At 35.7% G+C, this 72089-nt stretch overlaps 6 protein-coding genes across 15 annotated transcripts; 2 read left to right on the forward strand and 4 right to left on the reverse strand.

Moving 5' to 3' along the window:
• Nucleotides 1-847: 847 nt before the first annotated feature.
• LOC111402153 (protein MICROTUBULE BINDING PROTEIN 2C-like) lies at nt 848-5864 on the forward strand. The gene is made up of 5 exons (XM_023030267.1): nt 848-1169; nt 1303-1386; nt 2627-2941; nt 4828-5040; nt 5484-5864. Exons 1-5 carry the CDS (start codon nt 951-953, stop codon nt 5643-5645), a joined length of 993 nt encoding a protein of 330 aa, XP_022886035.1. The 5' UTR covers nt 848-950; the 3' UTR covers nt 5646-5864.
• Nucleotides 5865-7813: 1949 nt separating this feature from the next.
• LOC111402154 (probable galacturonosyltransferase 11) lies at nt 7814-13172 on the reverse strand. Its single transcript, XM_023030268.1, has 2 exons — nt 12738-13172; nt 7814-9525 (listed from the first exon to the last, which is right to left on the reverse strand). Exons 1-2 carry the CDS (start codon nt 12891-12893, stop codon nt 8071-8073), a joined length of 1611 nt encoding a protein of 536 aa, XP_022886036.1. The 5' UTR covers nt 12894-13172; the 3' UTR covers nt 7814-8070.
• Nucleotides 13173-21918: 8746 nt separating this feature from the next.
• LOC111402156 (UDP-arabinopyranose mutase 3-like) lies at nt 21919-24677 on the reverse strand. Its single transcript, XM_023030269.1, has 4 exons — nt 24150-24677; nt 22797-23047; nt 22547-22715; nt 21919-22460 (listed from the first exon to the last, which is right to left on the reverse strand). Exons 1-4 carry the CDS (start codon nt 24474-24476, stop codon nt 22119-22121), a joined length of 1089 nt encoding a protein of 362 aa, XP_022886037.1. The 5' UTR covers nt 24477-24677; the 3' UTR covers nt 21919-22118.
• Nucleotides 24678-27286: 2609 nt separating this feature from the next.
• Nucleotides 27287-50386, forward strand: LOC111402157 (cleavage stimulation factor subunit 50). 9 transcript variants are annotated; one of them, XM_023030275.1, is made up of 16 exons: nt 27287-27410; nt 27493-27671; nt 29920-30003; nt 30130-30254; nt 30991-31063; nt 31175-31258; nt 31336-31422; nt 31640-31710; nt 31900-31951; nt 32066-32123; nt 33481-33581; nt 33685-33839; nt 39796-39904; nt 42130-42168; nt 49633-49689; nt 49981-50386. In XM_023030275.1, the coding sequence occupies exons 2-16, from the start codon at nt 27555-27557 to the stop codon at nt 50134-50136; spliced, it is 1368 nt and encodes a 455-aa protein (XP_022886043.1). In that variant the 5' UTR covers nt 27287-27410; nt 27493-27554; the 3' UTR covers nt 50137-50386. The 9 variants fall into 9 exon arrangements, with proteins under 9 accessions (XP_022886043.1, XP_022886044.1, XP_022886038.1 ...); XM_023030276.1 differs by having other exon boundaries at nt 30133-30254; XM_023030270.1 differs by lacking the exon at nt 27287-27410 and having other exon boundaries at nt 27420-27671.
• A 1628-nt stretch (nt 50387-52014) lies between these two features.
• On the reverse strand, nt 52015-54128 carry LOC111402158 (transcription termination factor MTERF15, mitochondrial). The gene has a single exon (XM_023030280.1). It carries the CDS (start codon nt 54034-54036, stop codon nt 52684-52686), a length of 1353 nt encoding a protein of 450 aa, XP_022886048.1. The 5' UTR covers nt 54037-54128; the 3' UTR covers nt 52015-52683.
• Nucleotides 54129-65016: 10888 nt separating this feature from the next.
• On the reverse strand, nt 65017-67573 carry LOC111402159 (protein SPIRAL1-like 2). Of its 2 annotated transcripts, none has more exons than XM_023030281.1 (3): nt 67487-67573; nt 66252-66562; nt 65017-65299 (listed from the first exon to the last, which is right to left on the reverse strand). In XM_023030281.1, the coding sequence occupies exons 2-3, from the start codon at nt 66528-66530 to the stop codon at nt 65219-65221; spliced, it is 360 nt and encodes a 119-aa protein (XP_022886049.1). In that variant the 5' UTR covers nt 66531-66562; nt 67487-67573; the 3' UTR covers nt 65017-65218. The 2 variants fall into 2 exon arrangements, with proteins under 2 accessions (XP_022886049.1, XP_022886050.1); XM_023030282.1 differs by lacking the exon at nt 67487-67573 and adding an exon at nt 66926-66944.
• Nucleotides 67574-72089: the final 4516 nt, after the last annotated feature.

Genomic DNA, 72089 nt, shown 5'->3' on the forward strand with positions numbered 1-72089 from the left:
TATCGCCTCACACTGTTTGCCTTGGCTTGCCCTAACCAGAAAATACTAAAAGTAGGGTTGCTCTTTGAGTTGAGCCATGTTCCATGCACAGCTCTAAGGACTTGTGGCCTAACTGGGCTGTGTCGCACGACTTGAGCAGAACTTCATTTTTCTTCTAAAAAACAAAACAAAAAATAATAATAATAAAATAATTAGGGGCTTTTTAATTAAGACGAACTACAATAATGCAGGATCTACATATAAGCAATTATTTATTTATTTTTTCAAAAGGGAAAATTAATCGAATCATCATGAATTGGGAATGTAGAGAATTGATATTTGCATACTACGTTGATAGAGATAGCAATGGATCGAGTCGATTCGCCTAGCCAACAAAGTGGTTTACTCATTGAGCTCAGCTCGTCCCTTGAACTCGAAATGAGATGAGCCACTCATGGGCTAAGTTCTCACGAGTCAATTTGTTGAGTCGGTAAGCGACTTGATCCATTGTCAATCTCTAAATGTAGGCAACTAGGAATTTGAAATGGAGAATGGAGAAGTATATGGCGGTGGAGCAAAGGGGGGAAAAATGAAGGGTTACATCTTGAGGTTGCCGCCGGAAGAAGGTTCATTTTGTTTTTATTCATCGTCTTATATCTATTTAAAGTCGAGGACCAATAAAGTTGAAAAACAAATGCTGGAGATAGAAGTACAAAAAGTGCTAAAGATTGCGGACAAGAGCTGTAATTTAGCTCTTATTAATTGATAAATAAATAATATTTATTTATTTATTTATTTATTTATTTTTTTATGAGTTGAAATCAAACATAAATAATTTACTTATTTTGAAAGAATCAAAGAATAAAAAATGGTGACCCGTCCAATTCGAAAACAAAATAATAACTTTACCATCTTCTGCTTGGTAACTCTATCCGGGTGGATTAATTATTCAAAAACCCAGATCGAGAACAATGTATGAATCCCAGCAACATTTGGTAGATTTACAGGAAAATGGAGGTTTCGGGTCGGATCCCAACTCATGGTTATCCGGCGCCGACGACCGCTCGTCTCTCAGCCGAACCTTTTCTTCTCTTTCCACCGCAGCCGCTTCCGCTGCCGCCACTGGCGATGTCGACCGCGTTCTCTTCAACGATCTCGTTGAGATGGTCCCTCTCGTTCAGTCTCTCATTGTACTTACAAGCATTCCTCTCTATATGCATTTTAATTTAATCATTTTTATTTTTTCCCAAAAATACGTAGGTGAAAAAACTGGATTTTTTTCCCATTTTTTTGGAACTGATGAATTTGTATCAAATTGTGTAGGATCGGAAAGCGAATCCTTCATTTACGCGACGGGGTTCTATGATCTGTACCAAGATGCCCAGTAGAGAGTCGCTCTACAAGAAGGTAACTTTTTCATTTTTTCTATCAACTTTTCCTTCTGAGGTTTGATTACTTATACTGTGTAAATAAGTGTACATATTTTGATAATTCTGCAAAATTTAGATGATAAAATAATGATTGGATTATTTTTTCTGCATTACTTAACGCTGTGATTTTTTTATTTTTTGTACTGAATTTTCTGATTTATGCCTATGGCCCTAGTTATTGTCTCAAAATCTATTTGTTTATGAGATACAAATTGGGGACAAGAGAGAGCAACTGAATTATTTTCAGTTACTCTCTTTCGTCCAGTGATGAGAAGGACAACGATTACCCACTAAGGAAGTGTGCATGTTGACTGACCTTCAAATGTTGCAATGTCTTGCTTTATACACGAAATTCTGTAAGGTAGAGAGTCAAAGAATATATTATTTGAAAACACTAGAGAAATGACAAAAAAATCTTTAAAATGTGATCTTAAAATTAGAAAGATTAATATGTTTTTTAGACGGACAGTAAAAGTAAGTTTTTCTCACAATAAAATTAAAAAAAAAAAAATCAAGCCTTAGCTTCCTTATTACTTTTTGACTCCTATTTTATACGAGTTTTTAAGTGCAAGGTAGTGGTTTGTGTTAGAGAACTTAAATTACGACTATCATTTCGACTTTAGATTGGCATGCTTACCGCGGCTGCCTTAAAAAGAATGAAAACCACCAAATTGTATTTTTTAAACACAGACATGATGACTTGTCACTGAGAAGCTTAGACAACAAAAGCTAAACATTCTCCAACAAATTTGGGGTCGGCCACAAAAAGCCTTTTGTGCCCTCTGTTTGGTTCGTTGGTAGGCATACATGAAGATCTAAAGCAATCCATAACAACCATAGGCCGTGTTTTGGTTTCCCCCTCCCTAGTTTGAAATGCTCTATTGAGATTGTGTCATTCCTATAAAGAGTATGTGGAACATGTTCTAACCACCTAAGTCATCATTTCCATATAATTTCCTCAATGAGCAGTCGGCACCCCCAGTCCTTGTCATTTATAAGCTTGGAGATGACAACTTCAGAGAACCAAAATCATAAAGTATGGTTGGATAACCTAGTCCGAATACAGTGTTACCCTTGTCCTTCAAAGTGTGCTATACAACTAAAATGATTTTTATTAGGATGTTAGTTTTTTCATTGTTGATGGTCTCAAGCAACACAAGTTATATTTTCTGGTCATGAATTCAAAGTGGGTTATGAAGTTGAATTTTTTGCTGCAGGCGATCACAACAAAAAAGCAGAGGGACCAAAACAAAAATGTGGCGAATAACCCAGATGGATGTGCTGACGATTTCTCCATTTTCTCTTCAAGTTCAGTGTTTTCAGAAAAGGATAGAAAAGATTTGGCATCACTTAGGGAACAAGTGGAAGATCTACAGAGAAAGCTTTCAGAAAAAGATGAACTTCTGAAATCAGTGGAACTTTCAAAGAAGGAGATGGCATCCATCCATGCTGAACTTGATAACCTTAAAAACGAGGATGCAGAAAAGGATTTTTTGATTAAGTCCAGTCAACTACAGCTCTCTGATACGAAGGTATGCATTTGATGCAATAGTCCTCCTCCCCTCAGCCCAAAGGATAAAAGAGAAAGGAAAGTAAATGCAAACTGGAAACAAGTTCTCTCTCTCTCTCTCTCTCTAATATTTTAAATGATCTGAAAACACCTGAATTTCAAGACTATCCTTTTGATAACATTCATGTAGCTCCACCTAAATTTAATTGCCTAAATACCCTCACTTCTTGGGGATTTTGTTACTTAATTGGGGAACATTATTGTTTCTTTCATTGTTTTAATGGAGTGTAATTTGCAAATGTTTCCAATTCTCTACTTTTGTGCTTTGTTAATCATGGGTTTCGGAGTAATTAATGATTTATTTTAGGGTGATTCTATTGATTGATTTTCTTTCCACAATTATTAGGTTTATCTTAAAAAGTTTCCATTTGTTATTATTTAGGTAACCTTCTATTTTACCAGGGATTTTAAGTATTAATAGGATTCATCCTTTTTTATAAGGTTGATAATATTTTAGCCTAAATTGGAATTTTGAAATACCCGTTTTATTAAGTCGCAGTTTATCTCAGTAGTAGTTTCCTACGTTGCTAGGTTTCAGCATGGGTGTAGGATACGGGTAGATATTCAAGACTTGGATCCTTCTTTTAAAAATTAGGATACATCGATACATTATAAAATTATCCAAATTTTGGATTTGGGTACAGGAATATGTCTTACATAGTTTTTTTTTTTTTTTTAATATAAATTTATTTAAATTCAACACCAAAATAACTAAAAACGATATAACAATAAATCATTTAAATTCAATTCTAGAATAACAAAAACAAAAGGTGAGCTAAACTGTCTTCTTCCACACCCGTCTGCCTTTTCCAACTGAAACACCGAGGATCCAATCCAGATCCTGCGTTAGTATCCGTGTAATGTCATATTGCAACAGGTACTTCACCATTTTCGAAGAGTTTGGGCATCACAAATAGTTACACCTGTTAAAACTAATTTTAATATTCTCTGGACTCTACTTTGTTTTTTTGATTGAAACTGTTGGGGATGGAGATAAAAAGAATGTTGGTGACAGGTCAATATCATTTTTTCTTCTTGTTGAGAGATGAACGTGTATTTTTCCTGCAGCCTAATCTTTTGAGGAAGTTTTATTGGAATTTAAATTGCATCAAATAATAAGTTTTCAATCTACCACTCACTTTTTCTTAGAAATTAGAATGAAAAGGTTGTATCAGTTTCATGCAAGAGTAGAGATTTAAGAGATTCAATATTACACTTCGGTAGATGTGATTACAATAGTGAGCACCTGAAACAGAAAAATGGTTTTGGCTGGGTGTCTGTCTGCACACACATCTAAGTACGCATTTACTGTTCATTACCAAATATTTCACTTGTTCTGACAGGATAATTAAAGTTAACAATATAACATCGGTGAGATGGTTGTAAATATAGATTCTCAACATAATATCTTGCATTTCTTGCCTATCTGATGAACCGTCTTGACTTCTGTATTTTGAGGACACAAGTTTGGAAATCAAGTCACTGTTTATACTCTGCTCTGACTTAGACACTAATTGCTATCTTAGTCATTAGTGAAAGTCATCTTTTAGGCAGTTTATAGGGCATGTTCGCTCCAGCTTAAAAAACGCAAAAGCTAGGTTTCATACATATTTGGATAACTTACTTTTGAGTTGAGAAAGGTATTTATTTTGAAAGTAAAACTCATTATCAAAGCAAGTGACTTATTTCCAACTTTTGCCCATAAAATAATTGTTTATTTTGAAACTTATGTACTTGTATGTAAACTTTTGAAGCTTGGGCAAATACGTAATTCATATAAGATATTACTCTCCTCATCTCTCTATAAATCTATCTCACGTTTTCGTTACTGCCATATGCTATCCACAGACTAAGCTTGCTGACAAGCAAGCAGCTGTTGAAAAATTACAATGGGAAGCTGCGGCTTCTAACAAAAAGGTGGAGAAGCTCCAAGAAGATCTAGAAATGGTGCAAGGAGATCTTTCATCAATGATGTTATTAATTCAAGGCTTAACAAAGAGTGATGCCCTTTCTGCTGAAGACTATGAGGATGTCTCTTATCCTCTAGATGAGTTTGACATAGTAAGTAATTGATCACTCAAGGACTCTCTTTCTCTACCTTTCCCCATGAAATAATTCCCCAAAAATGATTCCTCTCTGTTATCTTCTGGATCAGAATTGTGATAGAGAGCATGTTTAAGCTTAAAAAGTTTACTTACGATGCCTTTTCGGTTAGAGCATGTTTGGCTTAGCTTAAAATGTTTACTTATAGATAAATAAATAAGTTTATTTTTTTCATCGATCATAATGGAAAATTCATAAGCTACTTATTTTGACAATAAGGTAACAGTTACTTTCCAAATAAGTAATTTTGTTGCTCAAAAATAAGAACTGTAAAACACCTGAACATGCTTGAAAACAAAAGGTAACTTCTATTTATTTTTAAGCTTAGCACACCATGCCCTGTCTATTGATGTTTACTGATTCTTTCTTAATTTATCTTCAATTGAAACTTCGTTATGCAGGATGATTTGAATGAAATTGAGATGCAGGAAATGGAGGCTGCAAGAGAAGCTTATGTTGCTGCTGTTACTGCTGCAAAAGTAGAGCAAGACGAAGGGTCTTTTGCTGCAGTTACCAGTGCTAGATTACGTCTGCAATCGTTAGTTATAAAACAAAAAATATAATTCCTCAGGTTTGTTACTGAAACATTTTTCAAATGGGCTTTACGGCCGCATTGTTGCATAGTGATTACAAGTAGAATCCTTTCTGGTTTCTCCTACAATTTGCGTTGGGGTAAATGGAATGGTATTTGAACTTTGTGGAGGTCTAATGCTATTCGTGTAACTAAATCTTTATCTCTCTCCATTCTACGCCTTTAATATATGGTAACTTTATTGTTTTCATTGTTTACCATCCTTTCGTCCTCTGCTGCTTGGGTGATCTAATTCAATGAGATTATCTGTTCCCGATTTCAAAAAAAAGGAAAGAAAAATTAGTGAATTTGATGAATATTAGATCTTTAATGCCAGCCTCATCTTTATACTCAGTTCCAAGAGTGTCACTACATAGTGAATAATTTTTGTTATTGAAAATTTCGTTGAAGAGATGCTTATCTTGAAAATTTTGGCCAAGTCGTGTTTCATGCTACGCATCGTAAATTATAGTTTATAGCATTAAACATGACTCGACAGTGTAATTTACAAAATTTTAGTTTATTTTCCGTTCTTGTAGCATTAAGTGCTATGCAATTCGTCCTATCGAATATGTAGACGAAACCTATAGTTGAGGTGGCACTACGCCTTTTCAATGTCTTCCTCAGTTGTTTGACTAAATATCTTTTTCATCTTTATACGCTGTATCCTTCCACTTCTATCGATAGGAGAGTCTTCAATATCCTCACCATAAATAAGCTGTTTCTTCAAGAAATTAAGTGGGAAATGTGAAAATAAGTTATTTTTGCTATCTTAAGGATGTTTATACTAGAAAAGGGTGGTGCTTAGGATAGAAAATTAAGCAGAAAATGGGAGCCAAACCTTTCTGTTAGTACCTCTTGAACTTCTACTTTAAGCATTTTGAACCTCATCAGAGTTTTCTCCATTCCATCATTTATATGGATTTCTCCATCTTCGCGAAAAATGAAGACGATTTAATCCTCTTCTGCAAACTGTGGCCAGCTCGAATCTGCATTTCCCTCTTTGACTTTTGTGTATTAACACTACTACATCGTGATGAATTTTGAACTGATTCTCCTTGATTGCATATTTCAGCGGTCAGCATCTTTGTCCTCGCCTTGTGGTTTCTATGGGGACATTTCACATTGATAACCACGCTTCCATTTGTAGTACTGAACTTTTCTGGTTCTTTATCTAAAATAGAACACAAGGATCCAGGGTTTATAATTTCAGTTATTTAAACTAGAAAAGGCAAGACTCGGAGGACGTGTTTGATGATATGTTGCATTATACTGGTCATGCTAATATATAAATTAGATTTAAACTCAATTTTCTTCCTTAGTACTGCTAAATACAGGAGTCTTAGAACATGACAACATCTTTTAAGATTCGACTAGGATGATCATGAGAAGAAGATTTCAAAAGATTCAGATTACCTAAAAGAAACTGGCACGCATAAAAACACGAGGCCAGATTGGTTAGACGCCAACCAACAATTATCGTCATTGTAATAGCGAGTTCATCCCTTAGTGTTTTTGTGGGTGGCGGCAGCGGTGGTGGTGGAGAGAGCGCAAACTCCAAGAGATAGTAGTAGAATTTGAATTTGAATTTAAAAATAGGGGAAACGAGGCTTGAACATGAGAGTTATATTCACTTTAGATTTCGCAACATAATAATGGGAGTTCAATACAAGCCCATTCAAAACAGTTTGAGTAAGCTCTGGTCGTTAGGACTGGACGATTTAAATAGAAAAGACAACCTCACTCATTTTTCTTTTCATCCAAGGGAACATGAAAGTGGATTGCAAGACATGAAAGTGGATTGAAACCATCCAACATAAACTATTAGGACACATTTGACTATATAAGCTAAAAGACTACGACTACAAGACAGGTCGAAAGCGACTGGCTTCTATGAATAAGGCAGTACAATCAACAGAACATTAATTTATGGACCATGTTACATTCACACAACCATTTATACAATGGTTTACACACTCGAAACTTGACCAGCCGCCCCTCCAATAGGGGACGGCCAAGTGTCAAGTGTGTAAAAAATTGCGTAAATGGTTGTGTACAAATAGTTTTATCCTTTTTATCCTTAATTTATATTTACTCTTCAATACTGTCTCGTGTTTTCATAACGAATTGATACTCAAACAAAAGAAAGAACCCAACACAAGAATTGAAGTGCTTAGAACCATTGATACTACAATTTGCAGAAGGGCAGAATCTCATCAGCCAAAAATGAAATCCCTTACAACCTTTACCTGATACATGTTTACTTTCTACTGTGTATAACAAATTCTCCTTCCAAGATAAATAAATAAATAGATTGTCAAAATTTTCTACTTCTGAAACTGTATTAATGCAATGATAATTCTACGAAATAAATAAGCGGTCAAATAGCTGCCCGCAACCTGAAAGTATCATATATATTAACTGGTGAAACAATCATGCAGATACTGGTGAGTCTGATCCAGATAATGTTCCCATAGAGCCTTATATCTGCCTACTCCTAACTTTAGCCATGGCTTCATGTTACCGTTAAAATGTATCACGGCTGCAGTCTCGATCAGACGGTTATCGATGTTCAGATCATAACCCAATCCTAAGACGTGCCATCTCCGATCAAGTGGCTCTGTCAATCCATAAAATGCTAAAAATCCGGGAGGAAGAGTGCCGAGCTTCCATAGTGATCCGTCAGCATTTCGTTCCTGCCAATAATGATAACGTGCAGTCACATTTTCCTTTCTCCAAGCAATCAGATCAAAAACATTCATCCCAAATGCCCATCCGCATGCCTGAGGATCAAATTTGGTGCTGATAATTGGGTTCGAAAAATTGAGATACTTGTAAAAACGGTGAAAGGATTCAAGACAAGTTTCGACAGCCCCATTCACATTACCATGCAAATCCAATGAAAAGAGTGAGGTCAAATCCTTCTGAACAACAACATCGTCATCCAGAAAAACTACCTTCTCGAGCTGAGGATAAATCTCCGGGATGTAAAATCGCAGGTGATTCAACAGAGAGACGTACTTAGGATTACGTAACTTCGGTTCAAGACTCATTTCCTTCTTCCTCTCAAAGTAGTATCTCCGTAAATCTTCATCATTTATCTGTTTTAAAACCGGAGAGTAAGATGCATTCAACCACGTGAAATCTTCAATATTTTGGACTTCTACTGTAGCCCCTTTGAAATCGTTACCAAGGAACCAAGCTTGCATTGCCCCGTATTTCACTCCATTCGTTACAATGTGGAATACAAACTGCTTGGGATGATCAGCATTAGAAATAGTAGAATTCACAACAACTGAAACAGCCAGAAGGTTATCTGAAAATAAGCAGAAATGGTAAAGATTATTATCGACTAGTCGCGGAGAGTTCCCCCTCTCATCAGCAAGTTCCCGTAGTGAATTTTTCTCAAGCCAAACGGCAGTGAGTTTAATGTCAATACACTGAAGGTTCTTCGGCACTGATTCTGCAGCAAATTGACCAAAAACCGTACTCTGAACAGTCGCTGCATTGGCACGTTCTTCAAGCGCTTGAATATGTGATTTCATTGTAATCATAGTGGTTGCAATATCATAATGAGCATCTTGAGCCTTAAAAATGAGGGATGAGAAACTTTTAATCATTGGGCCGGCTTCATCCAATGATACTGGCTCGTTCTTCATTGCTGCCTTTGAAAGAAGAGATTGACAACTTCTTATTTTTGAACTAAGCTCCCAAGCAAGATGAAAATTGTTATGCTCCTTTGCAATAATCACATAAGCTTTGGCAAGGGTCATTTGCTCTGCTAATTGTCTGGCGTATGATCGAACACCTAAAATTTCTTCAGTTAAATTTAAATGCTTGTGAACAACCCTTTCATTTTTGGTATTCGTCTCCTGGCATAGAGATGACTATGTTAAAGAATGATAAACAATCAAAGCCAGTAGAAAATCACAGGTATATAAAGATACATGAAACCATGCCAGTCTAGTGTTTAAAGCATCATGACGAGTAATCATGATAACAATGAAATAGATCCACAAAGCTACAAACATTGCCTCTTGAAGTGATGCATAAATATCTCGGATTTTACTAATGCTAATTTATGTTTTGAGAAAGATCTGTGTTATAAAGATATTATCACCAAATAGATTTATTGTATGATAAATGAAATTTAGATAAATCATATTTTTTGGTATTTTTCTCTTAGCAAAGAGATTTTATTGCACACTTAACGTCACTAATAAGGGAAATTGGTCAAGAAAATGTTTGGACCCAACATTGGAAGAGCTAAACTGTAAATTCACTGCCTTCAGAGGCATCTTCAATGCATTATCTGTGGAAATTTTTTTCCAGTTTTAACTACTTCAGCATCAAAATCTACCAGATACTCTCTTCCAGCGTAGTACTATTTCTTTTTGTTGGTTAACCAGGAATATATTCTGGTGCTCATTCATCTAAATGGGTTAATCCAGCCTTAGAAACTTAACAAATATCTTCATCAACTTTGTTCAGATGGGAATCTGACTAGAAACTTCAATTTTCTTCAATGTTGAAAGATACATCAGCTTTATCATGAATCTACAGCCTGAGTAGAAGAATGATTATACTTATCCTGTTTTAAAGCTGCAACCCTCAATTCCAACCGCACCATCTATAAAGTTAGGTATCTAAAATGGAATTTGCTCTACTGATTCCTGGTCTGCATCTTTATGATGTAGACAACCTTCTGAGTAATCCATGTCTTCTTATCAACTCCAGCCTTGGCGAAAACCTTGGTTTCATAAGAATTGTCAACAACTTGGCTTTGGAAATTCAAAGTATCTTTCCCCTTTTTCAGTTAATAACACAAAGAACACTGCAATATCCAGTGGGAAAACTCTGAAATGTGAGAAGGTGTTACAAAAAGATGACATAATTTGAAGAGATGATGACCGAAACTCTAATATTTTAATACAAGCAGATGGAGGATGAATGGGAACTTTCCTTTCCTTTCCTTCTTCTCCCTTTCGCAAGTGTTAGTTACAAGAAAAATATGTTCTCCTCTTCTTTAAAGTCTTCTTTAGTTTCTTAGAAATAATGACAAAATTACACATTATTTTTACAATATTCATGAGTTCTCAATAGGTCGGGACAAAAGCAAGTTAAAATCACACACTCTCAAGGAAAATATTGTCGAAACCTCTGCCTCCAGGGAAGAAGCTAATCAATGAAGCAAAAGAAGAATCAACTGTCTTCACCCAGGTGAATATAATGTAACTAATTAAACTAGAAGGATCTTGCTTCTGTATCTTACAGGACTTCTCTCTTTTGTATGCTCAAACATCTGCCCTTAATATCTCTTGTATTACATTACAATGGTAACCATATCCAGACTTCTGATTGACAACAAGATCCAAGGTTAAAGGGGCCAGTCTATAGTGATAGACCTGTTTTGCTTTATGATACTGAGAACTATTAAGGGACACAATGCACATTAGACGAATGTAGCGGAAATGATAATGCTAACAAGTATGTAGTAAAATGATAGAATAAGAAATTAGCATAGTGGGGTAGCGCGGACTGAGGATAAACTGAGGGAAGGACGATTTAGGTCATGGTGATATGTTGCATGAGGATCTAGAGAGGCTCTGGCTCATAAGAGTGGCATGATCTCAGTAAAACGTGTAAACAAGAGAGGATTAGACCAAAAATAACATGGCATCTGGTAGTTACTAAGAATCTAGTTACTCTAGATCATCTTATAAATCTAACATTGAGCAAAAAAGAATGGCAAAAAAGGATTTGTGTAGCCGACCGTAAATTTATTCCCATAAAGAGGTTTAGTTGTTAAATTTTGCAAACAATGACAAGGGGCACCTCATAGAAAAAACTGTGTATTTACATTTCAATAAGCTTAGATAACAAACTCAGAAAACTGACTCCAGCAAATGTCTTCTGGCCACTATTTATCTAAAATATAAGCAACACAGATAAAAGCACTTCATTGTTGTACATGATGCACCACTCATTCACTTCATGCCATGATGCTTCTGGTCAACAACCAGTATCAACGTGTCCACACAAGTTTTCTGTACATGCATATTCAATTCAATCTACATAGTTAAGGAGACAGCTAAAAAAGGCTCCTGATACTGGACGACAAAGTCTATATGCTTATGTATTGCAGTAGGAGTTCCGTGTAACATCTGAAGCATTTCCAGCCCTAAATTTATACAAAACCTAAAACATTACCAACCCGAAAGTTCTATTAAGCCTGAAGCATTGTTGACCTCAAATTTATATAACGCCTTACAGTCTCAATAAGACTTCATCTTGAACAAATGTCCATTTTTTATTTTATTTTTTTAATTTTAATTTCCATCCATTCCATGACCAGAGTTGGGAAGAGTTGTATATGGATTGATTCATGGTCCTTGGACGCCAAATACGAAGACCTGTAGCGATATTGAAATGAATGGTTTTACCAACCTTGGTGCCAAAGTGTTCAAACCTTGATGAATATGTAAATATCGAAACTAACAATTAGGCAGTGCTACCTCTGTGATCATGATTATAACACAACGTAAGTAGTAGTCCACAAGATATCTTTGAGTTCTTAACAACGCCCCAAAGACTCGTTGACATCTCCGCTTCCAGAAACCTCCAGACAGCTGATTGCATTAATGTTTACAGAATCAATCTAAGATTTCCTATTTTTGCTCCAACTACAACTAAAACATAATATAAATAACGAGGCTACATTCCATCTTACGAGAAACATCCCACGGTGAGAAACAACGGCAAATATTATGAGAAACATCCCACGTTGTCGCAGTGATAATTACAGAAGAACCAACTTTGCAGATCATGGAAATATTGCTATGAACCCCAAACAACGAAAACAAAAGATTAGTATCTATTCGAACATTGCAGAATGCAGCATCTAAAGGCTAGAAATGTTCCCTAGTATCTTATTTTAGATATTTATTAGGGAGTTTTTCTACTCCATTAAATACGTAAAACATTCAACCCAAAATGGAAATAGTCTATACACAATCTAGGCAAGATTAAAGCAAAATAATAAGGAACACAATGCAAACAGGAAATAATTTGGCTCTATACTTACTAAAGCAGTCTGCTCCACATGATCCTCCTGGTGCTGATTATGATGAAGAACAAACAAGGCAAAACCTGCAACTGAGAATATCACAAGAAGCCCCCAGATCCAACATGAAAACCTCCTTCGAACCGGGCGCCGGTAATCGGCCGCCCGTCGCCGCATCTTTCACCCGTGTCTTCCACTGTTCAGTACCAATTCAATAATCTAAGACTGCCCATCGCTCGGATTGGATCAAACCAACAAAAAGATGTCTTTTACCACAAATCAAAATTTTGAGACGACCCACCCATTAATTCACACTCGAAATCTAGAATCAGAAGGAAAATCCATACACAAGATCGGATCAAGAAAGCCAGCAAAAAAAAAAAGGAGTGCCTCCCTATATTGACCTATGCAGTACAAAATGTCAGTATGACATTGACCACTAAAACAAAATAGTAAGGAAAAATGCATACGCTATCTGCCTATTTTTATTTTTTTTGGGGGGAATTAGAAAGGCTTCGAAGGGCTAAAAAAAATAAATCGAAGGGCTATAAAAAAAAAAAAAATAAATAAAAAATGGTTGAACTCCAATCCCCATCGTTCCGCCTCTAAAACATCGTGAGGGAGTTAAATCGCTGGGTATGTCACAGTAGGCAAGGGAACAAGAAATTGTTTGCACACTGTTGTCTACAAAGAGTCCATTTTCACATATCAGGAATCGAACTCTCACACTGCGACTGTTAGTAAGGCTGAGAATATCTCACTACTGTCCTTTGCACCATTAGGTTATTCCCCGAGAGACAAGGTTTCAAAGGGCTAATTATACGAATGGTTGCTAAATTTTGTCATATATTATTACTTAACAATTAAATTTAAAAATATATTTTAATGATCATTGAGCTTTGCGCGCTATGTGTTACTATTTCATAACTGAATTCAAAAATATATTCCAATAATTAATGAACAATGTACTGTGTTACCTATCTATCACTCGAAAGGAAAAATTCGTTAAGTTCAACAAACGGCGTCGACTTAAGTGATGGATTGATAACACGGTGTATAGTTTGGTGACCATTGAGATACGTTTTTTAATTCGATTATGAAGTAATAACACTTGACAAAGTTCAATGATGATTGACATACAGCTTTTAAATTTTGTTATTAAGTAGTAACAATTTCTTTTTTCTTCGAATCAACATTTATGAAAGAAGAAGCTAAAGAAAATGAAGGGGAAAAGGTTGAAATATCAAATCGACCTCAATTACATTAGCACTAATTCACACACACATTCTCTGTGATTTTATAGTGTTCCCATTGTTTTTCTTTCAATTTTTTATGCGAAGTTCGAGATACGATGAACTGATACCAGTTATTCTAAAAATCAAACGTACTTTTCATCGTGATGGAGACTATATATCGAATAAAAATAGAACTTTTTTCCTTCTTTAATTTCTTCTTTCACAGAGATAGATTTGAAGAAAAAGAAATTGTTACTACTTAATAATCAATCTTAAAAATATATTTCAATGGTTACAAAACTTCTTCAAGTATGACTACTTCATAACTGAACTCAAACATGTATCTCAATGATCACTGAATTATGTATCGTGCTACTCATCCATCACTTAAGTCAATGCCGTTTGTTAACGAACTTTTCCCTTTGAGTGATGGATGAGTAAGGTGGTGCACAGTTCAATGATTATTGATATACACTTTTAAATTCAATTATGAAGCAGCAACACTTGACGAAGTTTAATGACCACTGAGATACATTTTTAAGTTCAAATATTAAATAATAACATATGGCAAAGTTCAATAAACATTCATGTAGTTAACTCAATTTTGAATGTGAAAAAACTATCACGAGCAAACGAAGTGTCAGCTTTTCATACGAAGAGGGAAAAATGTGAGCAGCTGCCCCTATTTACATTCACAAAAATTATATATCTATTGTTTTTTATATCTCTATCCTTATTGACATTTTAGAATTTTAAAAAAAAATACTAAGGTAATTATATTATTAGTACAAATATTGTTAAGTACATCACAAATTTTAATATTTTTTGTATTTAATTAAATAACCTTAAAAGTAAAATTACATAATTGGAGTTATAATAAAGCTTTTGATAAAATAAATTATTGTTCCTCCACAAGCATAAACATATTTTTTTCTTTCCAATTTTTTTCCAGTGCCATGGCAGCCCAAAACTCGACGTTTTAAACATAGTTATCAATTGAAGACATGAACCTAAGTTCAATAACCAAAAACTCGACATGTTAAACTTAGTTACCAATAAAAGACATGGATCTAAATTTAATGACCATTGAAACAATTAACTCACCATGGAACGTAAAATGTGATACCGTTGGAGGCAAATTCAGTATAGAAGTGACCACATGCCTGACACTCGATGACAAGTCCTAATAACAGCTTTGATATCAGTTCTACGTCTAGTTCCGGTTCAGTACTTAATTCTACATAGGGATTCGATTTGTGGGCAAACTTCTTGTATGGGATTCATAATATCATGCAAGATTGAAGGCAGCAAACCGACAGCCAAAATTTGGGTGCAGAAGATGTTCCATGTTTTGTGGCATCAACGGCTGCAATTGATTTAAGCATGAATGCTTGTAGATTTTTTTCTCATAAGCAATGGAAGGAATCGAATTGAGCCAACCAGATCGAGTATAATACCATGGGAGCTGTTTTAAATTCTTGGATTTGCATTGAACTAAAAGCATGCTAAAGCATTTTTATTTATTTATTTATTTTTTGGGTTTGATTTGTGGCTTGAAGCTTTGAATACGGGCATTTAACATGTGAATAAAAATCTAGAATGGATGGAAAGGATGAAAAAAATGAGTAGTAATATTGGGATGATGAGTACACCACAATACTATTTTTTTTTCCCATTCTTAGTTTTATTGGATTAAGTGTATAATTATAAATTTGATGTGGTGTATTTATCGAATATATATTTTATTTTTGGTGTTATTATAATGTGGCGCAGTAAGTAAAATTTGTAATGGTAATATAATTACCCAAAATACTATTTTCATCCGGTCACATTTCAATATTATCCTTGTTAAATTCATCAATTTAAACACTAGACATCCACACTATTTTTATATGTCTATCACATCACAATTTATTCAAGCGTCTAGGAAGGCAGTTTCTTCAGACCTTTCTTGATTAGCCTCATCACCACCAGCAGCATTAGCAATTGCTTGTCGGATAACACCATAAAGGTCATATATGAAAGCCACAGCAAAGTGGAGACGAGTGAATTGGCAAGCCCAGCATCTATAAGCACTAGTGAGTGTTGGAAATATGGAAGTGATGAAAAATAGACAAAAGAAACATGGCAACAAGATGAAATGGAATCAGAAAATTGTCAAGAACAATTTTGAAGGCTCGAACGCTGGATCGCTGTTCTCAAGTGTTATTTGCTCATTCTCCTATGTTTTCAAGATGATTAAAAGGTATTTCGACAAATGGTTTGAAGGATTATAACAAGCCTTGTTGTGGAAAATAACAAAGCACAAGAAATTTTCCACAAAACTTTGAAGAACACGATAAGAAAATGAATATGAAATAAGAACAAGAATTTGATCTTTTGATTGTTGAATTGGAATGAATTTCAAGTGTAATTTTATTATTTTTTTCTTGGATCATGGCTCCTCTATATATAGACCACGACTAGAGATGTGAAATGGTACCAAAATACAAGTGAAAGGTCACTAAAATAAAAAATCAAACGTTCAAAAAACGGCCCTCAACGGTAAAAAAATATGTACTATGCGACCGCATGGTACAAATCCATGTGGTCACATGGTTTATGCAAGTCAACGCCAAAGGCCTCGGTATATGGTCATGCGATCGCATGATTGATCCTACTTGCCAGGGTTTGATTTTTAAGCCATCTTTTCATTTCATGCACTATGCTTTATTGATTTTGAATAACAAATCTCAACAGTGAGGGCGTAGTTGGTCTTGTGTGTGAACTTGTCCAGATTCATTGCAAAATTTGTTCTTCGAAAATATCAGAGTCAATAATATATTCATTAGGAACACAACCCAATGAAGAAATATACCCTAGAAATCATTGAGAAAAGGGTTAAAATATTTCTTTCTCAATTTTCCCAACATTTGAAGGATTACATTTTCAAACGCAATAAATTCAAAATTGGTGCAAAAGAGTGATCTTCCTAATCCCTTACATTGTTGCAAAATCAAAATGCAACAACAAACAAATAATTATGAAAATTCAGCAATTTAACATGATATATGGTTTAATTGTAAGAAGAAATGTTTCATTTTGAATTCAAAACAATGTAATAATTTATGCTTCGATTTACAGATGAAATTGAACAGAGATTCAACAGATTTAAGGGGAAAAATGAAAATCCCAACAATTTTCTTCAAAATAATAGCAGTGGACGAATTCAGAGTGATATATTTCTACTTAATTATATATATATGTTTATTGAAGTAAATTTATACAAGATTAAAAATATAATAAAAATTTCTTTTTAAGAGTGGATATATTTATAAATTCTACGAATGTAAATAGTAACTGATGTTCTCTTTGTTTGTGGAGAAGGGAGCAATTTGGGCAAAGAATAAATGTAATCAACGAGTACTCATTCATCTTTAGTATTGTCACTACTTACTAACTTATATTTAACAACTTATCTAATGTTTACTCATTTTTTCATATAATTACCTATCCACCACTCATCTACAATATATTAAGAGAGTGGATTGAGGATAAATTTTTGAATACCAATTTTACCCTTATATATAATATAGTGCTATTTAATATAATTTAACTTCATTTAATTTCCATTGAATTGTAATACTTATTGTTTTATATTGAAGTACTTAGAATTTTACATTAATCAAATTAAATTCAATTACTTAAATTACATTAATTAAATTAAGCGTACTACTTAAAATCAAAGTTCACATATATAGAAGTAATTTTATTATAATTATATAATCTAATATAATATATTAAATGTTGCATTAATATAATGGTAGGTTAATTACAATATAAAATAATTTATGTAGACGAGTTTCGATTTTAAGTGATTAAACTTAATTTAATTAATATAAAATTATGGGTACTCAATATGAAAATGAACTCTATACTTAAAAGAAGACCACATAAAATTAAATTGTAATTAATCTATCAATTAATATCACCTTTAATATATTATAATATTATTCCATATGTGCATGTATATATATTATATTATTTATTATTTATATACGCGAGCTTCATCTAAAATCAACGTTCATTTACTTATATAATTATATTATTATAATCACAATATATATAAAAATAAAATTTGGAGATAGATGAGAAACGTTCAATTTATCAATTTTCATTATATAACATTATCCACATTTTCATCCAAAGATTGTAAATTGTAAGTTTAATTAATATAACAGATAATATAACTATTTAAATACAAAAGACAGTAAATTGAAAAGAAAAAATTTGTTTAAATGTAATAAATAATTAGGAAGGAAAGAACCGAAGATGGAAGATATTATCCATCAATCTTAAAAAACATTACTAATTACTCATAATAATATTATGAGTTACTATTTCTATTTTTGTATCTACTCCGCTAAATACAAGCATCGCATATCAATTATACATTTTTCAGTAAAATCAAAATTTTGAGTATTGATAAAAATTATTATTATGTGTTCTAAAAAATAATTAATATAGTATTGAGTATTTTATTAATTATTGCATGTTCATTTTTGTATAAACATGAAAATTGATGGTAATTCGGTTACTTATTAGATATAAATATATAAAGAAAAGAAAAATATTTTTATCTCAATACATTTAAAATAAATTTTTTTGTTTATCCATTTGTATTAATCCTATTTAGGTAAGATACTTTTTTATTTTTATTTTTTAACGTGAACAAGTTTATATTATAGACAAACAAAGATTTTTTCTTTTTCAATCATTTATGTACATTTAGGAGGCGTTTGTTTCTCATTTTTGTAAAAATAAGAATAAAAAATATAACCATTATGGGCTCCACACAAGAGATAGAAATTCAAATTTGGTGGTTTGATGTGATGGATAACAATCATATTTTTCATTTTAATGGGGAAATAATTGGAAACAAATAGGGGCTTAATTTACTTATAAGTAAACTTTTAAAATTAGTCAAATGTACATCTCTTAATTCGATTATTCTTCGTGTTTGTCTGTACTACAAAGTTTATCAATGTCGCTAAAATGGTGGCATAAACAAATAAGTAAACACACGTAATCTCATAAACTTTTATTCACACACACAAACATATATCTGACAAGTTTAATTTTTTCCTTAACATTATTAATTATCTAACTTTATAAATATTATGCATATCATTCATTCTGTATATAAGACGTGCAATGCACGTATTTACTAATAGCATTCCAAATGGATAGAAAATGCATGTGGAAAACAGATACGTAGCAAAAATATTCTATTAAATCTTGACAACTTGGAATGGATCCCACAACGTTCAAATCCAAATTCACTTTTCAACCCATTTTCATGACATTTCTCTTCAACTGGAAGTTTTTGATGTTTGTAGGAATGTTTTCTCACAGTTGAACAGGCTTGATGGAAATATACGGTTGGAATTGAATGGCTTGAAGTTTAGCAGGTTTGATGAAAGTATACCAGTTGGAATTGCTGACTTGAAGGGTCTTTATGTTCATACGATGAGCAAAATAACTCTATAGATGGGACAATTTTTTTGGAGTTTGGGAATATTGAATGGCTTGAAGTTCTGAATTTGTACAATCTCAAGCGCAGTGGTGAAATCCCAATAGAGAAGCAATTATCGATTTCTTCTCGAACTATGAGTTCAATAACCATATCCTTCTTATTGTGTTCATATCAATGTTTTTTAATTGTTAAAACCTCTCCACATTTGCATAAACAACTACCTTAATATTTGAAGGAATTTCGTTTTTTTACAATTTCTATTGCACTATATCTTGTACCAGAGCTATCAAAAGTTGAATCCCCAATCTTGGTAGCTACAATAGTGCATCTCTAACTCGAGATTACCAATTCCTAAGTTCAGGCCTAAATATAATGGCCTCAATCCACTCATAGGACTGATTAACGAATATAAGATCCCAATTTGAAACTACTTGGCCTCTAACTTTTCATTCGAGACATCATGATATTCGGCTTCTACTATTAGTGCACGAATAGCTCTGGGATCCGTCTATTTAAATGTTGAAAGTTAATTTTGTTCAAAAGAAATCGTTCTCCTGTCCACATTGGGCATGATAATACTGTTCATTTGTTGATGTGACAGGAGAACCTTAAATAATGCGACTCCAAAATGGACAAAATAAGACTTTTTACTATCAACTGGAGAACAAAAGTGCTTGTTCAAAAGCTTAAATGATAAAATAAAACAAGCAGAAACCGAGGAAAAAAAGGGAACAAAGCATTCCACAAATTTGGTTTTCTATGATATCCAAAAGATAACGTTTAAAGAAACATAAAATTCATGTCATTCACACGAGAAAATATTTATCTCACTTACACTCAGATTAACCTTTTGTACAGTCGAGTCCAATTACTAAATTGTCATGACTCTCACTACAACCAATGCATTCTAGAATGTTTTGCATCTACTCTATAAATAGAGCATGTAGAGGGAAAAAGAAAAATAGATTTGGAAAATTGTTAGCTTGCACTAGAAATTCTATCGTCCATCTTCAAAACATTCTATAGAACCATCTTTTGCGCTCCTGTTTAGCCTCATATTTTAAAATTTATTTTCAATCACACATTTTAAGGGATCCAAAATTTGCATTAACTTTTTAATCACTCGTTTTATCAACTTTATTAAAATTTACTAAAAATATAATTTTTTGCAAAATTTAGTAGGGGCATATCTTGGTGGAAAGTTGACTATATTATCCCAAGACTTGTCATCAAGAATCATTTAAAATATGATCGTCATTTTTGTCTTTTGATTAATCCCTATTTGTTCCTTCGTGTGTCCAACATATAAAGAATCATCAGGTGGCTCTATCATCACGCCATTATAAGTACTGAATTGTTTCTTGTTTTGAACTCTCTCTGGGCCGGTTTGACTTATTGTAGGGGGGAAAAAATGAATAGTGAATTTTAAAAGGATGTGTGGTTAAAAGTAATAAAAAAAATTGTTTTAAACGTATAGAATATTGATTGGGTGATTGTGCGATTAAAAATAATCTTATAATAATATAAAATAAATTAAAGCGTTTCAAACAAGCACTAAAATTAAATCAGTAAATTATAGATGATGCTTGTAATGAAACTATTTTGCAGTCGCAGGTTTGGTCACGAAACTTCCAATTGGACCCACCCACTCCCTTTTAATTTGTCGGTTGAGCCAATTCAACTTCAAGTTACTCTGTTATAAAACTCTCAATCCTACGTAAATAGTAAAATTTGACTGTAGTCCGACATGTTATAAATTTTCAAGAAAAATGTCGTTTAATTAAGTCGATGATTTGGCAACAGGCGGTTGAATTGAAAATTTTGCAGCCGAGACATCGCACATTTGCCTGGAATAGTAAGACATTCAAACGTGCTACAAAACCCGGGATTAAATTCTTGGTTTGGATCGCCACCTCGGCCCTCGATCTTGCAGCACATGGAGTCCGCAATTTCAAATCAGGGGTCGAGGTCACGCCACTTTTGCCCCTGGCTCCAAACCTGGGATTTAATCCCCAGATGAGGAGCATTATTCAATTCTCTTTGTCGTGGTTAAAATTGAAAGTAAACTGAAATATCACTAAAAGTTCATTAAGAAAAAAATGAAATTAACCCCCATCTTTGAGGATCTACTTGCCTGCCTATTGTTATTTGGAAAGAAATTCAAGAGTGAGTTTGTCTCATTTGATAAATAGTCACTCTCACAAAGTATTAATTGGTCATATAAACCCATCGAGATTTCAAAAGGAATACAACCAGTTCCAATTCAAATAGTTTGAGAATAGTCGTACAAACTCAGCATTTCATTGGATATTCAGTCTAGAAGTTCGCTGAACCCTTAATCCTATTGATGTTCATTTTTGTTAAATGTTTTTTGACTTTGATATCATAAATCCTTAGGATTAATAGATAAAGTGGTAAAATCAAGCTCCAAAATCATACTGAATATAAGAAAAATCAACTTAACATCTCTTGAAAAAAATGCTACCACTTTTGAAGTCGATTACCAATAAATGATTCCCAGTGCAACAAAACAAAACAATATATAAATAATAATTCAAGTTCTGATCCTCAGAAAACAAGCTAATAATCTCAGGAATGGATACCTAATTTATCTGTCAAAAAGAGAACAGCAACACTAGCAGTTGTATTCGTCTATTTGGCAGAGCCACTGGGTACTCCACTCGAGCTTGCAGCCGATGGGTTCATCTCATCCCAAGCTTCGATCCAGGTCACCATTGCATCGGCAAGCTTGTTGAAGTAATCGTCAACCTTGCCAAGTTTTGCCTTGACTTGTTTGGAGAGTTCAAGGTAACATTTTTGAACGGTGTTGGCATCCTTGGAAAGAGTTGCAGATTGGAAAAATGGAATCAGTTCTTCTTGCCAGTAGATACCTTTGTATTCCTTCTTAAGATTCACAAATGGATTGCTGGCTTTGCTGTGCCAAATGTATGGCAGGCCTGTCTTGATTCCTAATCCCAAGTGGTCACAGATCACCTATGGAGAAAAAAAAACAGTTAACACACGAATAGAGCAGGAGTTTCAGTGACCCTCGAGAAATTGTAAGATGAAAATAGAAATACCTTGGTGCACCAGCCAGCCCACATGTCGTCATAGCGCCCAATCGGCTGGCCATCACCCATGAGCCCAAAGTACATGGCTGGGCCAATTAGTTCCCGGTCGAAAGCAAGGTTCATGCCACACATTGGGAACAGGGTTCCCTTTGGAATAGTCATAACTGCATCAACAAACCTGAAATATAACACGACAAGTATGAATCAGTACCTAAAACCCAGATGAAACTGCCGAAAAATATGAAAACGAGGTGTGTACCTCGTGTTCCTCTCACGAGGCTTAACGAGCTGGGTTGGTGCATCGTAATCTGGGATGTTAAGCCAAAGTCCATGCGACACTGCTGTTGGTGCACCTTCACGAAGACTAAATGGGTATCCACGGACAAAATCTGCACCTTCTCTGTAGGGATCATAAAGGGTATTGAAGAAAAATGGCGTCGAAGGGGTCAGAAGGTTTTTAATGTGCTGCTCGAGAGCATTAATTTCCTTGCCGGTTGGATCTTTTGCAACCTGTGCATCGAAAGAGATTTCAAAGATCACAACTATAGAAATGGTCCCCAGCATCAAACAGCCAAAAGTTCCGGCATATCTCAGCAAAGTCTACCAGTACTATCCATTTAAGTGAGTACAGTGAATCTTAATCATATTCTTTAAACAATGTTCGAAACTTAAACCAAAATTGTTGTACTGCTTACAGTCAGGGAAATTAATCTTGATAATGCATGTCGGACGCAAATAATTTTTTTACAGGACAAAGTCCAGTTAAATTTGATGAAGGAGAAAAAAGGAAAGAAATCTTAAGGGAAATTTTGAAAGGATATGAAGAACCATTTTTGATAATCTGATTGCACTTTCCTTTTAAAGACAGTTTTGCGGAAACATACATATAAGAAGGAAGAATCTATGGCTGAGCTCTCGAGAAGAACTTTATGAAAATAGACATTAATGACCAAATCCTAAATTTGAGACAGAAAAAACAAAAACAATGCTACAAACTAGAAATCTCTTCTTTTGAAAAAAGAAAATAAAAATCCCATAAAATTGTAGAGATTTGAAAATCCGATCCCATTATCTCGACGAAAACAAAAATTTCACATTTTGAACTACATCAAACATAAATTTTCACAAAAAAGTGAAAAAAATAAAATAAAATCATAGGAGGTCCCACGTCATAATCCAATCTTTTACTCAAAAGTCGCCATAACACCACGAATCAAAATCGCATATTCGACCGGGGGGGGGATCGACAGATCAACGATTATAAAACATAACAATGCACAAGAAAAGGATGAAATTCGACAATATTCAAGGACTTGAAAACCCGGTCCCGTGATCTCAAAGTAAAAATTCACAGCAAATATTCAAAAATGTAACTTTGAACCAAAAAGCAAGAAATTTCTTTGGAAAATTAAAAACAGCTCATAATCCAATCTTTGACGCCAAAAGTTGTAGAACACCACGAGTCAAAAACAGATCTTCCAAAAAAAATTAAACATATCAACCACTATAAAACATAACAATGCACAACAAAAAGAACAACACATCCAGATCAAATCTTAAAAATAAAATAAAATAACTGGAAATTTTTTTAGAAAATGGAGTAGAATCTTACAAAGCAATCATCATCAATAGTGAAGATGTACTTCTTCTTGGAGACCATGTACCCAAAGCAACGGCAAGCAGAATCCTTGAAGGAAATGCAGGAGGCCTTGGGGCCCAGAATTTTGTTAATATCATTTCGGTTATAGAGTTCATAATCGAAACCCTCGGGAACTTTGATGGTTTTTGAGGGATCTCCGTCTTGTACAATGATCAGATGGTATGGCTGGAAAAATGGCCTCCACATTTCGAGGAAATCGAGGTTTCTGATGGTGGGGATTACTATGTCTAACTCATCTTTCAACGGCGGGGATGATTTTGAGATATCTGTCGTTGCCATTGCAGATTTTTCTTGCGGTTTCTGGGTTTTGGGCAAGATCTAGGAAGGCAGAGGAATTAGATCTGGGGAGGTCAAGGGGCGAATTTGTAGCTGAATTTTGAGGAGAGGGGAGGGAGTGATGAGTTGCGTTGAATGTGAAACTCTTGTGTAAAGAAGGCGCGGGGTGGCACCGGCGGCACGTGAGACAACAGGTGGAGAGAGGGTTTTTTTCAAGAAGAAATGAAAATTTATCTTCCATTTTCAAGAGGAATTATTTCCTAGACAATGAAAAAAAAAAAAAAAAGAAAGTCCGATTAAGGATTTATTTAATCCCTTTTTTTTATAAAATTAAATTTAATAATAGTAATTTTTTCAAAAAATATATGATTAATAAGAAGAAATTATTTTATTTAAAAAATATGTGATTAAAAATAAATTTGAAGAAAATAAATTTTTAAAGAATGTGATTCAATTGGTGCTAATTCGACTTAAAATGTAGTAATGTGGAGGTGCAAACACAAAATAGAATATGTGCATGTTCGGTAGTAATTTTGAAAATTGATTTTTTGACCGTTAAGAGAAAAGTGTGAGCTATTTATGAGAGAAGAAGTCAAAAATTATAATTGAAATAGTGAAATAACAATCAGAAAATAATTTTTTGATATGAAAAATCGCTCTCAAACAAGGCCTAAGTAAAATTTGTGCAAAAAAATTACTTTTTTTTAACCACCAAAGTCGACCCTAGAACTGTAGTAAATATTAATAGTCTTTTCTTTGCGGTTGAATTTTGGACCTCCATATCCAGTTAAATGTTGGGTTTTAGTATAAAATTGCAAGTTATTCCATTATTAATAAAATCTATACTTCTAGTAGGATTTCCCACTTAATTTAACTTTTTAACATTTAAATAAAGAATAAGAGATCATTAATTTTTGGTATAAAAGCAATGTAGCCAAAATCGGACCTGAGTGAATTGGTTGGTTTTGAACCAAAAAAAATCGAAAATCGAATCAATTACGTAAAAAAATCGTAAAATTTAGAAACTATTAAAAAAAGACAACAATCTACTAGTAGCTCAAAATTTTAGTTTTTTATTTGCTTATTTTCTTATTATTGGCTCGAACTCGATTGACTCTAATTCAAACCTTCACATTTGACCTTTTTATTTATATGTTGATATTTAGAATCGCTACTAATTGACGTTCATCCTACATGATTGAATAGAAAAAAGGATTATTCATCCCTAATTTTAAGACATGGAGTCAACTATCATCTAAATTAGAGCCCGTTTGTTACATATTAATGTAAAAATGAGAATGAAAAATATAATCATTATGGATCTCATATAAGAGATAAAAATTTAAATTTGATAATTTGATATGATAAATAATGATCATATTTTTTATTTTAATGAAGAAAAAAAGGAAATAAACGAGGGCTTAATGGTTCGATCGAAGAAAAAGAAAGAAAGAAAGGAAAGTCCGACAAAAATAATGTGTCAGAGATTTCTATTAATTTCCGAAAAGTAAAAAGGAACTTTTTGAAATAAACAGAAGAAGGAAAAAAAACGTCGGTGGCACGTGGGAACCAACATTAGAGACACAAAAGTAGCGAATAGAAGGAAGGGAAGACGTGTCGGAACGTTGTCTCTAGACAGGTGGCATAATATGGTAATATTCGGGCGACTATTTCAAAGTCCGATGTTTGGACCTTTTTGTTGTCTAATTCTTATTGGCTCCGCACTACTTTCCAACGCTAATTTTCTATTTTATTCTATGCTACGCTACTACAAAATTTGACACATTGATTGAAACAATACACTCACATGGAAGGTCGACATTATTTTATTCGCGCTGAACCCACACTTCGACTGTGAGTATAATGTCATTTTTTTTGTCAAACATTACGTTCGTTTGACATTTCTCATTTTACTCCAGCATTGAGTAATGTTATAGCCCTGTTGAGCCAATAACAACACTCATGATGATTTCCCACAAAATGATTGAGGACTAACTATGCTATTAAAATGTGAAAGGTTAATTGAGGACTAACTGTGCTGTTAAAATGTGAAGGGTTAATTTGCTTTTTGAAAATTCAAATGTATAATTTTATAGCTTTGGTCCTTCGACTATTTTCTATTAGTGTGTGTTTGATTATATTTATTTTTCATGAAAAATATTAGTTTTTTCACCCAAATTCTACTTTGAGTGTTTCATTTCTATTATTTTCCGTTAAAAATATTTTTCAAATTTTGAAAATATATCTAATTTTCCTTTTTTTAAGGAAAATAGTTTTTTTTTTTTTTGTAAGATGATATTTTCCATACAAATCAAACAAACCCTTAGTTATTATCCCATGATCACATTGAATTCGTTCTTTGCTTTTTTATCTTGCCTTTTCCTCTCTTTCCCATAATCCCCTATTCTCCTTAACTACATCGATCAAATTACACGAAAATCTAAAACTTTTTCTTATTTTTAACCACATTTCACATCATTACACTATTCAAAAATACATTTTCTTTGCAAAAATGAGGCTCAAACAAGGGTTAAGTTTTAGTAAAAATGATTTTTAAAAAGTTGGACTAAAAATTAGTAGGGGTGAACAACTTAATGGTATATTCAAACGAGTTTTAAAGTTCTATGTGAGAGTTTGTTTTGTTCGGATTAAAATTTGATTTTAACTTAAGTCAAAGTCAAACAATTAATATTAATTACATATTTTATGGATCTCACAACTTTTCAACAACACATTTTAAAAACTTCTATCACAATCTATTAATAAATTTAATTTTAATCCCCACCAAAAAATCATGCTACAGGCGCATATTTCTTTCATGAAATTGTTTCAAAGATAAAACATGATTGACAGACGGAAAAAAGGAAAAAAGAAAAAACAGACGAATGAGGTCTATAGGAACTTGTGAAACTTTCCCTGTAATAAGGGAATAATCCGGTAAGTAAAACAATTCGAAGTTCAACTATATAGATGACAGATGACACTGAAGAACTGATTCCAATTTCCACTTGCTGTTTAGGGCTATACGGACCCTTGAAAAGAATTGGGGTTTCGCGTGAAAATAGAGGTAGTAATTATTGGATGGATAGCAGCAACTTTAACACAAATGGCTTGGAGCAGACACTGCAGGATGGAAAGCTTTACCGCCACGTGAATGCTTTAGTCGTTGCGCATCTCCGTGACAATAATCTCAATCAGGTACTGTTTCGTGACTTATTTAATCATCAATTTTATTATTGTGGGTGTTTAGAAATGCCTTATGGAACTAGGTTGGAATCAGTATCATTTCAGATTCAAGCAGAAATCGTTAAAGCTGCGTTTTGTAGCATGGATTAAGGTCTTGTAATCGGAACAAGATATAATTCTGTTCGTATTTGAACTAATTTTTTGGAAGTTCTAATTTATATGCTGCCAAACACAGAGTGAGAGAGCATGATGAGCTTAGCTGATCGGGGGGCTGTTGTTTGCTCACCACTGGGAGATGGAACCATATCCAATCAATGGATATATAATTCCTTAATCAATTGCCGAATAAGGAAGTCCCCCATGTTTGAACTACCGTTGTCATAATCCCTTACGTTGGTTTGTCTCTTTAGCATGATTTTAAAGATTGCAGCAATTTGCAGCACAAAGTACTGATAGGAATGGAAATGAACTATTTATTATTGGAGATCTTGAGGCAGCACGCAATAATAAGAATTAAAATGCACTTGGATTTTGTATCTAAACCTAGAGGAGCAAATATTATGCAGTATGCGCGTGTAGAAGGAATTCTCAGTACCAGTATTAGACCTGCCACTCTCTGTAGTACTGAGTGAAGTACAATATGCCCATTAGATGATTTTAGCCTGTGGATGCTAAGATGGATGTGTTGATATACTAAAATAAAATTAGAATATATGGAAAAAGTTAAGGACAAATTAAGGGAATGCCACTTATGTGGTTAGGACATATTTTGAGGGGACATGAAGATGTTCACAAGAGTGACGCTATTTAAGCATACGTTTATGTTTATAAGAGTGACCCGATTCAAGCATAATAAGTTATAAGAGGGAGGGGTAGACCAAAATGAACAAAATGTTGTAAGGATCCAGCTGCTGTGGGTCTTTGAGTAGATTTAGCTATTAGTCGAATAGTGGTAAAAAAATGGTTCATGCAGCCAACCCCATATTTTTGGGGAACAAGGTTTAGTTTGTTTGTTTGATTTGTTATTTGTGTAGGTCTGGCAATAGTTTGTTAGCATTCCATCACATGTCATCATTGCTAATCTCTTTGCAAGGAATTTGCGAATCTGTAGTGACCTATTTCATAAATTAATATGCACTGGGTATGACATCTTAGGGAAAAAAATTTACCAGAAACTTCTTGTAATATCTTTTCCGCACTTCAAGCCATTAAAATTATGAGCTAATTTTGATCATCTACCCTATATTTACCAGACTTCATCGTGCCTAACACGATCCTATACACCTCTCACCATTTAAAATCCTTGAAGTCCGCTTAATGGTTGTCTGTACTGGATAAAAGTAAATGTGTAAAAGTTCTTCACCTGTATAATGGAAGATTTGGAAGTAAAATGCACTGTTGTCATGATTCATGTTTGTCTGCCTTCTGAAAATGCCAAGTCATGATTGCATCTGAGGCTGGACACTGAAGTAAATGTTGTGGTACAGAACTAAATTCATTGTACCTTATATCAATTGATTGAGATTTTTATATCATTAGAACAATCACAGAAGTGACCCTTCTGCATTAACTTTGCTTAAATTCAGTGGAAATCTAGCATGTTTTCGAGCTCGGGTATTCTTCTGTAATTTTGATTTTAGAACTATTACCACTTATTCAATTGCTCAGCACCTAGCTAGGCTTTTGAAATAAAGAACACTTAAGATTATGCATCTATACACCAATCGGGCTTCAGGAAAGTTAGATTAAGTTCTTGTTTGATTCCCCATTATTTCCAAAATACATTTTTCTCTCTCTTCTTTTCAACCACACATTCTTCAATAAAATAATATTACACGAAAGCCCAAAATTTTCCTTATTTTTTAACCTCACATTCTCCATCAATCTACCATTCCAAAATACATTTTAGAATAAAAATGGGGCTCAAACGGGCTCTAGATGTATATACCTTAATACATTCTGTCTCTTGCGACAGTATTCATGTATTCCAAATGACATGTAATCATAGTCACTAGTACATGGCTGTAAGTTTCTCCACACTAGTAGAATATTCCTTCAATATGCCCCAATTACCCATTTGATTATGAGCATTACTGAATGTCAAAAGGCTTGATCTGAAATTCATTCAAGAGCATCTGTAAAACCATCAGATAATTTACACTGCCCAGATTTCCAATAACGGCAAGGTTCAGATTAAATTTCTTATCTTGATTCTGCAAATCACAAAATTTTGTGTCTGAACTTTTTTTCTGTTATGCAGGCAGCAAGTGCAGTTGCATCCGCTACGATGACACCACTAAATGTAGAAGTACCTCATAACAAGCTCATTGAGTTGGTTGCTAAGGTTTATATTGATTGCGAAGATATTACTTGTTTTACATTTATTATTTGGTATCTTACCATACAATCTAAGAATTATGGGGAGAAGACGGAGGAGAAAAGGTAAAAAAAATAAAATAATGATAATTAGCAGGGTCTTGCAGTGGAGAAAGATGAGATGTTGAGAGGAATTCCTTCCGAGGCGCTGCTTGATTCAAGCATATCTACAGGATATGGATCAATAACAGCTCCACGTGTTGTTGGCGTTGATTTCAGGCAAGCCAATTTTTATCAGTTGGATTTAAACAATTTTATGATGATATATTTATTAACATTCAAGAGAAGTAGTTAAATGGAAGGTTAAGGTGGAGACTGTAGATAAAATTTTTTGCAGTAAGTACAGTGATAAAGTGATATTATACTTGTAGGTAATTAATTTAAACCTATGGCACCTGTGCCTTTGTAGGTACTCCAGATGTACTTTAGTTATTATGCACAAATCATTATGGTGTCCATCTAAACCCAGCATATAATGGCAGAAATTGTACATCATTAACTCTGTTCTCAACAACATGCATACAGTGCTATGTCAGTGATGGCATGCTGTGATGATCATTAAGTTGATTTGTCTCTGCCGTTGTTTTGAAAGAACTCCATATGAATGTCTGAACTACAATGGTTGCCGAATGACTCAACATCTACTTACATCTGGGTCATATGCTTTCTTTCTTCAACCTTTCCATTGCGCTTTGATTGTCATAAGCGGTAGGATATCGTCCGTGAAAGCTTTAAGTTTTGTTGTTCTCCACAAAATGGTCGTGTTTAATTTTATTTACTGAAGATATATTTTGACCATGACTTCGATTGTAAATATAAAGGGAAAAGAAGTTAACTTCCAACCTATTTGATCATAGGTTTCACCCAGAAGGCTCATCGATGAAAGTATTAAGTTCTTTTTCCCCTGGTTATTAACAGATATTTTGCGGTAAATACAATTTTTTCTTTGTAACAGTGCTGTGCATGACATAAAAGGCTCATCAAAGAGTTTCCAGAAGCATGAAACTAGGCACGTTTCAGAACACAAGGTATACATTTGTGGTAAAAAGGTGTTAGACAAATAGCACTTTTTACAAATAAGCACTTAGCTGTAAAATTCTTGAAGGGATTAACCTTTTAAGGAAATTTGATTCGCACAGAATGTTGCAAGATGTGCAAGATTTAGTCCTGATGGAAAGTTTTTTGCAACTGGAAGTGCAGACACATCAATTAAGCTCTTTGAGGTGTTAACATCAACTTATTGAACATGCACATTTCTTCTTACTTTCTCCAGCTCATTGCTCACATTTTCCTTGTGCAGATATCAAAAATTAAGCAAATGATGCTTTCAGATTCAAGAGATGCCACTATGCGGGCTGTAATAAGGACATTTTATGACCATCTACAAGTATAACTGTCTTTCAAAAGAATGTAACAAAACGTGAATTTTGTGTTAAAATTTTTAACATGTTTAAGTCGCATATAAGTTTGTACATGGTCATTTTTTTCTTCAGCATACTTGATGACTATTTTATCTTGAGATTCTTTTGATTGAGATTATTAATTGGTTATTGTGGTGCTTTGTCTTTCCCTATTCTAGCTAACGCTTTATCCTATGACTGCAGCCTGTAAATGATTTGGATTTCCATCCTCAAAATACAATTCTGATTTCTGGGGCCAAAGATCACACAATAAAGTATGGCCAACATTTTTATAGTTTCTCAGATTGTTTTTATGCTTACATTTCATTATCTAATATTTATTTGTCCTATATATTTGCATGAGGTTTAGAGGATTTGATTTTAAGTCATCATTGTTAGATCTCCTCTCCCACCCTCAGTGGAGTCTCAGAATTACAAATTTTAGCATGCAATTGTATTGACAGGTTCTTTGATTTCTCGAAAACAGTTGCGAAGAGAGCATTCAGAGTTATTCAGGTTTCCCTCTGTCCTTTGGTATCCAAGCATGGTTCTAGGCTGTAAAAATATAATTCATAATATTGATTGCATCGGTTATCATCAATCTAAAATTCGGTAGTGGAATTTCAACAGGATACTCATAATGTGAGGTCTGTATCATTTCATCCATCTGGAGAATTTCTTTTGGCAGGTTATTATATTTTTGTACTCCACAGTTTGACTATTATCATGTGATGCCGTAATGCTTCTTCATACCTAACTATTGCAGAATCTTAAAAAAATAAAATAAATTCCTGTAGGATAATTGTGAATTTGCTGTGTTATTTAACTCAAAATCCATTTTCTAAATGTTCATGTTCATACACCTTACCAATGCGTACTGTGCATACAACATTAAATATTAAGACACTTGTATTAGTACGTGTTGAAGACAATATTTAAATGATATACATGTGATCCTCTGCATTAGCTTAAGATTTTAGATAACGTAACCATGTAATATCAGTGCTTGCAAAGATTTTGGCTTCAATTCTCGCCATCGCACATTTTAATGTATCATTCATGCGTTAGGCTTTAGTAGAAAAAATATTTTCCACCACATGAAAGGATGTGTTGAAGAGAATATATAAATGATGTACACCTCCCTGTCTAACAGCTAAATCTTTTAGATGAAGTGTTTGTACACTATGGATACTTTGGAACACATTTTATTCTGAATGTGAGCTCATTTGTATCTTTTAACATATATTCTGTCAATTGAACAGAGATTTCATTCCTTCCATTTGTAGTTCATAAAAGAATATAGATTTAACTTTGGTTTTCTCTGATTTATTTGGTCCAAAGACAATATCGATAATATAATATTTTGAAAGCATGGTGTATGAATCATAATTGTCTCTTGGGAGGGTGGATCTTCATGTTGACATCAGGCGTGATTTCCCACACTGAATTTCCATAAATATCGTGATGACCAAATCATTGCCTTGTTCCTTGTATCATTTTATTTTGATCCTGATTACTGAAATAGACCATAGAAGACAGCTTGTACAAATTTCATCAAGTCCATCCCGTTGAAGAACAACCATACCGCGTGAGATTAGATATCTTGTAGAGATCTTTACTTACGAAGCAATCTCAATTTTTTGTACCTTGATATCAATCTGTAATTTACAGAAGACAAGGTGTCTCAATAGACGTTTTCTGCCACAACAGACAGTAGTTGACAAAAATATGTTGGAGAAGTATGGTAGCTACCTTTGGATAACAGTTTGTTAAATAGGCGGCTTAATTCTCACCTCGTTTGTGCTCATCATGAGTGTCACCTTTGACTTCCATGCTTTTACTATTCTTTTTACTGTAGAGAAATTCAATTTGATTTTAAGCATGTTGAAACCATGTTTCCCAATTGTAATTGCCATAATTGACCGTTTGATTGAACAGCAGATTTTCTGAGTTAAATTCGGTGCTCATTTACAAATATATGATATTGGTTCTAGAATTCCATCATATGCACTAGTATCTGATCAGTGTCTTAAATTTTGTTACAGGAACGGACCATCCAATTGCTCACTTGTATGATGTTAATACTTTTCAATGTTACCTATCAGCAAATGTTCAAGAGATTGGTGCCAATGTAGCCATAAACCAGGTATAATCATAACCTTGCTGAACTCTTAATGCATATCATTGTTAGTTTTCTTAACATTCCTTGCATAAATTAAAATGTGTACTATATGTTATTTCTTAAGTAGGTTAGGTATTCGTCAACTGGAGGCATGTATGTGACGGCTTCTAAAGATGGTGCTATAAGGTTGTGGGACGGGGTGACTTCCAATTGTGTTCGCTCCATTCTTGGTGCACATGGAACAGCAGAAGCTACAAGTGCAAATTTCACAAAAGATCAAAGGTGGAGTTTACTTAATGTCTGCATACCTAAATCTCTTTTCTTTTGAAGCCATACCCTTGCAAGATAATAACAACTGCGTATCATTAGGTGCACTCATGTGTCCCTTGCTCTCACGCAACTATAAGTTCATGCTTATGCATGTGTGTATGCACCTTGGAAGAGAGAGGCTGACTTCTGCGTTCTTTGACTTTATTGTGATGTTGCTATAATTTACAGTTGTTGGTAATTCAAAGTAGAAACTTCTATGCAAATTTGAAGGCTTTTCTGATGCAGCACCAATGGGACAATTCATTGAGAAATAGAACAGATCTATAGGAAGAGGGAATTAAAGAGAAGAATGAGGAATTAAAGGGGGGAAGAAGAAGAATTTAATAGAAGAGGGCAGAATAAGGGGAGGGATGCGCCATAAGCCACCAAAATAATTATTCATTCATCATCAACTGTCTCAAATGAGAAACAAAACAGAAATAAATAGCAGAAGATAAACCCTAAAGAGAAGGGTTTGGGCCAAACCCACTAAACAAGCTCAATAACGAAAACATAAACAATAGTCCAAATAAAATATAACTAAGAGTCCAAATAGAAAATAAATAATAAATGGATGTCCGCATCAACTCTCCCGGGGTGGGAGAAAAACTCGACCCCGTCGAGTAGATAAAGTAGAATGTTGCACTGAATCTGATGCGAAAGGCTCCAAGTCATGCCACGGGGGACGATCTTTCTCGATGACCAAATACCGAAACTCCACAAATGATAACAAGGATAGTTGTAGCTTATCCTCAAGGATATGATCCAACCAAGGAGGACGATCTTTCTTTGTAATCACATACTGATACTGAACTCCCAATAGTAAAAATTCATGCCACTTATCTCCAAAATCTTCCTCATTGGTCAACACAACCTGTTTATCTAAAATAGCATCAGTTACATCTTTGTGTGCTGTGACATGTGTTATTGGAGTGAAAATGGTAACATATTTAGGTTGGGGATCCACATAAGGAAGTAGAAAAGGATCATCAAGGAAATTAAAAAGACCTTTGTAAGTAACTAAGTCTTCAATATGTAAAGTAGAGTGGTGGTCAAAATGTGATGAAAAATTAATGACATGTGCGTATGGACCAATATGTTTTAAAACTTTAAAAGGACCAGTACTACCGGCTTGCAATATAACATAATCCCCAATATGAAATTGAAAATATTATTTATGCAAATCAGTTTGAAGTTTATATAAGGCATTACTTGCGTGAAGTTGTTTATCGATCTTAATATGCAAGTCATGAAGATGATGCACAAATGCTTCAACTGATATCGACACACTAGCATGTGGGGATATGGAAATAAGGTCTAACGGCCGCCTAGACTTATAACTATGAACAACTTCAAATGGATTCAAACCTAGAGACCGATTTACAGAATTGTTATACGCAATTTGAACAGTTGGGGGAATCAAGTCCCAATTTCTAAGATTTTTCTGGACTAGAGACTTGTATAAATTGCCAGGACTTTGGTTAACGACTTCATTTTGACCATCAGTTTGAAGTTGGTCAGTAATGGGGAATGTTGATTTAATGCTAACCACAGGCGACTGAATTCTCCAAGGGTGGCCAGTGAAATCATCAAGCTCTTTGAGTTGTGCAAGGGTATGCCATATAACATGTGACCGAGAGTTGTCAGAAACAAGGGGTATAATATCTAAAGTCTTGGGAAGAGTCTGGAGTCCACCTAAAGAAGTGTCCTCACTATCATCCAAGTCATCAAAATCTTCAAGTTTAGGTTCATAGACTAGATCTTCTAATGGCATATTTATTACATTCTTTCGTTCTTCTATGACTAAGGTTCGATTAGTACATTTGGAAGAAATGTGGCCAAAATCTTTACAGTTGACGCACAACAAGTGAGAAGAAGACCTTGGAGTTTCAGAAATTCCACCATGATTTTTCAAGATTGGAGAACCATTAGAAGGGGGAGGTCCTAGAAGGGATTTAACGGGAAGAGGTGGAGCCAATGAAGCCAAATGATGATTATAAAAAATTTTACCCTTATTTTTCAAAATTGGAGGAACATCAGATGGGGGTGGTCCTAGAAGGGACTTAACGGGAGGAATTGGAGCCAATGACACGGAAGAATGATTGTCAATATGCTTTCTACATGGAAAAGGAGAATGTGGACTATCACGACCTTTACAATTATTTTTCCAAATAGAAGGAACATTAGACGGAGACGGTTTTATGATAGACTTATGATGAGGCGACACTAATGAGATGGGTGAGCGACGATGACCACGCTTTTCATATGGAGTACTAATAATCAACTCATAATCTCGGGCGAAAGAGTAAGCGTGATCAAGAGTAGTGACACCTCGAAGGAAAAGCTCGCGCTTAAGATCATCTCTCAGACCTTGGCTAAACCTACTCAAAGTCGTGCTCTCATCCTCAATTAAATGACATTTGATTCGAAATTCCTCAAATCGCGCGATATACTCAGTCACTAATTGATTTCCTTGTTTAAGGGCATTCCATTGAGTAAGAATTTCAAAATTATCTCGTTCTCGCTCACGAATCTGATCCCTATTCCTATCCCTATCCTTACGATCGGGTCGAAAGTATTTTTGATTACCTTGTCGACGATGTTGTCTATTATGGGACACCTTAAAATTATTAACATCAATCGAATGAGGGATGTGTTTAAAATTTTTCGAACTAACAGATAGGGCCTTACTCTCTTCAAGAGTAGCGGTCATTTGAGTTTGAATAGCCGCTATTTGTCGGGTGAGTGCATCGAATTGTGAGGGGTTCATGTTTAAGGTACTAGAGCTAGAAGTGACAAGATGACCAATATGTAACTACATGCAAAGCAATACTACCTAAATGAAATGCAATAGAGAGACCAATATGCATCAAGGACCAACGATTAAAACATCAATTTGAAATTCTCTCTCTCTCTTCTTCCCTTCCAAAAATGCAAGTTAATAGTGCTGATGCTTGTAAATAATAAAGCAAGGGTCCAATGCTTGTTAAGATCAAATGGTATTGTCAAGATTTCCAATCAGGTAGATAAAAGAGGTAACAATGACACATCAATTCAGTGAGATAAATGGGGCAACAATGGCAAGTCAATTCAATGAGTGATTCCAGTCAAGTGAAGTTTGAGGCCAAAGTTGTGATAGTAACAGCAACACAAAGAATCTAAGTGATGCACTTTTAAAATAAATCAGCAGTATAAACCAATGAGAATTAGGAGATAGCAACTCCCTGTAGTCTAGTTGCCTGAATTGCTAACGATTGGGCCTCTGATCTGCCTGTGTCAAATGTCTCCAGTTCCTGAACTCACGGTCATTGCATATTCTAAATTGTTGGCTTCACTGAAATTGGACAGATGCTGAAATAGAAACCTATGTGTAACTGAATGGGTTGCTTGGTAGTAGAGACAGTATACTGCTTGATCAATGAAGTCCGTGGCTGGCTGTAATCCTCAAAGAAAGTTGTTGAAAAATTGGGCCAGTGGTGGGTCACCCGCGATGATGCTGCTGTCGGTGGAAGGGCAGTTGCGGTCAATCGGCGTAGATACTGTGACGGCCTGGCTTCTGAGGAATTGATGCGTGAATGTGCCTGGGTAATGAATGGGTCTCTTCACGGTGGACTCTGTAATATTGCTGTGAGTTGTGAGGAGGGCGGCGATATGTGAATGAAAGATGAGTGGTGCTTCGGCGTTGTTGGAATATGGATGACTGAAACTGTAGACACTGGCTTATGGAAATAATGAGCAATGGCCGGCCGATTGATGGTCGGCCGACTAAGTGGTGAAGTCCGACTGGGGTGCAAGTCGGCGACGGTGACTGGTAGGAGGGAACGGACGACTGGACATCATGGGTATTGACGGGGTGAGCTGCTGGTCGTGGGGAGTGACGGGATGAGTTAGGGCTCGGGTTGGGGAAATTGATTTGGGTAGTGAGATAGGAGTTGGGTTGGGCCGGATATTGAGAGTTGGGCTGACGATTGGTGTAATGGGCTAATGTGGGTGTGGGCTGGATAATTGGTTTGTATGGTAATTGGGTCTTATGGGCTTGGAGTATAAATAGAGTTGGAATAATGAATCAATGGGCTGCTGTAATTGGGTTAGGGATATGGGCTTGACCGAGTCTATGGATTATGAATTAGTGGGTTACGTGGGTTTGGGCTGTGTTCAATATGGGCTGAGTTTAGACTGAAAATTATGTTGGGCTGGAATATATGTTGGGCTAGAGTATATGGAATTGAAAAAAATATATATATAAGCTAGGGTTTGAAACAGCAACTTTAATGCAAAAGGAAGCAGCAAATCAATCAAATTGAACAGCAGAATTTTTTATTTATTTATTTTTTTTTAACTAACTCTGAAAATTGAGGAATAAAATTGCTGCCTTTATCAAAATCCTTTTAATTTGTGCTGTCCCAACAAAATTTGAGAGAAAAGAAGAGATTTTGGATTGTAAAAGAAAGTACCCAAGATTCGGCTCTGATACCAAATTTGATGCAGCACCAATGGGACAATTCATTGAGAAATAGAACAGATCTATAAAGAGAGGGAATTAAAGAGAAGAATGAGGAATTAAAGGGGGGGAAGAAGAAGAATTTAATAGAAGAGGGCAGAATAAGGGGAGGGATGCGCCATAAGCCACCAAAATAATTATTCATTCATCATCAACTGTCTCAAATGAGAAACAAAACAGAAATAAATAGCAGAAGATAAACTCTAAAGAGAAGGGTTTGGGCCAAACCCACTAAACAAGCCCAATAACGAAAACATAAACAATAGTCCAAATAAAATATAACTAAGAGTCCAAATAGAAAATAAATAATAAATGGATATCCGCATCATTTTCATTTAGAGTTGCAATTTGAAGACAGTCTTTTAGAAGAAACTCATTTATATAGTGTATTATGTTATTTTTGTAATCCAAAAGATGCATGAAAAAGGCAGATACTTTAGTTCTAAATAATTTTTGCCAATATTTTATTCAAAATCCCATTCCTGTATTATGTTACAATCAAATTCAACCATGCATGCATATATTAGAAATTACCCCAGAATTTGCATATTGTTCTCTTTTTGTCTTTATAACCTAACTATGAGCACCAACCAACTAGATACTTCTAGCTATTCTCCAGAGGCAGCTATACAAGTGGGTGACTACCAACTTGAACTAAGTTTGGGTTGAATCTAGGACAAGTTAGGAGAAACACAAAAGCAGTGTATATGGCTGTGTGTCCTTGGCCAGAGTCTTGTAATTTCCCTATCCTCACGGTGTCTTTCTAGTCCAATCTATTACACAGAGAATCAAGTTTAATACCCTTGTCACCCTTACTTAAATGAAGCTATTTAGGGACCTTATGGACTTTCCATCCAACCTCCAACCAGAACCCAGTTCTCTCCCACTCCTGTCCAACTAGGTTTAAGTCATTAATTTTGGGCTATTACATGAAATGCTTAAAATTTCAACTCTCAGTTATGTGATTGAAGCTTGTCAGCCTAGTTATCAATAATGAGAACTAGTCCCCAAGATTAACAAGCCAAGCACTATAACCTTACAGAGTAAAGCATTACTGTTCATGGAAATATTAGTATATTTCACACAAACTTTTAATGTGCATAATTCTAGCAAAAGTCATTCATATAACATTTGAATCTTAATATTTGGTCAATGCTTGAATAAATAAATGATGTTGAAGACTGCATAAATAATTTCATTTATTTATTACATCAAAAGGTTATGTCTAGGTACAAGGTTATGTGTAGGCAATTGAAGCCTTGCCATTGAATTTGTAGATATAGGGGAGACACTAATAATTCCTTTTGTCTCCCATTCTTGCACTAAATCACCATTTTTTGATGAAATTTGCTTCTGCCTGATTTGTTCAACTATATATGTTAAATTTGTACATTTTTTTCTGCTCAACTCAACCGTTCAGTTGCTTAGGTATGTTCTTTCTTGTGGAAAAGATTCTACTGTAAAACTCTGGGAAGTTGGCTCAGGTAGATTGGTCAAGCAATATCTTGGAGCTGCACATATGATGTTGAGGTGCCAGGTATGCCATATCTTGATATAGCATTTTCTTGAGGCATTTTCAGTTGGCATTAGGTTTCCTGGTTTTAATAGTAACCTCATTAATGTGTCATTACTCAAAATTTGCAAACATATAGTACCTAGTGGCTGCAAGGTCTCACAATTTGCATTTGCATTGTTCGAATTGTTCGAATTTCCTCGACTTAGTGTAAACCAATTATTCTTAGCTGGACATCATAGATAGGCCGTACTAGTGTTACTTCGTACATTTTTGTTTCTGGGTTGACTTCCTAAACGCTAGTAGGCTTCTAGGTGTACCATATATAGTTAAATTTATATTTGGGAAGAAAGCAGATTTTTAGCAATTATGTTTATTTACTTTCCTTGTATATTCAATGATTGTAATATATATGTATGCAATAGAGACGATACGAATACACACGTTTTACAGAAATTTCTCTTGATTATTCATCCCCTTTCTGACATGGTATCAGAGCGAGGGTTCTGAGTTCTTTCCGGCTGTGATTCTCTTCTCGCGTTCTTCCGTGCTGTGGGTTCTTTTTTTCTGTTTTGGTGTTGGGGGTGGTCGTTGGTGTATTTGACATGTGATTTCCCTGCCTTCTTCGACGTCTTCCAGTTCCGATGCGAAATCCGGTCTTCTTCTACTTCTTTCCGATTCCGGCGAGTGATATTTCTCTCGAAACCTTGGTCCGGATCTGCCGTCGGTTGTCTCTCTCTCGAAATCTTGGTCGATCTTGCCTTCGGTTGCCTCGGTCGAAGCCTCTCAGTGTCTGTGGCTGGTATTTGGTGGAAGGTTCACAGACGTGGCTGGTATTTTAATTTTTTGGACCTTGGGTGTAATTATTTAATTTGGGCATCTGTTGAATTATTTAATTTGGGCCATTCCTAGTTAATTTTGTGTTCCATTGCTGGGCTTTGAAGTGTGTAGTGTGATTGGGTTGCATATTTTATTCCATCATGTCATTTGATAAGTTAGACTCATTCCTGGTTTGTTTTAATGGGAAAAATTACTTGGCTTGGGAGTTCCAATTTCAATTATTTGTCAAAGGAAAAGAGTTATGGGGTCATCTTGATGGAAGTGATCCCGCTCCAAAAGATGTCGAGGCTTTGTCGAAATGGGAAATCAAGGATGCTTGGGTTATGACCTGGATTCTGAGTTCAGTCGCGTCTCACCTCATTCTCAATCTGAGGCCTTACAAAACTGCTGCTGATATGTGGGCTTATCTGAGTAAGGTTTACAAACAGGACAATTCCGGTCGACGTTTTCAATTGGAATATGAGATGGCTAACTTTACACAGGGAAATTTATCGATTGAAGAATATTTTTCAAGTTTTCAGAATCTTTGGGCAGAATATTCAGATATTGTTTATGCTAATGTTCCCGCTGGGGTTCTATCTGCTGTTCAAACAGTGCATGCGACAAGCAAGAGAGATCAATTCTTGATGAAGTTACATCCTGATTTTGAGGTTGCACGATCAAATTTGATGAATCGTCATCCTGTGCCATCTCTGGATATTTGTTTGGGTGAACTTCTTCGTGGGGAGCAACGTATAGTTACCTAGGCTACCATGGAACATAGGGATACTATTAGTGGTCCTGTTATTGGGGCTTATACAGCATACGGGAGGAATAAGGGTCGAGGCATGTGTGCTGTCCAGTGCCACAACTGTAGAAATTTTGGTAATATTGCTCGGGATTGTTCTAAGAAACATTACTGCAAGAAATCAGGTCATCACTGCAAGAAATCAGGTCATCACATCTCTGTTTGCCCCATTTGACCTGAGAAAAAGCATACCACTGCCTATCATGCCTCCATCGGTGCCTCTGGCTCTATGACATTGCCAACTGCTACACATGTTCCTACTTCCGCTACTGCATCCACTCTCACCCCTGAAATGGTACAACAAATGATCAATTCTACCTTCTCGGCTTTTGGACTTTCAGGTAATACATCATCTTCTAAGCCATGGTTCTTTGACTCTGGAGCCTCTAACCACATGACCAATACAATTAGCCCTCTTTCCAATGTAAGAGAATGTGATGGCAATCTAAAAATTCACACCGCTAATGGCAGTTCTCTGCCTATCAAGGCTATTGGTGATCTTTCCTCTTCCTTCACTAATGTTTTTATGTCTCCTAACCTTTCTACAAATTTAATTTTGGTTGGTCAATTAGTTGATAACAATTATGATGTTCATTTCTCTCGCTCTGGTTGTGTTGTGCAGGATCAAGTGTCCAAGAAGATGATCGCGAAGGGGCCTAAAGTGGGACGACTCTTTCCCTTGCATATTTCTCATTTCCCTAGTTCTCCTTTACTTTCCTTTGCATGTAATGCTATTAGTATCGATACTAAATTATAGCATAAACGTTTAGGCCACCCAAACTCGGATGTACTTCGTACTTTATTTCATTCTGATTTATTGGGTAATAAAGCATGTTCTTCCGATCTTTCTTTTGATTGTACTGCATGCAAAATTGGCAAAAGTAAAGTTTACCTTTTCCCTCTCATGGATCTCGTGCATCATAATGTTTCGATATAATTCATAGTGATGTTTGGGGGATTTCACCTATTATTTCTCATGCAAGTTATAAGTACTTTGTTACATTCATTGATGATTTTAGTCGCTTTACTTGGGTTTATTTTTTAAGAGCCAAGGTTGATGTCTTTTCAGTTTTTAAGCGTTTCCTTGCTTTTCTTGAGACTCAATTTTCTAGCGGTATAAAAATCTTGCGATCTGATTCTGGAGGAGAATATATGTCCAATGAGTTTCAAGACTTTCTCCAAAACAAGGGTATTATTTCTCAGCGTTCTTGTCCTTCGACGCCGCAGCAAAACGGTGTTGCCGAAAGAAAGAATCGTCACCTTCTAGATATGGTGCGAACTCTTTTACTTGACTCATCTGTACCTTCTTGATTCTGGTGTGAAGCACTTTCCACTTCTGTGGATTTTATTAATCGTTTACCCTCTCCTCCTTTAAATCATGCTTCTCCTTTCTTTAGGTTATATGGACACTTACCATCATACTCTGATCTACGTACATTTGGTTGTGTTTGTTTTGTGCATCTTCCTCCTCATAAGCGACATAAACTTACTGCTCAATCTGTTAAGTGTGCTTTCCTTGGTTATGCTATCTCTCAAAAGGGTTATATTTGTTATGATCCTCTTACTCGACGCATCCGTGTCTCTAGGAATGTGGTTTTCCTTGAAAACCAATATTTTTTTCCGTCTCATGTTGACCTGCCATCTACGTCTTTATCTGGCATGCCTACCTTCTCTGATTTCCTTCCTCCTATGGTGCGATTTAAACTGGGACTTGTATATGAACGACGCAATCGTGAATCTGGTGGCGCTCCTTTTGTGCCCCCTCCCGATCTCACTGCGGCACCTGATCCTACTATAGCTCCTCCATGTCTTCGTCGGTCTACGCATCCTTCTCGACCGCCTAATCGGTATGATTTTTCATCTCCTGTCTCTCTTGTAGCTACTTTATCTACTATTTTCATTCCCTCTTCTTATAAACAAGCCTTGGAATATGAGTGTTGGCAAAATGCAATGAAAGCAAAACTTCAGGCACTTGAGGAGAATCACACTTGGGACGTTGTTCCTTGCCCTCCTGCGGTGAAACCTATTGGGAGTAAATGAGTTTTCTCTGTGAAACTTCGTTCTGACGGCTCTTTGGATCGATACAAAGCACGTCTTGTGGCATTGGGTAACAAGCAGGAATATGGGGTTGATTATGAGGAAACTTTTGCTCATGTTGCTAAAATGACCATCGTGCGAACAATCTTAGCTATTGCTGCTTCTCAGTGATGGAAACTCCATCAGTTGGATGTGAAGAATGCATTTCTTTATAGCGATCTTCATGAGGTGATTTATATGACACTTCCATCTGGTATGCCTACTTCTCCTCATGATGTGTGTAGGCTACGACGTTCTCTATATGGGCTTAAGCAGGCTCCTCGAGCGTGGTTTGAGAAGTTTCGTAGCACTCTTATTACTTTCAGTTTTGCACAGAGTTAGTATGATTCTTCTCTGTGAAATTCTTCTCTATTCTTTCACAAATCTGGCTTGGGTATTGTACTTCTTTTGGTTTACGTAGATGACATCATCATTACTGGCACAGATTGTGATTTCATGTCTAAGCTTAAACAGTGCTTGCATGCCACTTTTCACATGAAAGATCTTGGTCATCTCACATACTTCTTGGGCCTCGAAGTTTATCATTAGGATCAAGGTATTTTCTTAAACCAGCATAAATATATTCAGGATCTTCTTGTGCTAGCTGGGTTGGAGGATTCTTCTTCCGTGTATACTCTTATGGTAGTCAATTTCAAGTACAGGAAAGAAGAAGGGGATCTTCTAGAAGACCCTACTCTATATCGTCGTCTAGTTGGGAGTCTTATCTATTTGACTACCACTCGTCTAAATAACTCATATGCCGTCCATCAGGTCAGTCAATTTATGTCTTCACCTCGGCATCTTAATCTTGCGGTTGTTCGCTGTATTGTTCGCTATCTCCGTGGATCACCACTCGTGGATTGTTCTTTCCTAGAGGGTCTTCACTTCAACTCTTAGCCTACAGTGATGCTGACTGGGCTGGGTGTCCAGATACGCGTTGTTCAACTACGGGTTGGTGTATGTTTTTGGGTGATGCATTGATATCTTGGAGATGCAAGAAACAAGATCGTGTTTCTAAATCATCTTCTGAGGCTGAGTATCGTGCCATGTCTTCCGCTTGTTCTGAGATTATTTGATTACGTGGTCTTCTAGTGGAGCTGGGGTTTCCTCAGACTCATCTTACTCTCCATGCTGACAACACTAGTGCTATTTAAATTGCAGGCAATCCCGTCTTTCATGAACACTCCAAACACATTGACGTCGATTGTCATTTTATTCGTGACACTTTGACGGATCAAGTGATTTCCCTTTCCTACATTTCATCTGATCTTCAGGTAGCAGATGTCTTCAACTCGATTGCGGCATCAATTCCTTATTGGCAAATTGATGCTGGTTGATCTCCCCGCATCAATTTGAGGGGGGACGTTAACATATATAGTAAAATTTATATTTGGGAAGAAAGCAGATTTTTAGCAATTATGTTTATTTACTTTCCTTGTATATTCAATTATTGTAATATATATGCATGCAATAGAGACAACACGAATACACACGTTTTACAGAAATTTCTCTCGATTATTCATCCCCTTTTTGACACTAGGAAGAAGATTACTTGAGATAAGTATCATTGTTTTGATTACTTGAGATAAGTATCAATGTTTTCTCAATTATTTTCTATACCACAATTTAACATAAAATTGGGAAAATTGCAGCATTAATTCTGAATCTATGGGCTTGTTGCAAGTACCCAACCATTTCTCCTTCTTCTTCCTTTTTTTTTACAAAGTCATCCTGATGCTTTATAGTTTTGGAGTGTTGTCTTCCCTATTGGATAGTTTCTGTCTATTTAAATGTCTACAACACACGTGTAATGCATGTGAGGTTTGAGCACTTTTGAAGGTTTAATAGCTAAGCACAAATAATTGTAATGAATAATAGATTTTAGAAATAGAAAGATAAAAAATTGGGAGAAACCTCATCTCCTTCATACCCCAGCCCCAATTCCCCCACCGCCACCCAATGACGGAGTCAGGATTTTTGTTCAGTGCGGGCATCATTTTTCGACGCCGAACTTCGAGGTTTTGGTCATAGATTTAATGATGATAAAAAAATAAAACAATATTAGAACAATACTAAAAACGACATTATTTATATATTAAACTTGTTCCTTGCGAGTTTTCATATTTTGATATCGTCATACAATAACTTCATTATCAAGTTTCAAAAATATATCTTTCACTACATAAAAAATTGTGCTATCATTCATCCACTGATCACCCATCTGATTGCGCAATCTATCCTTTACGATACTCATGCAAAAAAGACTCTCCACAGTAGCAGTAGCAGCCGGTAAAATCAATGCCAAAGTCAAAAGTCTGTAAACCAATGGATATATCCTATCTTTCTTTGTCAGAACTAACTTCTTCGCAAGATCACCAAGGTCATTCAACCCTTCAAACTCTTTGTTAGAACGCATGTCAAAAATATAAGTCTCAAGTTGATCGTTAAGTACAATGACATCTACTAAGAGAAATCTAATAGATAAAGCTCAGCAAGTCTAATCAAGCTTTTCTTTTCAAAAGAAGAAAATGAATCTTGTGGACATAAACAAGCTACACAAAGAAGTAACTCTGTATTTACCTCCGAGAAACGATCATTCAATTCTTGAAGTTGTAAATCGATGACAGAATAAAACAAATCTACTCGGTAATGATGTAAATTTGAAATTTCTGGAGAATTACGCTGAGGGCGACCACGAAGTGCAAGGCGTACAAACATATAATCCATGTTGGGTATATGAATGTAATGTTGTTGACAAAAAGAACATACTTCTTCCAAAAAGGAGTCCCACCCTTCGTCTCTCATTATTTGGAGTCGTCGTTTGCAAAATCTCACAAATTGCATTGCATTCACAATATTTTGATCTTTCCTTTGCAATGCCTTTGACAGTTCATTTGACATCCCCAAGACACTTCTCATCGACTGTAGATTAAATGTAAAATCAAATTTTTGTATCGACTCCAACAAATTTGTTGCATCAGATCTTTGATCACAAGAACAAGATTCATCTTCAACAATCATTGCAAATACATCTAAAACAGAAGAGAACATGGCAAGCAAGCTGACCAAAGAATTATAATGTGAAATCCATTGTGTATCACCAGAGCGCTGAAGGGTCGTTTCTTGATTAAGTCCCCGTCCACTTAAAATCTCACCTTTTTTCAATGCCTCAACAATAAAGTCTAATTGTTTTTCTCAAAGAAGATCACAACGTTTGGAAAATGCTCCAACGGTATTTATCACGTCTCCAACCACACGAAAAAAGTTAGTAATAGGGATGTTCTTCTTTGCCACAACCACAAGCGCAAATTGGAGTTGATGAGCAAAGCAGTGAATGTAAAAGGCACATGGACTCTCCTTCAAAATTAGTGTTTTCAGACCATTAAACTTACCTTGCATATTACTTGCTCTATCATAACCTTGTCCTCTCAATCTAGACATGCTCAAGTTATATTTAGAAAATACCTTATCAATTGCAGCCTTAAGTGATAGAGCCGTGGTACTTGTAACATGTTCAATCCCTATGAAGCGTTCATTGACAAGTCCACTATTGTCTACATAACGTAAAACAATAGACATTTGCTCCTTCATTAACACATCACGAGATTCATCAACTAGAATAGAAAATAGTGAGTCGCCAACATCTTTGATAATAACATTGATTGTTTCAATAGCACAAGCATTTACTATATCCTTTTGAACATCAGGTGATGTCATTTGCAATTGTGAGGAGCATTTTCGAATGTGACGGCATTAATAACTTCATTATGAGCAGCCAAAAATTGCAATTGCACTAAGAAGTTACCTGGATTCAGAGAATCCTAAGATTCATCATGACCTCGAAATGAGCGCCCTTGTCGCAAAAGAAGTCGAACACAATCAATGGATGCATTAAGACGTGTAACATATGCACTTCTTGCTTGTTCTGATTGTTTGTAGAAAACCGATCGAATGTGTTGCTCTTGATTCATCAACACTTCACACTTAATGCGAGCTTGATTATGTGTACTATCATGAAGTCTAACATAAGTATGAAGTCCTTTTTTATCTTTCCAATATGTAAAACCTTCGCCAACAAAAGACTCATTGCCATCTTGCTTTCCAGAACTTGTTATGAAAAGATAACAATACAAACAATAAGCAGCATCCTTCTTTACACTGTACGCCAACCAACTTCTGAACTTTTTAAACCACAAAGGATTGAATCGTCTAATTGTTACTCCAAATTGTCGTTTTGGAAAATCATGATCTTGGGGCTGACAAGGACCCTTTAACATATATGCTCTTCGAATTTCATCTCGGATGTTAGCATTGTAATCCAAAATGGGTATTCTTAGACCAGGATCAATTGGAAGTTTTGTGACATCAAATTCCACATTATTCGATACCCTCTCATCAATATTATCTATGTTTCTTTTTCGTTGAAAGTATCTATTCATTTGATATCTAGATTTAAACATTTGATATCCAATTATTACGGGGAGTGAGTGAGAATAATTCATAATGACAAAAGAATCATATATTCACAATTTCACAATCTCAATTTGCAGTGCAATTCACATTTCACAATCCAATTCACAATTTCACAATATCAATTTACCTTCCAATTCGCAATTTCACAATGCAATTTATGCTATTTCACAATCTAATTCACAATTACACACTATCAATCCAATTTCACAATATCAATTCACCTTCCAAATCGCAAATTCACAATGCAATTTATACTATTTCACAATTTAATTCACAATTCACAATTTCACACTATCAATCCAATTTCACAATATCAATTCACCTACTAAGTTTTCCTTGTGTGAGAATCTGCACTGTAGAACCTTCACATGGGTGCAACAAATAAAAGCTACATCTGCAACAAATGAAATATGATAATGCAGTTAGAATATGTGCTTTTATTTGGTCTGCTTGTCGAATAGCCATCACGCAAAAAATACAAATCAGAACAAAGGGCCAGAAGTGTTCAGGTTCTCGAGCTCTCAAAGGCCAAATTGTCAAGCCAAGATGCAATTCATTCAAATTATCTTTCTGCCCAAGTTGCAATCAACTGATAGGAAAGTGATAGCCATTGTTAGCCTAAAAATACTGTCTTCTACTTTAGAGGCGACAGCTGGTGCGTGGTGCCTGGTGGGAGCCGATGGCAGACGGCAGTTGCGGCCTGCTGACTTGGGTGGGGGAGGATTGGGGTTTTGACTTTGGGGATATTTGATACACTTCTAAGGTCGGAGATTAAAGCCCCAATTCTAGGAGATGCCGGTGGCCACCGGTGGACTGGAAGTAGAAGTAGTCGGCGACGACACAGGGGCGGAGTTTCAAGAGAAGCAAGCGATTCAAAGGTTTGGTTTGATTTTGATTTCAATGAAACAGGTTAATTGAATGATTTGAATCAATAATCCGAGTCTGGGTCAGTAAACGGGTCATGGGCTGTGGGCAATTGAGCTTCCATCTGGGTTGGACATTTAATCAGGCTTTAAAAAAAAAAAAAATTAATTTTTCGGCCTACTGGAGCCCAAAAGTTCAGTGCAGGCAGATAGGTCCCGTTTCCCCTCTGTTGTTCGAACCCCAAGCCTCCCAACCCACTTGTTTGTTTTCTTCCTTCTTATATTTTCTATTTACTTTTTTATTTCATTAAAAATGAGGTACTAATGGTTTTCTGAACTAAAATTTGACAATTTAATAAAAGAGTTGACGGTTTCCATCTATTAGAACCAATGGCAGTACAAAATTGAAAGGATAAGGGTTTTTGCTATACCTGTATCCATAGTTGCATAGAGAGCAATCTTTGATAAAGTTAAAGAACATTATTTGGAAATAACCTTTTTGAATTGCATCATCAGAACCAAACATGCAATATTTTGCTTAAGATAACTGGTGTTAAGGTAGCTCTTGGGACGTGGAACTATATGATCACATGGGTATTATGTCCAGATTACTAATAAATGGCTGAACTGTATAGTGTTCGCATGAAGAATTTTACTATGTAATTTTTGATAATTAAGTTTGATCTAATCGACACTCAATGTTTGAATTGCAGGCTGTTTTTAATGCCACGGAAGAATTTGTGCTATCGATTGATGAACCAAGCAATGAGGTAGTCTACCTTTCCAAGTTGCTACTGCTAGAAACTGTAAACAAAAAGTATAGTCTACCTTTCCAAGTTGCTACTGCTAGAAACGGTAAACAAAAAGTAGAATACTTAACAAGCAGAATAAGACCGTTTTATAGTGTCACAATTAGATTGTAAATTAAATACGCAATCAAACTATTGGGAAAACAATGAAACAAAATCTGGAAAATACCATATAATTTCAGAGAACATGGAAATATTTCTATACCTTTAGTCAGATCTGATGATAGTGCTAATGTTTTGTTGAGGCTGCAGATTGTTATTTGGGATGCTCTTACGACAGAGAAAGTGGCTAGATGGCCTTCAAACCACATTGGTTCACCTCGTTGGCTCGAGCATTCACCCGTAGAGGCAGTATTTGTTACGTGTGGAACGGACAGATCAGTAAGGTTCTGGAAGGAGACAAATTAGGCTGGCATCGATAACATGTTCAGTATGTTGGATTGGACTGCCCATATTGGGAATTATTATGGAAAAAAATAAGTTAAAATCTTATTTGTTGTCCTATGTTATTATCGGGCAACATGTGGGACGAGAGGGGCTTTTGTCCTATAGACAACCTTCGAAAGCCCACAAAAATTACATAATTTTACTGGTTTTTTATCCCTGCCATCGGAATTTACAGAATTTTTTACCAATCAGATTGCCGTCTTCTGGTGTATTTCTGTGTGCATGTCATCGAATTTGAGTTCATTTGTTCGAAGCCTTGGTAGGTACTGGTCAAAGTTTGACAAGACGAGTGCAAAAACTTAAAAAGTTGCTACATTCTTGTGACGACACGTTTTGTGGCTAAGATTAGATAGCGTTGCAAAATATTATGATTTGCAAATATTATGAGACAAATGTTGAAAATTAGGGTTTCCCAACATTTCAGCTGGCGTGAAATTGCTCCCTAACTTCCAAATGTGTGTTTTTCCCTCTAATTATTCAAACATCCCTACTTATTGGAATCATTAGTTTGACCGTTACAAATTATTAGAAGCGATTATTAAGGCCTCAATCTTTGTCCATGGTAGTGTAGTGATTGTAGGTTGACGGAGTTAGCATGCACGGTCCTACCCCTTGTCGGGTGCTGGCTTCATCACTGACTATAGCTAGTTGTGAATTTTGCAAATCAACCAAATAAAGAGGGAAATGCCTCTGCATCTCTCGAGGGTGTTCTACATGGTGCAAAATGTAAAAGTGAAGCATATTAAGCCCGTATTTGTTTCTCATTATTTACCCATTAAAATGAAACTCCCGTTTGAGCCCCATTATTTGTATATTACAATGAGATGAATAGTATTTTTTTGAAGTGGTTGAAAATTTTTTTATTTACGTGTAATATTATTTTATTGAAAATTGTGTGGTTAAAAGTAGGAGAGAAAAAATTTTAATTTAATGTAATGATAAATAATGGGGCTCAAACGGGGGCAAAAAATATGATCGTTATCCATCATATCAAGTCACTATATTTGACTTTCTATCTCTTGTGTGGAATCCGTAACGATTATATTTTTCATTCTCATTTTTACAATAATGTGTATCAAACAAAATCTAAGTCAAAAGCTACCAAGTGGGAAATTACATTTTTCCAAGCTCAATGACAATTAAGGTCCCAACCATCCAACCGCTATTCATATTGGTTACTCACTAAGCCTTCTCTTTTAGGTCGACGAGAATAGCACCAGAACGAAAGGCTGTAAGCAACTGGTGAATCTTGATTGATTGAGACCAAGGAACCACAAAATAATAGAAAGTGAAGAGTGCATTTGATTTGTCGTTTTGAGGCCATTTTCAGTTTCCAGTTTTCTAACCCACTCAAAAACATGTTCAATATTTTATTGTCAAAAATATGTTTTTGAAAACAAGAAAATTACTACAACATAACACTCAAAATGACTTTTTGACGAAAAAAATTAAAAATAAGGAAAATGAACTTAAAATTTTTTTAAATTAAAATCATTAATAAAATCACACAAAACCTACCAAAATACAAATAAATACAAATACCCATATCTCTCTCTTTCTCCCCCTCCCAAGCTCCTTCAAGAATGATTTATTATGTAAGTGCATAAATGATACGAGTGACAATGATTTATTATGTAGATGCAATTGTTGGAGATATACTAATAATGATACCTTTTTTTTACCAACTTTAAAATTTACATTTTTTTTTATAACATATTAGCATAAAATTAATGTTTTACTAAATAATCAAATTAATTGAAAAATAAATGTCAGAAAACCATTTAAAAAAAATTTTAAAATTTTTTAAACAAAACATGTTTTCTAATATTTTGTCTTGAGAAACAGTTTTTCAGAATAATAAATCAAATATGTTTTGTGCAATCTTAAAATAATCTCTCAAAATAGAAAACTATAAATGAATTCAAAACTAAAAATAAAAAACAGAAATGCAAACCAAACGGACCCCAAGTTTTCCAATCCTGCAAAGTGGTAAGAGTGCACTCCTAATACTTTTCGTTGTGTTTGGCTGCGAGGGTTCTCAATCACACGGATAACTGAGTTCGCACAGTGTTCTTGTCAACATCTGACCGCACAGTTTCACTGCTTCTCCTTTATATGAAGCACTTAATTTCCTTGAATATAGCAAAGCAGACCATGGTTGCCCGTTCAAGTGCGGGCGCTGGGTGTTCCTCCTATCACTGGCCACCTATGTGCTATTTTATAGAGGGAGGAGGCAAGTAAATACAGCACAGCCAAAACTCAGCCACTGCCATTTTGCAAACATATTATGTCGTAAGCCAAGGTACATTACATTCTAGGGGAGCTTCCGTGAGGGAATATTCCCACAAAGAAGAAGCCCTTTCGGTAAGCTGACTGCTGATTGCCTTTTGGCACCTGGGAGTAAGTCCTGGTGAGGAGGGGCTGAGGACGCCCTGATAAGGGCAATAAACGAGCAAAGAGAGTACAGCTCCAGAAACCAACAAACACCAGCAGTGTAGTAAATTCCATTCAAGCCAATGATTCCATGTAAGATTTGATGTTTCTAGAATCTTCATTCGACTTGGGATGATTTTGTGGTTTAAAAAGCTTCCACATTCCAACTGGATGCCGGCTTCGAACTTCACTGCCTCCTCCAAACCTTCCATATATCTGCTCACATTCTGAGTATGGCTTAACATACCGATTATAGAATCTCAATCTGCTAAGCTTAATTAAATCCCTCAAACCGACCTCGTCTCCAAGTCCACCTATTGATCTCAAATGCTTAATCACGTTGAAACGAGGAAATATCTGTTTACCAAGATGCACCCCCAAATACTCAGGAACTTCAACTAAACACTGAACATCAAACTCCATCTCCTGCACCAAAAATTCGATTTTCTTCTCAATCTCCTCTATCTCATACAAAATCACTCTAGGCTCCTTCCACAAGACAGTAAAAGCGTCTCGATATATCAAACCATGTTTTCGTAAGCAATCAACCCTTATTTTCACTTCATAGCCAGCCCTAAATGCTCCATGGCGAAAAATATTCTCCTTAATAGGTAACCTACAACGCAAACTCTTTAGCAATTTCAAACACTGTGAAAACTCCCCATTTTCCAACCCAAGAATTCTTGGGTCCCTAATAACTTCTCTCCTAACCTCACTTAAGCTATAACCTAAATCTTCAAATTCATCAATCAATGGTTTCAGCCTATTTTCCACACCAAATGCCAAAATTCCAGGAAATGAACAAACTACCCGATCAATTTCTTTCTTCTGAATTCCAATCCTAATCAAGAACTCGGTTTTACCGCGAATCTTCTCCTCACTTGACATAATTACCATAGGAACTGCTTCCAAAACCCTGGTGACAGTGTTCTCTCTAAACCCCAACCTTTTCAAACACTTTATACACCTAAAAACGTCATCAGGTTTTAAATCATATTTCCTAGAAAATTCAAGAATATTCCGAATTGCCATTATACTAATATTTGAAATCCCCAATTCCGAAATGCCCAGTTGCCATTTTTCCAAGAATTCAAGTTCTAGAACACTGGGGCAGCTACATAATACACTAACAACGAAATCTTGAGAAGGGTTTAGCGATGATAAAATCTTGAGGGATTTTTCGATTTCTGGGGTATTGGAATTCAGCAAAAACTGATTCTTTTTTAGGAAATGGGGAAGTTCAGAGGGTGGGAAGCCATACCTTTGGAAGAGATTTGAGACAGGAATTAAATTCTTCTGATGGGATTTTGGAGCTGTGGAGAAAGATTGTGAATTTGGGTATGGAATGAAATGAACGGGAGCATAAATTGATCTGAAGAGAAGGAGAAATGGAGGTCGTGTTTTGATATTCCTGATTAACATAGCCATTGCCGAGGATCTGCAATCTGATGAATTGGCACCCAAATCTTTTGAATAATGAGGGTAGGTAAAATTGCAGCAACTGTGCTCAAATTTTTACCGTCCTTTACATATTCGTTTCGTTTCTTTTATATTTATTTTACACACATGTACTTAAAAATTAAATTTTTAGTAAATTTTAATAAAATATATATTTAAAGATTACGTACAATGTGTACCAGTTTTAACTAGTGAAGTATAATTCTTTTCATCTCTTTTTTCTTTCTTGAAAAATTTGGTTTTTCTGCATTATGTATCTGCTTGGAATAAAGCCAGGTAGCCAGATTGAAAAACAGGGAGTGAAGAGACAGATTAATGTGTCAGAAAATGATTTGATATTTTTTTATTTAATTTTTCAAACTATCCAATTATGTGTCAACACGTGTCCCATTTGGATTTGATCATGGATGTGTAGCATGATTGGTCTGCTTGTTACATAATCATGTTGAGCTGATTGTACGACCCAGTCCAAGCCTAACCCAATTGGCAGATTTTCAAGAAAAAAAAAAAAACTGAAAATTATATAAATGCCTACTTTTAAAGATTTCATTTCAAAAATTAGAAGTATAGTTTATATATACAAAAATCAGATGATAATACAATTTTTAATATTAAATAATAATATTATAAAATTCAATTAACGATATACCCACCCCAAACCCTAATATCCATTTTCTCTCTATCATTTCTATTATCTCTCTACTCCATTCTTTCCTCTCTTTATCATTGTCGGAGACACTACGCGTGCGACACTCTAGATGCCACCATCGCAGCGGCATCACTCCGAAGCAAACATCACTACCATGGATTTATTAAGAAGACGACGACGAGTCTGTTATAAGTAGCGATGAGCATCGCTACCTCATGGTGGTTGCAGATCCGTGTGTCTGAAACAAAAGGTGTGAATCGATGGTCGTGCAGTGGTTTGCAGTGTTGTGTGCGGTATTGTCAGTGGTGGTTTGTGCAGTGATGATGCCAATGGTGATGGTACGATTGGTGGAGGTTCGTGCAACAACAATGGTTTTGGGTTGGTTTCTTCTTTCAATATATTTCGTCGGAGCTTGGGGGGTACTTAGCCGATTTTTTTGTGGTGTTTGGTTGGTGCTCAACCGGTATTTTTGTTTTAGATTGTGAGGCGGTGGTGGCGGTGCCAATTTTATCTTTTGTTTCTATTTCTTTTGTGAGTTTCAGATTGTGAGGTTATGTTGGTGGTGGTTGTGGCGATGTGACTGTGAGGTGGCACTGACTCTTTTGATTCTTTTTCTGTTTTGTTACAGATTGTAATGTGGTGAGATGGTGGTCATGGTAGTGATGTGGTGATTGTAGGAGGTGAGGTTTGTGACCATTTGGTTGGTGGTGATAGTGGTAGTAGCGGCGACGTTGGTGACGATAGGTTTGGGAATTTTTTGGTTGATCATGGTGGTATGGTATGGTGGAGATAGTGGTCGCAAATGTTGGTGGTGTTCAAAAATTATTTGGTTGACTGTGACCATTAAATTGGTTAATATGTGACCAATAAATAATATATGACTAATTAAAAAAATAAATTGTGACCAAGAAATAATGTATGATCTAAAAATTTGTTATTGTAGTACCTTATAATATTAGTGATTTGTGACCAACAAATAAATCATAACTCCTAAATTTTTGATTTGTGACTGTTGAACAAAATGTGACATACGAAATTTTTGAATTATAACCATAAAATAATTTGTAACGTATAGAAATTTTCATTTGTCACCAAAAAATATATGTGACTAACTAAATCATTAAGGTCCCGTTTGATACGGGATACTTTTAAAAATGGAATAGTCAAAGAAGAGAAATTCCATTTTGACTTGTTCAATTCTTAAAATTATGACAATGGTCTATTGAGTGTTACAAGACAAAAATACCCTTGAGTGTATTATGCAATTACAAATGAAGGTTTTGTTTAAAAGATATTATTACCCTTTTGTTAACGAATAAAAATCAAACACTTCCCACTTAAAATATCAAAATCAGCAAACTTCTCATATTTGTTTGCTCCAATACAGATAAAAACACTTTCATCTTTCATCTGCTTCAACCTCAAGTTTGAAAAATTCATCGAATGCAGTAGATGAAATTTTTTTATATCAATCTCATCAGATCAGTAAGTTTATAATACATAGATTTAATTTTGTTTTTGTTAAATTATTTTACGTTTGTATAAATAAAATTTATTTCGACATATAATGTTAATGTAGATAGTTTTATTAATAGATCTGTGAAAAATTTTAAGCCCTTGACGAGAAAAAAATTTATCTGCATTAATACTGAAAAATTAATTTGCAAAAGTTTGGTGTGCTTATTCTGTCGGACAGCGAATTTGAACTGTCGGTTGTCCAGTTAACAGTCTCTTGCAATTAAAAATTCTTTTTCGCCGTGCAGATATAGTTGTAATCCCAATTTATTATTTTGGTGATTTTGAATTGGACGAAAGAGATCGATGGATATAGAAATGGACGAGCAATAAACGTGGTGGTATCCCAATTTTCATAACAGAAACAACAACGTATGCAGAACTCTATAATCTTTTACAGATCAAGCTAAATGTCAATCTCTCTCAGTATGACATGGAATTGATATTAAATTCAGCGATCAGGAAGTTCCGAGTCCACCTATGACGATTTCTTCTGTTGTTGAAGTGAATTATCTGTTTGAAATGAACAATAGATACTCGACTCCTGTTTACGTGACTTTAGTGAGGAAGGATGTCGTCGAAGGTGAACAAGTAGACTCAGATGGAGGGAATAACAATGGTAATAATTTTTGGGATACGATCCAGATAGCTCGTAAAGATGATGCGGTTATTCCAAAAACGGTTATTCACAGAATTGTCTGTGGTTCACGACAATGAGTGTAAAAAATGCAAATACTTTTACAGACGAGGATTTGATCGCTTTATCCCGACAGAGACATGAGCGGGGTGGGACCTCAGGGGCTGGATAGAGTGAATCGTCCTCTAATTCCTCCCGTGTGGTTCCAGATAGTGAGGATTTGTATGTCAAGCAACTGTTTGAAACGAAAAAAGATTTGCAAGTTGTGTTGTGCACCTAATTGCGCTGAAATACAACTTTGAGTTTAAAGTGAAAAAATCGAATAAATTGTTGTGACAATTGCCTGCGTAGACGACAGTTGTTGTTGGCATTTGTGAGCGACGAAGATGAACACGAATGAGTGCTTTGTAATTTGCAAGTACACACGGGAATATACTTGTGAAGTGGGATTATGTCGAAATGATCAAAGGCAAGCCCGAGTTTGGTTTATCGGTCGACAGATAATGCACAAGTATCAGGATCTTGTATGATCTACAGATCATCGGACATCATTAACTACGTCCGTCGAGAGTACGGAGTAGTCTTGAGCTACCAGAATGCCTGGAAGGCTAAGGAATGTGCGTTTGAGGATTTAATGGGCTCTGCAGAGGAAAACTATGCTAAATTGACCAAGTATTGCCATAACATGGAGAAAACTAATCTTGACTCGGAATTTTTTATTGAGACGGAGGGTGGGAATTGCTTCAAATTCTTTTTCATGGCTCTTGGACAATGCACTCGGGGATTTCGAAATGCAATGCGACCCCTAATTCTAGTTGATGGTACAACACTGAAATTTAAATATCAAGACAAGTTGATTATTGCTACATGTCAAGATGCCAACATCCAAATTTACCCTCTTGCGTTCGGCATAGTCGATAGCGAGAATGACCCTGTCGATGTGGTGGTTCTTCACAAAGTTAAGGGAAGTAATCAGGGAAGTCGAGTACCTTGCATTTGTAACAGATCGAAGACAGCCTTTAATAAATGGTATCACTGAATTTTTCCAAATGCACATCATGGGTATTGTATGTACCATATTCAAGGAAATCTAAAGACCAGGTATCGGGGCAAAGGTATCGTTTCATTGTTCAGGAGAGCGACTGAAGCCTACAGTGTTGACGAGTGTAATAAGTTCATGGTTGAAATAGGAAGTAAATCATTCGATGCATGAGATTATCTAACGAAAATGGGGATTGAACATTGGGCGCACACGTTTTTCCAAAGACATCGATACAACATGATGACGTCAAACAACGCGGAGTCTTTCAATGTATTATTCAAGAAAGATCGGAAATCACTCATTCTTGCACGGATTGAGAATATCCATACCAAGCTATAGCAGTGGTTTCACGATCGACGTGCAGAATCACAGAATTGCACGAGTGTGCTAGCCCCGGCGCAAGAGGAAAGGCTATTCAAAGCTGCAAAACTTGCAAGACAGTTGAATGTCGAACTACTAGACTAGTCGCACTTCTCAGTGGAATGTGCACGTAATACGACATACATGGTGGACTTGACTGATAACACGTGCAATTGTAAAAAAATTCAATTGGAGACTTTCCGTATGAGCATGAAGTCGCAGTTCCTATGTATCGAGGATTTGCAGCTAGACATTTTGCTCTCATTACTACACGACTGATTATTGGAGAGCTGCTTATGCTAAGACAATATTTCCTCTGCCGAACGAAGCTGAGTGTGAAGTCCCCGACCATATTCGCCCATTGAATACATTGTTGCCACCTCTCATTGAATCGCGTTGTCCTGGACATCCAAGTACGTCTAGAATACCATCTACCGGAGAAGTCCCTCGACCGCGTAGGTACCGTCGGTGCAAATCAGTAGGGCATACTCATTAATATTGTACAAGTCATGTTTCTCTAAATGATAGTTAGATCATTTGGTAATGTTGTCCATCTGAATTAAACAGTGTTTGCATTTATTCTACGATAACAAATTAATTGTCGTCGTAGTTAATAATCATTTCATAATCCATTACAGTGTGTTATAAACATTTCGTAAGTACAACAAGTCAATATTTACAGTGTTTACAATTATTTCGTAGTTACAAAAAATTACAACTAATAATTACAATAAATCTATGGATCACCATTAAAATAGAATAAGTCACATGCCAACTTATTCCGCCAACTCTGTATCCAGGATTGGTTGATTCTATCAACCTTATTTGCTATACTCAGAAATTCGATATACTTTATTGCAAAAATGGCACAATCGCCCCTGTAAATGAATAAAAATGAGTTCGATCAGTACCGTGCAGCAAAAAAAATTAAATTTAAAAATTTAAAAAATTTAGAACCGCTTACGATATTGTCTGCCTCGCCGTGGTCGTGTCCCGCACGATGGCTAATTTGTCCTTCACAGTCAATCCCGCCTGTCTAGCCATCATAGGGACAAAAAAGCAATGGACTCCAGATTTTGCTTGAGCTGATCCTGTGTCAGACATGAATGATCGAGGTCGTACACGTATATAGTAGACTCATGGAACACAATGTCTAAGGCTATGCAATGATGTTTCACGATCACTGGTATGTACATATATGTACAACCCTCCCATGAGTTCTCCCCAACATGTGGCCACATCCCTATGGTCTACTCGAGTATGTAGTCGGGCACCGCATACTCCTTGCCGGCAGGTTGGAGCGACTGGTACTCAATGTCAACACTTTGTCCGAACTCCAAATTGAGTATGACTCGGTTAGGACTATCAAATGAGCCTGGATATCTTTGAACCCAATTACACAACAAGTCCATGACCAGGTCGATGTGCTGCATTAAAAAATAGCAATACAAAATGAAGTTATTTCATTGCAGAAACAAACAATGATATACAAGTCATAAAAATTAACAGTATGACTACTTCATTTACATCGTCGACAAGCCAGGCTCATGAAATGATGATGTCGTGAAACCACTTATAAGTATCGGAGATCGTCACAGTACCGATCATATGACTGGTTCTGATAAAAGAAACAGAGAAATGTTAAAAAAACATATACGAGTAACGATCACTGGTATGTACTAATATCACTAATATCATGAATACTAACCCAGGCAACATTCTTCTCCACTCCATCTCGAACTCTTTCCACTTGACATGGTCCACCTCCCGAAATAGGTTGGGGATCGTCCCATCGACGAACCTCCTCCTCTTCGTCTCAGTCGTGAAGGGAAAGACAATGTACAGTGACGACACTCTCGACCTCTTGCCTATCACCAGTTCCAGCAAGTCAACAACACACTTTTTCGCCCCAGTCACGACCGTTGTCCTCCCTTTGCCTACCTCGGGCATCGTCCCCTCCTCCGCCCTGACGATCGCCACCTCCTCCTCCTCCTCCGTCCCCGTTGTCACCACCTCCTCGACCATAGCTCCCATTCCTGAGGGGCCCACCACCTTATCCACCGGCGTCAACACCACCTCCTCGACCCCTTCATCCGTCATCGTCGGCACCAACTCCTCGACCGTCGCTCCCGTCCCCAACGGGGCCATCATCTCCTCCGCCCTCGGGGCCACCCTATCCTCCATGGACTGAAGAAAGGAGTCCCATGCATCCTCTGACCACGACTATGGGTGACCCCCATCTCTATCCTCTCAATCACTCTCCTGGTCGTCACCTCTATCAACCCATCGTCTACTTACTATATCACCTCGAAGTACTATCACCTCATCATGAAGGTCCCCTAAATTCCCGCGCAGCACTCTAACATCATCAGCTATATCCTCGACCCTCCCTACCAATTGACGTCCCAGATCGTCGACCCGCTCCACCATATCTCGACGCAGTGCGTCGACTTCCTCTGATATAACTCCTATCAGCTCTCGACGCAGCGCGCCGACCTCCTGCACCATAAATCCAATCAGGCGATGGTACAGATCATCAGAATAATCACCCTGAGGTGGAGGAAGTGACGTCGGCGGCGGAGGTAATGCCGCCTGCAGACGTGATGCCCGATCAACTGGCTTGCGGTCCTGCACAAACTTACATATTATTAACTTATTCAATAATTTGGGAACTCATACAAAATATTAATCAATAATTCAATTGCCCAGTCTCGATCGGGGATCGAATCGAACATCTGGTCGTCTTGGGCATGTGGAACCGCTACTTCACGCACGGGACCCTGCGCCTCCTCCTCCATCGACGGCATCAAATGAGTTATTACTTCGAGTTGACATGTTGATATTTTAAAAAGATAAAATCATGTAATGTTAAACTATGTACAATATAAATCAGAAATTTATAATACTCACATGAGGGTCGTCGAGGAGAGCCGATAATTGTTTTCCAGTGGGACATCCTTCCGCTTGAGATGCTCGCCAATGGTGCATCCGAGGATAGCGTGTTTCCTCTCACCGCGCAAAGCGGGTACCTAATATGGGGATGGTCTCATACGCCTAGACCTTCAACACATAAATTAGTACATACAAATTCAATAGAAAAAATATTTTAACATTGATTGTATTAATCATTTACCTGCAGCACCAAGGGGAATCCGTATGTGTCGTACTTACGCACGGGCCCATTGGGTTTCGAGTGCAGTCTAGTGAAGATGTGGATGGTGTTCTCGAAACATCGGCGGCCCCACGGATAGCTGTTGAAGCGATCTATGTCGTCGATGATCTCGAGATGGAAGAGGCTGATCGCAGTCTTCTTGTGGTGACACCGCATCACACTCTCAATGATATAGACCAGACCTAATTTTAGTCTGTCCAACATCTCGTCACACCTCCTGATCGCGTCCATCAGCTGAGGCAAAACCACCATCCCTGTCCCTGGAAGTAAGTGTCCTGCAGTCTATTTCTTCCCTGCGTCTCGCCGCTAGCTGTTTCATCGCCCGTAATCTTCAATCCAATCAGTAGGGCAAATTCAAACATGGAAAAGCTAGCAACTTTGCCCCCGAGGTCGAAGTGGAGGGCATCGCCGTCAACTGGACTCAGCAGCCGACATAAAAGAGCATCGATCATCTGACTCGAATACTGCAACTCTCTCATAGGGTATAGAGGCCACAGAAAGGACTGACGCAACATATTTGCATGTTGGTCGTCCAGCAGCTCCAGGATCTAGGTGAAGCTGTCAAAGTTACTGTTCTATGTAATTTTGCCTGACATCTGTCTCAGCTCTCCATCCAGATGATAATTCATCCTGCAAAAATTGAAACAGAATATTAGAACATTGTACATGAAATAATGGAATGAAGCATAATAACCCAAAATTAAGTGAACCGAATTTTTAATCGTATTATCGAAAATTAATAATTATCATAAAAATTAAAATTAAAATAACAAAATAACAAAATAAAATGGAAATTAAAATTACAATTACGAATAAATTTAAAATAAAAAGTTAAAATTAGAATTAAAAAAGTAATTTGAAAATTAATTTTAAAATAACAAATTTCTTCAAATTAAAATTATATAAAATAAAAAGTTAAATTTAAAATAAAATTACCATTACAATTAAATTTAAAATAAAAATTTTAAATTAAAAAAGTAATTTCAAAAGTAATTTTAAAATCACAAATATCTTTACATTAAAATTATAACTAAAATGAAAATTTAAATTTAAAATAAAATTAAAAAAAATTAAAATTAAATAAAAATAAAACTTTAAAATTAGAATTAAAAATTTAATTTGAAATTAATTTTAAAATAACAAATTTCTTTTCATTAAAATTATAATTAAAAAATGTAAATTTAAAATAAAATTACAATTACAATTAAATTTAACATAAAAAGGTGAAATTAGAATTACAAAAGTAATTTGAAAATTAATTTTAATAACAAATTTCATTAAATTAAAATTATATATAATGAAAATTTAAATTTAAAATAAAATTACCATTACAATTAAATTTAAAATAAAAATTTGAAATTAGAATTAATAATGTAATTTGAAAATTAATTTTACAATAACAAATATCTTTAAATTAAAGTTATAACTAAAATGAAAATTTAAATTTAAAATAAAATAAAATAAAAAACTAAAATTAAAATAAAATAAAAATTTAAAATTAGAATTAAAAATTTATTTAGAAATTTATTTTAGAATAAAAAATTTCTTTACATCAAAATTATAATTAAAAAAAATGTAAATTTAAAATAAAATTACAGTTACAATTAAATTTAACATAAAAAGTTGAAATTAGAATTAAAAAAGTAATTTGAAAATTAATTTTAAAATAACAAATTTCTTTAAATTAAAATTATAACTAAAATGAAAATTTCAATTTAAAATTAAATTAAAATTAAAAAGTCAAAATTTGGATTAAATAATTAATTTGAAAATAAATTCTAAATTAACAAATTTCTTTAAATTAAATTTAAAATTTAAATGAAAATTTAAATTTAAATTTAAAATAAAACTAAAAATTTAATTTCAAATAAAGAGTTAAAATTAGAATTAAAAAAATAATTTTAGAATAACAAACTCCTTTAAATTTGATCAAGAAAAAGAATATGTAATTAACAATTCCAAACATTTAATGATTTAAATTAATTTAGAAAATTTAATATTAAAAAAAACGAATGTGAACCCGACTGTTAACAGCCAACGGTTGACAGCCGGCCGACTGTTAGTCGATTGGCTACAACCTCTTCATCTCCACTCGCCGAATTCCACAATTTCCAGCGAGTTGGATCTCCCCAAACAACAAAAATTGGTCAATACACTTCATCTATATGCAGATCTAGCATAAATCATGTCTTCATACCACAAAAATCATATTCCAACCAATAATCTAATTAAAACTCAACAAAACTCAATAATCTAATTATAATTCCACAAAAAGTAACATTTACAACTATTAACAGTCGGCGATCGAAAGTTCTTTGGTGAGGGAGATGTCTGGACGGTCGACTGTCAGCGAATCTAATTTCTTGTCTCCAAACCATCGAGAGAGAGAGAGAGAGAGAGAGAGAGAGAGGTATTTTGGAAAAGTGTCTTTAAATTGTATTTTCGTTTTTTTTTAAATCAGTCAAAGGCCAAAGTGGAAATAAGGTGAGTCAAATGACCATTTTCACTTATTTCCTCATTTGATACAAGCCAATTCCATGGAAAATTTCCATTTTCCGCTCACTTTGTCTTGTTTGATGCACAACATTTTCCATGGAATTTGGTTTTCACCCGACCCTCCACGTGATCCTTTTTTCTTAGTTTTCAAGGAAATTGTTTTCCTTTGGCTTTGGTGGAAAAGTGATTTCCAGCTTCTTCTTTCTTTTTTCCTTTCTTTTTTTATAAATTTTTGGCAGTTGAAACAAATTATATTTAAAAATGTAAGAAATTATATCTATTTAATTGACAATTAAAAAATAATAAAAATCAAACGAATACCAAAAGATACAACATTTTATTTTTCAGGTGAAAAATTTTACCAACAAAAAAATTTAATTGACAATTCTCAATAAAACAAATTCTACACAATTCAATTTCCTAAAATTCATTTTTTTTCCACCCAAATTCCATTCTTACCACAAACGAACCCTAACTTGTAATCAAACTATATAAATCTGTGAACTTAATATATTTAATTAATTAAATATATAATTAATTAATTAAATCATTAATAAATTTTAATAAAATTTTGATTTTTTAAATTTGAAACTTTTGTTCTCATTTTTGAAATGGATGATACTTTTAGTTATGATTTTTTTCCCAAAAAAAATAAAAAAAATAAAAAAAAATGCTCTGGTGTTTGTTGAGTTAATGGCTAGGTGGCCCACGTCACTTGTGGGTTGGGCCTGGTATGGCCCGACCCTAATAAAGATGGATTACATGGCTTTTGTAGATCATTTGAGTCAGGCCCGACCCTAATAAAGATGGATTACATGGCTTTTGTAGATCATTTGAGTCAGGCCCGACCCTAATAAAGATGGATTACATGGCTTTTGTAGATCATTTGAGTCAGGCCCGACCCTAATAAAGATGGATTACATGGCTTTTGTAGATCATTTGAGTCGTACAATAATACGAGAAAGTTGTTTCTTCGGGAAAAACAGAGTAGAGATCATCCCAAACTAATCCCACAGTTCGGAGTGAAGCGACCTTCTAGCCCTATGCTCAGATTGGAAACTATCCTTAACAGTTGAAAATTTATCATAGCATGTAATTGCATTCAGATATGTAAACAGCATTAACAGTTGCAAGAACAAGATTTCTTCATTGCAAGATGTCATTCCAATTCAGAACATATTACAGATTCATTATGTAAACATTTTCAACCCCAAACTGGAACAGTTTCTAGAGAAACAGTAAACAGTGATTCCACCTTTTGAATTCGATGAAGAGTAGGCATTAGTTGCTACCGCCTCCAAAAAGGTACCCCAGGGAAGATCCACCACCAGGAGCAGAATGGACTTTAGTAGATGGTCTATCCTGTAAAAGAAAAGAAGCCCATGAATCATTTTTAATGAAAATGAGTCACGATATAAACTACATGTACATGTATGTAACACACAATATGCTGTGATACCATCACCACTATGACTATTGTACGTGAGATAGACATGCAATTGGTCAAAGAAATATCCACAGAATGTCACTGGAAATAAAAGAGGAACTGGTCTTAAAACAATAACAAAGCTTTAGCCTTGTTCCAGACTAATTTGGTGTCGGCTACAGGAATTGTTTTCGCTATTCCCTTCCATCAGCAAAAAACTGGAAGACTTAATGCAGCTAGATCCTCGACAACATGCCATGTTAGTTTTGATCTACCTCTCTTTCTTCTAACTCATTCTACTGAGATCGCATTACGGTCGTCAATCTCTTTTAAGTCTATGCAAAATATGCCCTAACCAAATAAGCTATCATTCCCTTAATTTATCCTCAATATGTGCCACTACCACTGTTTGTTGTTAGGAATCGATAGTAACAATAAATAGGGAAAACAAGATATAAGATTCAATTCAACTTGTGAATGAGTTCAAAATATCAAAATCAAACAATGGCTAATCAGTCTTGTGCTCTCCCGCTTTACTAACGGTTCAAGATAACCATGTCATTATCATCAAGCAACCACCCTTCAAATGTAACGCACAATAAAGAGGTAGGAGAAGCAGGGAAAGACATGCATTTTAAATCATCATCGTCTTCAAGAGTGAGCAGCAATCTCAATACAACAAATGTTTCATAACAATATTGATACAGGACATTGACTGAAGATCTCATTAACACTGTATCACCCTCTTCACCATTTGCACATGCAAGTTTGTGTTAAAACACATTCGCAAATACAATTATAAACACACCCACATGGGCACAGATTACGTTTAAACAAGTCAATGACTGACAAAAATACATAGAAATATGACGAATATCATAGACATACCGTAAGGAAGTTTCCAGCGTTCTGGCCATCAGCTCGGAAATAGTTATTCTTTTGGCTTCCCTGAATCCCAGCAGGAATTTGTTTATTAGAGTCAGCAGGTGGTGCAACAATAGAAGGCTTCTCTGGTGCTGCATTGCTTCTCACTGGAGCCTGGTTTTGCAAAGGAGTTTCCCCGTTGTTTGCAGCTGTTTTCGGATCTGGAACTTGTGAAGCCTCTCCTCCTCCAAAAAGGTAACCAAGAGAACTCTCCCCACCGCCGCTGCTGACTCCACGACCCATTGTCTCTAAATTCTTAGATTCAACTTTTGTAACTGCACCAAATTTTGTAAAAAAGATTACCGAGGGCTCGATTCCGTTTGAGTTGCACAACTCTATTTCAGTTGTCACAAAAACAAGAAAGAAACTTAATTTGAAGAAAGAAATTGAAAGTGTCTCTATTTACTTGGTTATGATAAAAAAAGGTAGACAAATGAATATAATTTACTTCTAATTTGACGTAAAGTATCTGAACATGAAAATTAAAGGAATCTTTTTCTTTTTTTAAAAAGTAAAATAAAATTCCACTACTCATTCCTACAGCAATTTACTAACTAAACAGAGAATTTGTAGTCATTTTCAAAATATGACGATGCAATCTACCAGTCATATCAGAGCTCAAAGTAACGGTAATTTACCATTTAGCAACAAAGTGATCCACCAGCTCACCACATCGTTTCTTGGACGTAATGGAAAATAGATAGAGAAATGAATAAAGTTTAGTTGTAATTTGATGTGACTGAATATGATAATTAAGGAATCTTATTCTTCTTTTTTCCATTTTACTCTTTCCCGCTACCCACTCCTCCAGTAATTTCACTTATCTAAACAGAGAATCAGTGCATAATTTTCCCAAAAAATAAAATAATAATAATAATAATAAATACACACACAAACACAAAAATGAACTTATCACATCAAAAACTCGAAAATAACAAAAAAAATAAAATACTATTTAACACTAAACTGATCTACACGTTTACCAGATCATTGATAGCAATTAAATGAATAAACAAACAGCAAAAAACGGAAACCACTGATTAATGTCGCAGTCAAAAAAAAATTTTCCATATAAAAATCAGAATCAAAATATAGATCTGCAAACAAAAGCAGTTAAACAAACAGGCATGTAATGTAAATTATTTTAAAAAATTTAGAGAGCGAAAATAGAGGGAGGGAGAGAAAGAGAGAGTACTTACACTTCTTACAGGTCAGATCTGCGAGAGAAGATATTTGAATATAAAGGGTAGATTTTTTATTTATTATTTTTCCTTTTTTGGCGAAGGAAAACCAGAATTGGCAAGTATCAAGTTTTTATTTATTTGAATTAGTATTACAAAAAATTGTAACGCAAGTCCTAGACCAATTGCGTTTATGACTTCTCAACTTTTAGTTTGTAACATATTAATCCTTGTAGTAGTAATAGTTCACTTTGTATTATAAGGTCACAACCGAAGAGATTGAACAAACTTGAATCGATGTAACATTAAACCTATCGGTTCGAAAGCACGATGAAGAACAACAAAAGTCTACAGACCGCCTAAATGATATCAACAAATAAAATCTCCTAGTGATATTTTTTTTTTCATTGTAGAGATTTGGAACATATTAAACAATGATGATACCAAATTTTATTCCTTAATCTACCTGAGTTTTTCAAAATAAAAAATAAAATGATTGCACTAAATAGCCGGACGAGTGAAATGAGGGAGAGCAACTCGATCGACAAAAAAGAAGAGTAGCCCTCAAAAACCTAGCAAAGTCATTATTTATGAATTCTTGAACAATTATCAACCAAGATATAAGATAAAGAGAAATGAGGAAGACTGGCAAGAATGTCAACCACAAATGGGGAGCGAATCGAAAAACTCAGCTTTTTGGAACCGACCAGTCTTCCGTACCATCCTCGCACCTCATTTCCCTTTTTCAGTAAATAATGAATAGCAATTGGCCGAATAATTGTTATTTCACTTACAGTTAGTGCGCCTCTATCGAAGTTGTAAGATTATCAAATAATCTTGTAGACTATATATTTATTTATTAAAAATTCGAATGACAAGTCTTCAATATATATATATATATATATGAGAGAGAAATGTTTATTTCTAGTTTTATATCTTGTGGAAACATCAATCTTGTGAATCCACTTAGTGCTATGCTCCAAGGACGGATGAAAATGTTTATTTGTGGAAACAAGTCTTTAATGACCAAGTCAACAAGACTATAATTTTAAAATATGTAAGTTTATTTTTCCCCTTCTAAATGCTTATTGCCAATCCCAAAATGCATAGATTTTTCAAAGCCTCCTTCTCCCCACTATGTGGTCTTTAAAACCCACCCTAATGCCCTCTTATGATATGATATTCGGATACAAAATTGGATATAATTCATATTTTTAAGGTGTCCAAACTCCAAAATATCTGCTCAGTTTCCTACAAGCTTGAACTTTAATAGCTTGTTTGGTAGATAAAGTTCTGTAGTATGGACATTATTAAAAAAGAACGATTAATATCTTGTCTATAGTACTATCCAGTTCTATCGGGTCAGCTCTGGAAGGTTCCTAGGTTACATTGTAAACAAGTGAGGAATAGAGGCAAATCCTGAAAAAATACAAGCTGTTATCCAAATGAAGCCTCCAACCAGACCCAGAGAGGTACAAAGTTTGATCAAAAGGATTGCTGCCCTCAGCCGGTTCGTCTCTAAGTCTACGAACCGATGTAAACCCTTCTTTGACACATTACGATGAGGAAAGAAGTTTGAATGGACCAAAGAATGCCAGGACGCCTTTAACGAGTTAGAAAGACAACTAGCTCAGCCTCTGTCGCTTTCAAAACCTAAGGTAAGCGAGGTCCTGAAGCTATATTTATCTGTTTCAGAACATGCCATTAGTGCAGTTCTGACCCAAGAAGAGAACGGCGTTCAACACCCAGTCTATTACGTAAGCAAAGCGCTTCACCAAAATGAGCTCAGATATTTACCTGTAGCGAAGTTGACATTCATCCTGCTGATGTCAGCACAAAAACTGAGGCCATATTTCTTGGAATACCCTATTGAGGTCCTCACCAATTATCCATTGAGACAAACACTGCAAAGACCCAACACTTCAGGTTGGATGGCAAAATGGGCAGTCAATCTCGGACAATTCGACGTCAAATACATGCCTCGTTCCTCCATCAAGAGCCAATCGCTCGCCGACTTTGTCTCTGAGTCTGCAACGTTCCAATCGAGGAACTACCGAAAGAAACCCCATGGGAACTTTATTCGATGGTTCATGCACCGGAGAACGATCTGGGGCTGGCGTAGTATTAATCAGCCCTGAACAACGTATATTCTGCAAAGCCTTGCCATTTGACTTTAAAGCTTCAAACAATGAGGTCGAGTACGAAGCTCTCATTGTCAGAATAAGGATGGCCTCAAGGTTGGGGATCTCCGACCTAATCATACATAGCGACTTCTAACTAGTCATGAATTAGGTCAACGGTGTATATCTGGCGAAAGAAGAAAGAATGGACAATTACCTAGGGGTTGTAAGGAAAGAACTTGAAAGGTTCAACACCACCCAAGTCAAACAGATTTCCCGATCTCCGAATGGCCACGTCGATGCATTGGCCCACCTAGCCACCGGTGAGGGAATTGAAGAATTCGATAGCATCCCCGTGGGAAGAATATCCCTACCGTCTACCGAGTTGGACAAAGTGGTCCATATGATGATAGACCCCAAATCAACCTGGCAGGATAAGATCGTCACCTACTTAAAAATCGGGAAATGTCCAAAAATTTTGCAAAAGCTAGAAAGCTTCAAATCAGGTCGGCCAGGTATACACTCATTGACAATGTACTATACAAACGGGGATATTCTATACCTTTGTTAAGGTGTTTAAATGAAGAAGAAGCTCAGCATACCTTGCAAGACGTTCACGAAGGAATATGTGGAAACCATTCAGATGGGCTCTCACTAGCCTACAAGATCATACGACAAGGATACTTCTGGCCTGCAATAAGACGTGATTCCCTTGAATTTGTCAAAAGATACGACAAATGTCAGCGCCTCACCCCCATCATAAACGCTCCACCGCTTGAGTTGACCCAGTAATAGCACCTTGGCCCTTTGGGAAATGGAGGGTCGACCTAATTGGACATATGCCCGTTGGAAAAGGAGGTGTAAAATTCGCCATCATCGTAGTTGATTACTTCACCAAATGGGCCGAGGCAGAGCCACTTGCCAAGATCACCAAACATAAAACAACCGACTTTTTGTGGAAATCAATCATCTGCAAGTTCGGTATACCTCACTCCATTGTTATGAATAATAGAAAACAGTTCGACAACGCACGACTTTCAGATTTCTGTGAAGAGTTCAGCATCAAGAAATATTTCTCAACTCCGAACCATCCGCAGGTAAACGGCCAAGTCGAAGCCATTAACAAAATTATTAAGCATACATTGAAAGCAAAACTTGACTTGTTTAAAGGAGGATGGGCCGACGAACTCTCCAGTGTGCTATGGTCTTATCGCACCACTGCAAGGACTAGCACGGGAGAAACTCCATTCTCACTGGCTTTCAGTGTAGAGGCTGTGATCCCACTAGAAGTCAGCATTCCCTCAATGCGCATAACTGATTACGACGAAGAAAGGAATCACATGGCTCTTCGTACGGAACTCGACCTTACCGAGGAGAAAAGAAACAATGTCGAACTTAAAAATGCCTTTTACAAGCAGCGGAACGCCAAGTACTACAATCAAAAAGTCCGAAAAAGAGAATTCGAAGTAGGATCCCTCGTATTACGAAAAGTATTTGTCCCTACAAGAGAGGTAGGCAATGGATGCTTGGGGCCGAATTGGGAAGGCCCCTATCTGATAACGAAGGTCCTGTTAAAAGGGGGATATGAGATGAAAGACTTGGAGGGTAGACCCTTACCCCATCCTTGGAATGCCGAACACCTCAAGTAGTATTATCAATAAACGGGAAAAATCCGTGGCATATAAAGCCCACTTGTAATGTCAATTACACCAATGAAAAGGGACTTCCTATTTTTGAACATTTTGTTTAGAGTACTAAAGAATCTTACAAAGCCCTGCTCTATACGTAGGCCGATCTAAGAGTGTAAGTGCTGCGACCCTTAGTGGACATCCTCCTAAGGAATCTTAAAAAGCCTTGCTACATACGCGGGCCGATCTAAGGCTGTACGTGTTACCCTTAGTGGACATTTCTCCTAAAGAATCTTACAAAGCCCTTTTCCATACGCAGGTCGATCTAAGGTCATAAGTGCTACGACCCTTAGTGAACATTCCTCCTAAGGAATCTTACAAAGCCTTGCTACTTACGTAGGTTGATCTAAGGCTGTACATGTTACCCTTAGAGGACATTTCTCTTAAGGAATCTTACAAAGCCCTGCTACATACGCAGGCCGATCTAAGGCTGTACGTGTCATCCTTAGTGGACATTCCTCCTAAGGAATCTTACAAAACCTTGTTACATACGCAGGCCGATCTAAGACTGTATTTGTTATCCTTAGTGGACATTTCTCCTAAGAAATCTTACAAAGCCCTGCTCCATACGCAGGCCGATCTAAGGTCGTAAGTGCTGTGACCCTTAGTGGACATTCCTCCTAAGAAATCTTACAAAGCCCTGCTACATACGCAGACCACTCTAAGGCTGTACGTGTTACCTTTAGTAGACATTCTTCCTAAGGAATCTTACAAAGCCCTGCTACATACGCAGGCCGATCTAAGGTCGTAAGTGTTGCGACCCTTAGTGGACATTCCTCCTAAGGAATCTTACAAAGCCCTGCTACATACGCA

Source organism: Olea europaea, chromosome 10 (genome assembly GCF_002742605.1).
Source record: "Olea europaea var. sylvestris chromosome 10, O_europaea_v1, whole genome shotgun sequence".
NCBI lineage: Eukaryota > Viridiplantae > Streptophyta > Magnoliopsida > Lamiales > Oleaceae > Olea > Olea europaea.

Coding starts and splice junctions, on each gene's coding strand:
- LOC111402153 (XM_023030267.1), top strand. CDS start 951: ATGTATGAATCCCAGCAACATTTGGTAGATTTACAGGAAAATGGAGGT. Junction 1,387..2,626: donor GAGAGTCGCTCTACAAGAAG/GTAACTTTTTCA, acceptor TTTTTGCTGCAG/GCGATCACAACAAAAAAGCA. Junction 2,942..4,827: donor TACAGCTCTCTGATACGAAG/GTATGCATTTGA, acceptor TGCTATCCACAG/ACTAAGCTTGCTGACAAGCA.
- LOC111402154 (XM_023030268.1), bottom strand. CDS start 12,893: ATGCGGCGACGGGCGGCCGATTACCGGCGCCCGGTTCGAAGGAGGTTT. Junction 9,526..12,737: donor ATGTGGAGCAGACTGCTTTA/GTAAGTATAGAG, acceptor TCTCTATGCCAG/GAGACGAATACCAAAAATGA.
- LOC111402156 (XM_023030269.1), bottom strand. CDS start 24,476: ATGGCAACGACAGATATCTCAAAATCATCCCCGCCGTTGAAAGATGAG. Junction 22,716..22,796: donor CCTCGTGAGAGGAACACGAG/GTACACACCTCG, acceptor GTTATATTTCAG/GTTTGTTGATGCAGTTATGA. Junction 22,461..22,546: donor GGGCTGGCTGGTGCACCAAG/GTATTTCTATTT, acceptor TTTTCTCCATAG/GTGATCTGTGACCACTTGGG.
- LOC111402157 (XM_023030270.1), top strand. CDS start 27,444: ATGACAGATGACACTGAAGAACTGATTCCAATTTCCACTTGCTGTTTA. Junction 30,004..30,129: donor TCATTGAGTTGGTTGCTAAG/GTTTATATTGAT, acceptor AATGATAATTAG/CAGGGTCTTGCAGTGGAGAA. Junction 31,259..31,335: donor CATCAATTAAGCTCTTTGAG/GTGTTAACATCA, acceptor TTCCTTGTGCAG/ATATCAAAAATTAAGCAAAT.
- LOC111402158 (XM_023030280.1), bottom strand. CDS start 54,036: ATGGCTATGTTAATCAGGAATATCAAAACACGACCTCCATTTCTCCTT.
- LOC111402159 (XM_023030281.1), bottom strand. CDS start 66,530: ATGGGTCGTGGAGTCAGCAGCGGCGGTGGGGAGAGTTCTCTTGGTTAC. Junction 65,300..66,251: donor ACGCTGGAAACTTCCTTACG/GTATGTCTATGA, acceptor TTTCTTTTACAG/GATAGACCATCTACTAAAGT.